Source organism: Mizuhopecten yessoensis, unplaced genomic scaffold (genome assembly GCF_002113885.1).
Source record: "Mizuhopecten yessoensis strain PY_sf001 unplaced genomic scaffold, ASM211388v2 scaffold1461, whole genome shotgun sequence".
Lineage (NCBI taxonomy): Eukaryota > Metazoa > Mollusca > Bivalvia > Pectinida > Pectinidae > Mizuhopecten > Mizuhopecten yessoensis.
In genome coordinates, this window is record NW_018404058.1 from 734,007 (window position 1) to 799,763 (window position 65,757).

Genomic DNA, 65,757 nt, shown 5'->3' on the forward strand with positions numbered 1-65,757 from the left:
AATGTGAACATGTGTAGCTATGCCAAGTTTAATGTTATTGGAGAGGACCACACATGATCTGGGGTACAAAAACAACCTCCTCAGTTTCACCGACTTTTAAGTTTGTTTTACAAAGATTGAAACCATTAAGTGCAGACAGATAGACTGGAACATTCCTGATATCAAAGTGAGGATCACATACTCCAGAGTATGATACAATCAACATGATAACCGTTATAACAGACTAGCTAGATCATAATGAACTATCCCCTTTGTTAACACAGCAGTAATGGAGAAATATAGAATTACTATTTTATTACTATTGAATTTCAAAGCAACCGAAATATCCTGTTCAACATTTATTCCAGTTTTGACATCATACTTGGTCTCGTGTTCAACTTTCATTCCAGTTTTGACATCAGTCTTGGTTTCGGTGTCCAGATTTGATATCAGACTTGGTTTCTGTGTCCAGTTTTGACATCAGACTTGATTTCTGTGTTCAACATTTATGTCCAGTTTTGACATCAGACTTGGTTTTTCTGTCCAGTTTTGACATCAGACTTGGTTTCTCTGTTCAGTTTTAACATCATCTATATGGATCGATACTCTCTCTTCACTGCTGTCCATACATGTGTCAGGGGAGGCAACTCAATTTAGGATCTATTTCCTACCGGTACTTTGTTATTTGCTAACCTGCACTACATTAAAAATTGGTTAGGCCAAAACAAACAGAAACACTTGTGCTTCCGCTATCATCCTCAGAAAAGATATGGTAGGTATATACAGTAGGTAGGTATTTTATTTTATTTTATGTATGGTTTTGAGAAGTAGGTCAGAGGAAACTATTTGCTTCCTGAAAATGCATCAACTTAGCTAACTAGTCAACATAAGTGTTTTGGCCAAACTCTGCTACAGTAATAACCTAAATAAAGGGAAGCTATGTTACTGTACATACAAAATCCATAATGTAGTGAGACAGGGATCTTTAGAGGAGTCCAATGTTAGGGCACAGTGGGCCTGTGTCCCAACGTTAGGGCACAGTGGGCCTGTGTTCCAATGTTAGGACACAGTGCGCCTGTGTTCCAATGTTAGGGCACAGTGGGCCTGCGTTCCAATGTTAGGGCACAGTGGGCCTGTGTCCCAACGTTAGGGCACAGTGGGCCTGTGTCCCAACGTTAGGGCACAGTGGGCCTGTGTTCCAATGTTAGGGCCCAGTGGGCCTGTGATCCAACGTTAGGGCACAGTGGGCCTGTGTTCCAACGTTAGGGCACAGTGGGCCTGTGATCCAATGTTAGGGCCCAGTGGGCCTGTGTTCCAACGTTAGGCCACAGCGGGCCTGTGTCCAAACGTTAGGGCACAGTGGGCCTGTGTCCTAACATTAGGGCACAGTGGGCCTGTGTTCCAATGTAAGGGCACAGTGGGCCTGTGATCCAACGTAAGGGCACAGTGGGCCTGTGTTCCAATGTTAGGGCACAGTGGGCCTGTGTTCCAACGTTAGGGCACAGTGGGCCTGTGTTCCAACGTTAGGGCACAGTGGGCCTGTGTTCCAACGTTAGGGCACAGTGGGCCTGTGTTCCAACGTTAGGGCACAGTGGGCCTGTGTTCCAACGTTAGGGCACAGTGGGCCTGTGTTCCAACGTTAGGGCACAGTGGGCCTGTGTTCCAACGTTAGGGCACAGTGGGCCTGTGTTCCAACGTTAGGGCACAGTGGGCCTGTGTTCCAACGTTAGGGCACAGTGGGCCTGTGTTCCAACGTTAGGGCACAGTGGGCCTGTGTTCCAACGTTAGGGCACAGTGGGCCTGTGTTCCAACGTTAGGGCACAGTGGGCCTGTGTTCCAACGTTAGGGCACAGTGGGCCTGTGTTCCAACGTTAGGGCACAGTGGGCCTGTGTTCCAACGTTAGGGCACAGTGGGCCTGTGTTCCAACGTTAGGGCACAGTGGGCCTGTGTTCCAACGTTAGGGCACAGTGGGCCTGTGTTCCAACGTTAGGGCACAGTGGGCCTGTGTTCCAACGTTAGGGCACAGTGGGCCTGTGTTCCAACGTTAGGGCACAGTGGGCCTGTGTTCCAACGTTAGGGCACAGTGGGCCTGTGTTCCAACGTTAGGGCACAGTGGGCCTGTGTTCCAACGTTAGGGCACAGTGGGCCTGTGTTCCAACGTTAGGGCACAGTGGGCCTGTGTTCCAACGTTAGGGCACAGTGGGCCTGTGTTCCAACGTTAGGGCACAGTGGGCCTGTGTTCCAACGTTAGGGCACAGTGGGCCTGTGTTCCAACGTTAGGGCACAGTGGGCCTGTGTTCCAACGTTAGGGCACAGTGGGCCTGTGTTCCAACGTTAGGGCACAGTGGGCCTGTGTTCCAACGTTAGGGCACAGTGGGCCTGTGTTCCAACGTTAGGGCACAGTGGGCCTGTGTTCCAACGTTAGGGCACAGTGGGCCTGTGTTCCAACGTTAGGGCACAGTGGGCCTGTGTTCCAACGTTAGGGCACAGTGGGCCTGTGTTCCAACGTTAGGGCACAGTGGGCCTGTGTTCCAACGTTAGGGCACAGTGGGCCTGTGTTCCAACGTTAGGGCACAGTGGGCCTGTGTTCCAACGTTAGGGCACAGTGGGCCTGTGTTCCAACGTTAGGGCACAGTGGGCCTGTGTTCCAACGTTAGGGCACAGTGGGCCTGTGTTCCAACGTTAGGGCACAGTGGGCCTGTGTTCCAACGTTAGGGCACAGTGGGCCTGTGTTCCAACGTTAGGGCACAGTGGGCCTGTGTTCCAACGTTAGGGCACAGTGGGCCTGTGTTCCAACGTTAGGGCACAGTGGGCCTGTGTTCCAACGTTAGGGCACAGTGGGCCTGTGTTCCAACGTTAGGGCACAGTGGGCCTGTGTTCCAACGTTAGGGCACAGTGGGCCTGTGTTCCAACGTTAGGGCACAGTGGGCCTGTGTTCCAACGTTAGGGCACAGTGGGCCTGTGTTCCAACGTTAGGGCACAGTGGGCCTGTGTTCCAACGTTAGGGCACAGTGGGCCTGTGTTCCAACGTTAGGGCACAGTGGGCCTGTGTTCCAACGTTAGGGCACAGTGGGCCTGTGTTCCAACGTTAGGGCACAGTGGGCCTGTGTTCCAACGTTAGGGCACAGTGGGCCTGTGTTCCAACGTTAGGGCACAGTGGGCCTGTGTTCCAACGTTAGGGCACAGTGGGCCTGTGTTCCAACGTTAGGGCACAGTGGGCCTGTGTTCAAATGTTAGGGCACAGTGGGCCTGTGTTCCAACGTTAGGGCACAGTGGGCCTGTGTTCCAACGTTAGGGCACAGTGGGCCTGTGTCCCAACGTTAGGGCACAGTGGGCCTGTGTTCCAACGTTAGGGCACAGTGGGCCTGTGTTCCAATGTTAGGGCACAGTGGGCCTGTGTTCCAATGTTAGGGCACAGCGGGCCTGTGTTCCAATGTTAGGGCACAGCGGGCCTGTGATCCAACGTTAGGGCACAGTGGGCCTGTGATCCAACGTTAGGGCACAGTGGGCCTGTGTTCCAATGTTAGGGCACAGTGGCCTGTGTTCCAATGTTAGGGCACAGTGGGCCTGTGTTCCAATGTTAGGGCACAGTGGGCTTGTGTTCCTTTCAATATACACAAGTAGTCCCTACAAAATCCTTGTTACCCTTTATTTCCTATTGAACTTGTTAAATGTCTCATTTTTTAAATTTGATTTGTATTTAATTGTTCTTTATTATTCATCAAATTCAGTTTTTTCCTGAACAGGGAGATAATACCTTTTTGGGGACTTTTTATTTTGTGGACAAAATTGTCTTTTGAATTAACCACCGTCTACTGCAGTCCTCGTCAATTTTTCCATTTATTTCTCTGAACTCTTACAATAAATGCGAATTTAAAACAATTATTCAAGTATTTCTTATCCAGTTATGTCATATCATCCCATGTTTTCCATCTATGACCTCTTCCTACTACTGTATAACAGCTAAGGAATTTAAAGGGGAAAAATCTGCCTCACTAGAAAGCTAGCTTTACCAGTGATGTGTTATAACCCAGGGACCCGCTCACTAGTTCAGCAACGTCGAGCGTGGTCAAGTGGTATAACCCAGGGACCCGCTCACTAGTTCAGCAAACTCAAGCGTGGTCAAGTGGTATAACCCAGGGACCCGCTCACTAGTTCACCAACGTCGAGCGTGGTCCCGCTCACTAGTTCAGAAACGTCGAGCATGGTCAAGTGGTATAACTCAGGGACCCGCTCACTAGTGCAGCAACGTCGAGAGTGGTCAAGTGGTATAACTCAGGGACCCGCTCACTAGTCCAGCAAACTCAAGCGTGGTCAAATGGTATAACCCAGGGACCGCCTCACTGGTTCAGCAACGTCGAGCGGGGTCAAGCGGTATAACCCAGGGACCGCCTCACTGGTTCAGCAACGTCGAGAGTGGTCAAACTGTATTACCCAGGGACCCGTTCCCTAGTTCAGCAACGTCGAGAATGGTTAAACGGTATTACCCAGGGACCCGCTCACGAGTTCAGCAATGTCGAGCATGGTCAAGTGGTATAACTCAGGGACCCGCTCACTAGTTCAGCACCGTCGAGAGTGGTCAAACTGTATTACCCAGGGACCCGTTCCCTAGTTCAGCAACGGCGAGCGGGGTCAAACGGAATTACCCAGGGACCCGCTCACTAGTTCAGCAACGTCGAGCATGGTCAAGTGGTATAACCCAGGGACCCGTTCACTAGTTCAGCAACGTCGAGCGTGGTCAAGCAGTATAACCCAGGGACCCGCTTACTAGTTCAGCAACGTCGAGCGTGGTCAAGTGGTATAACCCAGCGACCCGCTCACTAGTTCACCAACGTCGAGCGGGGTCAAGCGGTATAACCCAGGGACCCGCTCACTAGTTCAGCAACATCGAGCATGGTCAAGTGGTATAACCCAGGGACCCGGGGGCTAGTTCAGCAACGTCGAGCGTGGTCAAGCGGTATTACCCAGGGACCCGCTCACTAGTTCAGCAACGTCGTGCGTGGTCAAGTGGTATAACCCAGGGACCGCTCACTAGTTCACCAACGTCGAGCGTGGTCAAGCGGTATAACCCGGGGACCCGCTTACTAGTTAAGCAACGTCGAGCGTGGTCAAGTGGTATAACCCAGGGACCCGCTCACTAGTTCACCAACGTCGAGCGTGGTCAAGCGGTATAACCCAGGGACCCCCTCACTATTCAGCAACGTCGAGCGTGGTCAAGTGGTATAACCCAGGGACCCGCTCACTAGTTCAGCAACGTCGAGCGTGGTCAAGGGGTATAACCCAGGGACCCGCTCACTAGTTCAGCAACGTCGAGCGTGGTCAAGCGGTATTACCCAGGGACCCGCTCACTTGTTCAGCAACGTCGAGCGTGGTCAAGCATTACCCAGGGACCCGCTCACTAGTTCAGCAACGTCGAGCGTGGTCAAGCGGTATTACCCAGGGACCCGCTCACTAGTTCAGCAACGTCGAGCATGGTCAAGCATCACCCAGGGACCCGCTCACTAGTTCAGCAATGTCGAGGGTGGTCAAGCGTTATAACCCAGGGACCCGCTCACTAGTTCAGCAACGTCGAACGTGCTCAAGTGGTATAACCCAGGGACCCACTCACTAGTTCAGCAACATCGAGCGTGGTCAAGCAGTATAACCCAGGGACCCGCTCACTAGTTCAGCAACATCGAGCGTGGTCAAGCAGTATAACCCAGGGACCCGCCCACTAGTTCAGCAACGTCAAGCGGGGTCAAGTGGTATAACCCAGGGACCCGCTCACTAGTTCACCAACGTCGAGCGTGGTCAAGCAGTATAACCCAGGGACCCGCCCACTAGTTCAGCAACGTCAAGCGTGGTCAAGTGGTATAACCCAGGGACCCGCTCACTAGTTCCCCAACGTCGAGCGTGGTCAAGCAGTATAACCCAGGGGCCCGCTCACTAGTTCAGCAACGTCGAGCGTGGTCGAGCAGTATAACCCAGGGACCCGCGCACTAGTTCAGCAATGTCGAGCGTGGTCAAGCAGTATAACCTAGGGACCCACTCACTAGTTCACCAACGTCGAGCGTTGTCAAGCGGTATTATCCAGGGACCCGCTCACTAGTTCAACAACGTCGAGCGTGGTCAAGCGATATTACCCAGGGACCCGCTCCCTAGTTCAGCAATGTCGAGCGTGGTCGAGCAGTAGGTATTACCCAGGGACCCGCTCACTAGTTCACCAACGTCGAGCGTGGTCAAGCGATATTACCCAGGGACCCGCTCACTAGTTCAGCAATGTCGAGCGTGGTCAAGCAGTATAACCCAGGGACCCACTCACTAGTTCACCAACGTCGAGCGTGGTCAAGCGGTATTATCCAGGGACCCGCTCACTAGTTCACCAACGTCGAGCGTGGTCAAGCGGTATTACCCAGGGACCCGCTCACTAGTTCAGCAACGTTGAGCGTGGTCAGTAGCTGGATGGCTGACCACCAGCACAAGACTTTTCAGAAGGGGGAATAGTGTATACTTATATATAATTAACAGCTATGGAATCTGAACGGAAAATACTGCCTCACTGGCAGACTAGCTCTTCCAGTAGTATGGTATAACCTGAGCAACCTGCTTACTAGTTCAGCAAGAGTGGTCAGTAGCTGGATGGCTGACCACCCACATTTTACACTACTCTGTTACATATTAGTTAAACCAAAACCCCTAAACAACATCTATTATTTGATAAGAAGTGATTAATACACCATCAGTTGTCCTGTAATAAACTCAATATTCAGCAAAGACCGGCCAATGAGAGCCCTGCATCCGATAGTGTCACATACATGCCTGATTTCCTGGGAGACCAATCTTTGAGTTTATTACCTTCATCAGATTAAAGGAAATTTGGGTCCAAATAAGGGATGAGCAGCGTATTTCATTGCGTAAAATCCTAGTATTTTATTCCACTATAGTTCTATGAAATAGGGTACAAAATAATAGTTTTTGCATATGATAATAAGAAGCATTAACAGAGTATCACACAGTTGAGATATCAGACTGAAGAAGCAGATTTTAAAATGAAATTAAGTTTGACAGGTTTAAAGCATGCTGTCATTCTTTTGCTGTTCATTGTCAGATCAATATGTACAATAAATACATAACTGTAACACTAATAGAATAAAAGTAATGACTGCATGTAATCTAAGGAATACTGTGAATATGATCTGGGAAACTGCAAAAAAGTTTAACTGGGATTACTAAACATAAACACAACAACAGCTGTAAAATGTAAACAACTGTTTGGGTAGACATCTAAACTAATAGTGGTTAAGAGCTCAGAAAGAAACCTCTTCTGTCCCATCGGTTTCTGTGTGTATCTGGACTGTCACTATGTGTACGAGGTAGCGTACTAGGACAATCAACCTGTGGCTGTCAACATCTAAACATGCTTACCTGTGTCAGCATGTGTACATACATCTGTCAATCGCCATGTTCCATTTACCCGCGGAAACTCAAAACGAGGCTGGTGGGGAATTCCAAAAAACTACACAAAAATTTGCGGTGGTGCAAGAAAGATAACTCGAACAGTTTAGGTCTCGCACAAGATGTCAAAATTGTCATGAATCAAGAAAAATGTTTGACAGCGATTAATTAAACTACGCACAACAGTGCAACATACTTTTGACGTCATTTCGTTTTAGATTTGCTTCAAAAAGCTGCGTCAGGGAACTTGCCAATGCATGTTTTTTTCACTTAAGAAAGCAGATGTATCATTTCATTCGATCACTGGTCCCTTCAGCTAAATATCTGGGCATCAAGCAAACTTAAAATGGTCAATACAGACAACATCATAGCTAATGGCAGCAAATATTTAGGCTTCCTAAAAGGAAATTTAAAAACATCATGTCAGAACATCAAGACTCAGGCATATCTGGCGCTAGTTCGACCAAAACTGGAATATTCATGTACAATATGCATGGGACCCTCACACAGTTGAACAAACTTCTAAAATCGAGATGGTCCAACGACGAGCTGCCAGATATGTCTGTAACAGGTACCATAACATCAGTAGTCCTACAGATATGATAAATTCATTAAACTGGCCAACACTACAAGAAAGAAGACTCCGCACAAAATTAATAATGTTCTACAAAATAGTCTATCAAATTGTAGCAATCCCATCTGCTATTCTCATACCATCAGACAGTAGAACCCGCAAAAAATCATAATTTCACTTGCAGACACATTTCAACCAAAAAAAGATGCTTTAAAATTTTCATTTTTTTCCTTATACCATAACTCAATGGAATTTATTACCAATCCATACAGTCACTGTCACAACAGTCGACACTTTCAGAGAACAGCTCACACCAGCTGTTCTCCACAAATTCATTTATTTTTTACAAGCCTATGTACATAGTTTTAATCACAATTTGAAATGTATGCACTCCAAATTCATTTTCATTATTTTGGTATTCTTGTAAATATATATATAGGCCACGCTGCGCAAAACAGTAAATAATCCTCAGATCATTGAAGGACAACTGATAACCTAAAGAAAAAGAAGAAAGTCACAAATAAGGTATATTTTCTTAAAAAGTCGCATTTTACGGACCGTTACTTAACGGCTAGACCCAGTAATATCTAAATTCTCCAAATACTGTCGCTCCAATTTCTATAAACCTTTGCAGATCGTTTGAATAGATTAAGAACTTGCACCAAACCGAATACAGGCAAACGACATAACACATTCATCTAGAAATCATATTGCGAATGAACGGACATTTTGAACAACTAAAAACACTACACAAATGATACAAGTGGGTTTCCTGTATTTTTTGCAACATTAAAAAATGATATAGACTTTCAAGTATCATATATTATTGCCGTAATTACAAGTCTTAAAAAATTGATGGGAAAATATGACGTTGCATGCTTTATGACGTCATAGTTATGATGATTCCAGCGTGGGCCGAACTTATCCCAGACCGCACGTTCGAACAGGCACGGGGCACAATCGACCATCCAATATTCCGATAGACAAAGACAAATAATTCTTCGGATATAGACGTGTATAGCGATTTTTTTATTATTTCGTGTAATTTCTCTTTCAAATGGTTATATGCACACATACATTTCAACAAACACCATACTGCCCAGAACGACTTTAATAAATCTGGGCCGGACTTTCCCCAGTATCCTCTAAACACAAAAACAAACATCATATCGAGAACAACGATTAATCAGAATGTAGGTCAAATAGTTCATTTTGAACTTTTATTTAGCACTAACATCTGATGGATTAGGGTTTTGGTCAGTGAGGCTTAGATTTGATGACGTGTCCGACACCAGTATGACGTAGATCTGTACTTTTACGTACTATTCGTGTCAAAGTTGACCATGGCAAGATCGGTCCCGGATTAGGTCCGGCCATCCCTCATATTTTCGGTCTTTAGCATATATTTTCATTTTTGATGATTTCAGCGGTTAGGTTGGCTATATAGGACATTCACATCGAAAGAAGACTCATTCATAAAATTATTAAAAGAGAGAAAGATACTTTTGGGAGGGAGAAAGACCTTGCTGTTTTCTAGTTTTGCGAACTTTCTGTAAACCAAATTGCTACTTTCGTATTGATGTAATATAGGAATTTAATGAAATGTCTATTCTGAGCAGGTTCGGGCCATGATACCGGGGCAAGTTATATAAAATGTCGGGAAATTGGTGGGGAAATCTGACGTTGCATGCTTTATGACGTCATAATTGTGATAACCGAACTTAATTGCCCAAGGCCGGGCACGTACGACCATCCAATCTTCCGATAAAAGAAGATATAAATATTTGTTCAGATATGGACGTTTTAGTCCTTTTTATCATCATTTTATGAAAGGCATGGAATTTCTCTTTCAAATGGTGTAAAAATTTATACATAGGTCTAAATTTCAACAAATGCTATATGTATTACCCAAAACGACTATATAGCCACTTTAAATAAGCAAAATGGGCCGAACTTGCCCCGGTCTCCCCTAAACTGTGTCGATATGGCATTTACAGTCTATATGAACGACACAACTTTGCAAATCATAATAGACTCTATGACATATCTTATGACATAGTTCAATGCTACCATTTTGGGGATATTTTAAAAGCATATAAATTGAATTTTATTGAATAAAATCCAGCTATTTGTTCAAATTAATGTACGCACTGCATGCGTATGCTTGTTCGATGAATAAAAAGGCCATCTTCCTCTGAGGGACAGTAGTCTCACAGTTATGACATCATTATAATGTATATGATGTTAACACGTGAGCCCGCGTAGCATTCACATTATATATTTAAATACTGATGACGTACCAAGCCTGCCGGGATACGACAGTATCGATATATATGTGGACAATATTAAAAAAAAGTTTTTATTTAATTAACATGAGTTAGGATAACAAGGAATATTAGATTATTTTAAAGTATAACTGTATTTTTTTACAAGAAATTTCGTTTTCTATTAAATTAAACCCTGTATGTGCATCTACCGTAGCGTTCATGATTAATAACATCTTATCTCCTCCAGGTCTCATTAATCTACACAACATCCTTATCTGGGAAATCAGTGAGTACATTATTACACAATAGGTTATCGGGGTACCCGAGTGCAACTTTCTTGTGGCAGCAGACTCACTTGCTAGTTGCGCATGTCGGATGACCTTAATAGAAAGGTCATATATATTTTGCTGGAGACACTCGTTGTAGTCCCTACAATGATAGGGGATTGGCGACAATCTCGCCACAGGATGGCTACGGACACAAGTCTACGATAACTAGGTTGCCAACGTAAATTGGTAGCTCTGATTTGGTCATTAAGTTGACGTACGTTTGGCAGAATGGACGGGAGAACGCGATGGCTGTCTTTGTTGGCGATCAGCTGTGCGTTTGTGTATTGGGTGCCTGTGAATGCCCATGTTTCGGAGGGACAAGAATCAAACAACGAAACAGAACGATACCAGCTAGTTGTGTTCGACTTTGCCAGAGTGGAACTACCTTATGTGATTTGTCTGTGGATTCTTATTGTTAGCTTGGCCAGAATAGGTAAAAAAGACCGGGTGACACCTGTGAGATTGGTGTAAGAAATGGGGGGGGGGGGTCAATGCTATCTGAAAATGTGAAAAACCTTTCTTTCAACTACACCAATTTAAAACGGTACCGTATATATCCCGTTACAGTTTCTAAATATCCATATCAACATATTTGGGGAAAACAGTTTTCATAGAAAGCAATAATCTGCTCTAACCACAATATAACCATGAAATTAGTCCTTGATATAACAGATATACTGTAAGACAAAAGAAATGTAAGTAGTGTGTTTAGATTTTGAAAGAGTTTAATTCACTAAATACATCCCCGCCATATAGTATAGTTGTCTTAGATTATAATTATATATAAACCTGTGGTTTACTGGTTATTGATTGTTTAAAGGAGTGACATATTTTCTAACACATGTGGTATATATGCCGCCTACGTATCTACTACAAACAAGCTACATACTGAAATACAATACAATCTATAATCATGTTATTTCCCCATAATAATATTGTGACGTACATCAACAACCCACCTGGCCATCTACGCTCAGCTGGATTGACAAATCTATAAAAGGGATTCAATAGAATCGCACAAGAATACCTGGGTAATCATATAAATGACGATTTTATAGTCTTTGTGAAACTGTGGATACTCTTGCGGCAATCTTGTAAAAAGAAAATTCTAAAAATCCATTAGTGATTTCATGTCTGCATTCATTGATTGGACCAAATCTTCCATTGTAATTAGGCAAACATTTTTATGTATTAATAGTTATAGGCAATTAAGGATGTTAAATAATACTGATTTGACAGATAAACCCATTTATTACCATAGGCATTAAAAATCTGCTGTTTATTTTTAATAAAGAAATTTGAAGTTTAAAGGAATAAATAGTTTCATCAAATCCATGTTTAGTCCCTAAAATTGAGCATTTTCAAACAGAGAATTTCCTGAACTATTCCTGTTTTCTAATAAAAATATAAGCTCTGATGATTCCATCTGAAAGAAATGCCCTAAAGATGCCATTTTAATGTTCTTTTTTCCCTAGGGTACACAAACACATTTTTATGCTTTAAATACAAGCAGGGGTAATCTCCCTCCTGGAAATCGCAAAAAGTTGGCAAGTATGATGGTCCTGAAAACCTTGAATACATTTGAAATATAAAAAAAGATAACAAAATATTAAGTCCATTCTATTAATATTGATCAGGGTAATTGAGAACCCGCTATAATAATCTCTCCGCTGAATATTTTCATTTTGTAATACATGTATATGGTGAAGTTGAGGTCACATCTATCTCTTCCCTTTGAAATTTGTGTATCAATAACATGATCTCCATAAATATCAGGAAGTTAAAAACAAAATGATTATTTTTTTCTCCAACTAGTAGCAGTACAGATACAATATGTTCATACATATATGTACCGTAAATCTTGTAATTATCTGACGTCCAGACTTTACACCTGTGATACACAGGTGAGAAATATGTAATTATCTGTCAAGTGACACAGTGACACCTGTTCCAGGAATAGATAAGATTAATGCTAGGAACATGAAAGGTCAGGGATAAATCATGTGATATTTGTGGAATAAGTGGTAAGTGGAAAGGTTATTTTACAAACCATATATATAAGATCTTAGTCTGGACCAAGCAAACTGTTTTTCAGATAGGGGTAATAAAGTAATGCCAGTTTGGGGAAATGGTATTGAATTCTATATTAATGTCAGGAAAATATTTGACATATATATATACATTCAATTTTAAATAATACAAAAAAAAAATGCTAAATTTTTAAAAACAATATTCATGTTTTTGAAAATTGGGTAAAAGAGGCTTGATGGTATTTTAAAATTCAGTTACAACAGTTATTGACATGGATAAAAGCAGCCAGGTGAATTGGTTTGGTATGTAGCCAGGTGAATTGGTTTGGTATGTAGTCAAATTTGTTCATATTGTACCAGTAATATCTACATCAAAACATTTAAGAAATACACTAATCTGTTATCAGGACTGTTTTTTCCGCAATGTTGTATTTCTCACTCCAACTCGCTCCTGGTTCCAGAATACAAGTTCAAGTGAAACATCTAGATTATTTTGTAAACTGGAAACCTCTCTATTCTGATCTAAGATTTATAATATATTTACCGTTGATGATGGTTTACGTTGATTTTAGTGTATACAATGAGCTGGGATGTGATTACAGTTCCTGAGGAATACACGTGTAGAATATTAGATTCTTGTGGTCAATATCAGCTTTAGAAACTGGAAAATGTCAAATAGATATGTTATGATATAAACCTAGCTTTGAATTCATTAAAACCAATAAATTAAAACTGCAGCCTGGAGTTGGAGACATGTAAACAATCGCTGTGGTTGACCACGAGGGTTAGCTCTGTTGACAGTCGCTGAGGGATTAATTGGTTGGGAATTATCTGCTGAGCAATACAAAGATGTTGATAAATATTGAGGATCTACCAATAGACTAATAACTTAAGACTTTTGAACTTCAGACCACAGAGATAAACCAAATAATTTCACTTCTGGTACATCCCGTTGGTCTGACGTGACAACAGAGGAATTTGTCTATCTGGTCAGCCAGAGTGTTTACTTTGTCCTATAACTAGGTCATCTACGATACTGGCCTAATAACTCCAGCCAAACCAAACCCATTTGTTGTTTACCAATACAGTAAAATGATGGCAAGCAAGGTTTTTTGACAAATAAGGATTGAACAGCGTTTTTTCAACTCAACTTGGTATAAATGGTAGGTGTAGCCCCCCTGGGGGCAGAGGGCCGGGGCCCAATAGGGGAAATAAAGGTAAAACTTTTAAAATCCTTCTTCTACCGTACAGATTAAGGTATTTTATCCTAATTTAGTCTGGAACGTCCTAGGGCCAAGGGGACTCAATTTTGTATAAATGGTGGGTGTGGCCCCCCTTGGGGCAGAGGGGCGGGGTCCAATAGGGGAAATAGAGGTAAAACCTTTAAAAACCTTTAGGTATTTTATCCTAATTTAGTCTGGAGCATCCTTGGGCCAAGGGGACTCTATTTTGTATAAATGGTGGGTGTGGCCCCCCGTGGGGCAGAGCCGTTTAGGGGAAATAGAGGTAAAACCTTCAAAATCCTTCTCCTACCGTAGGGATAAAGGGATTTTATCCTTACTCAGTCCGGAGCATCCTTGGGCCAGGGGGAATCAATTTTGTGTAAATGGTGGGTCTGGCCCCCCTGGGGGCTGAGGGGCATGGCCCAATAGGGGAAATATAGCAAATTCTTTAAAATCCTTCTTCTTCTGAAGGAATGAAAGGATTTGGTCCATATTTGGTGTTGAGCATCCTTGGGTGAAGAGGAACCAATTTTGTATAAGCAATGGGTGTGGTCTCCCAGGGGGCAGAAGGGCGGGGCCAACGCAAATCGGTTACATCCATATTGCATGGAGCCTGCTAGGGCTTCATGTTTAATATGGTTGTTACGGATTTGCGTTCATACCGGCATGAAAGGTTAAAAAAACACACTGTTCAATCCATATATTTACATTTTTACTATAGAACAATGTGTTTCTCCCCTTAAAGTGGTTCAGTTTCTACTAAATTCTGTGTTTACGTACATAATGGCAAGTGTCAGACTAAGTTCAATCGCCGATATAATGGAGGCATACTATTTAAGTAGATATAATGGAGGCATACTATTTAAGTAGATATAAAGGAGGCATATTATTTAAGTAGATATAATGGAGGCATACTATTTAAGTAGATATAATGGAGGCTACTATTTAAGTAGATATAATGGAGGCATACTATTAGTTTCAACCAAATTAAGTGTGTAGATCCATATTCTAGTATGCATGTAACATATATGCAAATTCTACGCTACCTATATCTACACCAAACTTCAACAACTGGACCACAGCGCTCACTGTCCTGAAAGTGGGGATATAAATTCACAGAATTTGCTTATTTTTGACAGCACAGTACGTGATGAATTCTCTTGCCGCTTTATAATTGATTTTATTTTACATACAAACATCTGTAACATGCCCAATTTGATATGGACAAGTAATGATGTATCACCAAGATATTAGGGTTTGATTTAGCCTGAGCCCACTCCGCTGTAGATGACTAAGTATTGAGCTATAATAAAGATTACAGTTTGTACGTTTCTATTCATTTCGTATGTTTCAGCATTCCATCTACACCACAAGCTACCCACAGTTATTCCTGAGAGTTGTCTCCTCATTGTTCTCGGCCTCATCGTTGGTGCTATCCTCCACTACAGCCATGTTGCCACTACCAGCGATTATGTCCTTGATGCCAACATATTTTTCATCTACCTGCTTCCTCCCATCATCTTTGAGGCAGGCTACTTCATGCCCGTTCGTTCTTTCTTTGACAATCTCGGTACCATCCTACTTATGGCAGTGGTCAACACGTGTATCAGTTCTGGCCTCATCGGAGTATCCTTGTACGGCCTGTCCTGCTGGGGGCTGTTCGGCCGTAACATCAGCCTCCTTAGTTGTTTCATTTTTAGCAGCCTTATATCTGCGGTAGATCCAGTTGCTGTCCTTTCAATTTTTGAAGAAGTCCATGTCAATCAGATGCTTTACATCATTGTGTTTGGTGAATCACTCCTTAACGACGGCGTAACTGTGGTATGTATATTTATGTAAAAACAGGTCAATTTCTTGTTTACAGTTAAAAAATGTAATGTTTCTTGTTTACTTATTTGATTATCACATATTCATTACTGAAAATCTGTCCAAAAAACTAAGAAAATTCTGTGGAATGTCATTATAAGGGTTTTGTACCTTAGACTTGAAACATACACATGGCAATAAAGAGTCAGTTCCTTAGTACTACAGAGACATGGCAATAAAGGGTGAGTTCCCTAGTACTACAGAGACATCAATAAAGGTTGCAATTGAGTTCCTTAGTACTACAGAGACATCAATAAAGGGTCAGTTCCTTAGTACTACAGAGACATCAATAAAGGGTGAGTTCCCTAGTACTACAGAGACATTAATAAAGGGTGAGTTCCTTAGTACTACAGAGACATCAATAAAGGGTCAGTTCTTTAGTACTACAGAGACATCAATCGTTCTAGGTTCCTTAGTACTTCAGAGACATCAATAAAGGGTCAGTTCCTTAGTACTACAGAGACATCAATCGTTCTAGGGTCCTCAGTACTACAGAGAAATCAATCGTTCTAGGTTCCTTAGTACTACAGAGATATCAATAAAGAGTCAGTTCCTTAGTACTACAGAGACATCAATCGTTCTAGGTTCCTCAGTACTACAGAGAAATCAATCGTTCTAGGTTCCTTAGTACTACAGAGATATCAATAAAGAGTCAGTTCCTTAGTACTACAGAGACATCAATCGTTCTAGGTTCCTTAGTACTACAGAGACATCAATCGTTCTAGGTTCCTCAGTACTACAGAGAAATCAATCGTTCTAGGTTCCTTAGTACTACAGAGACATCAATCGTTCTAGGTTCATTAGTACTACAGAGATATCAGTAAAGGGTGAGTTCCTTAGTACTACAGAGACATCAATCGTTCTAGGTTCATTAGTACTACAGAGATATCAGTAAAGGGTGAGTTCCTTAGTACTACAGAGACATCAATCGTTATAGGTTCCTTAGTACTACAGAGACATCAATAAAGGGGCAGGTCCTTAGTACTGCAGAGACATCAATCGTTCTAGGTTCCTTAGTACTACAGTGACATCAATCGTTCTAGGTTCCTTAGTACTACAGAGACCATACACATGGCAATAAAGAGTCAGTTCCTTAGTACTACAGAGACATGGAAATAAAGGGTGAGTTCCCTAGTACTACAGAGACATCAATAAAGGTTGCAATTGAGTTCCTTAGTACTACAGAGACATCAATAAAGTGTCAGTTCCTTAGTACTACAGAGACATCAATCGTTATAGGTTCCTTAGTACTACAGAGACATCAATAAAGTGTCAGTTCCTTAGTACTACAGAGACATCAATAAAGAGTACTACAGAGACATCAATAAAGGGTCAGTTCTTTAGTACTACAGAGACATCAATAAAGGGTGAGTTCCCTAGTACTACAGAGACATCAATAAAGGTTGCAATTGAGTTCCTTAGTACTACAGAGACATCAATAAAGAGTCAGTTCCTTAGTACTACAGAGACATGGCAATAATGGGTGAGTTCCCTAGTACTACAGAGACATCAATAAAGGTTGCAATTGAGTTCCTTAGTACTACAGAGACATCAATAAAGGGGCAGTTCCTTAGTACTACAGAGACATCAATCGTTATAGGTTCCTTAGTACTACAGAGACATCAATAAAGAGTCAGTTCCTTAGTATTACAGAGACATCAATAAAGGGTCAGTTCCTTAGTACTACAGAGACATCAATAAAGAGTCAGTTCCTTAGTATTACAGAGACATCAATAAAGGGTCAGTTCCTTAATACTACAGAGACATCAATCGTTCTAGGTTCCTCAGTACTACAGAGAAATCAATCGTTCTAGGTTCCTTAGTACTACAGAGACCATACACATGGCAATAAAGAGTCAGTTCCTTAGTACTACAGAGATATGGCAATAAAGGGTGAGTTCCCTAGTACTACAGAGACATCAATAAAGGTTGCAATTGAGTTCCTTAGTACTACAGAGACATCAATAAAGTGTCAGTTCCTTAGTACTACAGAGACATCAATAAAGGGGCAGGTCCTTAGTACTGCAGAGACATCAATCGTTCTAGGTTCCTTAGTACTACAGTGACATCAATCGTTCTAGGTTCCTTAGTACTACAGAGACATCAGTCGTTCTAGGTTCTTTAGTACTACAGAGACATCAATCGTTCTAGGGTCCTCAGTACTACAGAGAAATCAATCGTTCTAGGTTCCTTAGTACTACAGTGACATCAATCGTTCTAGGTTCCTTAGTACTACAGTGACATCAATCGTTCTAGGTTCCTTAGTACTACAGAGACCATACACATGGCAATAAAGAGTCAGTTCCTTAGTACTACAGAGACATCAATCGTTCTAGGTTCCTTAGTACTACAGAGATATCAGTAAAGGGTGAGTTCCTTAGTACTACAGAGACATCAATCGTTCTAGGTTCCTTAGTACTACAGAGACATCAATCGTTCTAGGTTCCTTAGTACTACAGAGACATCAATCGTTCTAGGTTCCTTAGTACTACAGAGACATCAATCGTTCTAGGTGCTGTACCACATGATGGAGGGATTTATAGAGATTGGAGAGGATAAATTAATTGCGATTGACGTCGCCACGGGCCTCAGTTCTTTCTTTGTGATAGCGCTTGGAGGGACCCTGATTGGGATCCTGTTTGGACTGTTCGGAGGTTTCATCACTAAATACACCCAACATGTGACAGTGATTGAACCACTGTTTGTCTTTGTCCTCGGCTACCTGATGTATCTTACCTCGGAAATGTGTCATCTGTCTGGAATTCTGGCGTGAGTAGATAAACGTGGTCTCAGATAGACAAAGCTACCGACAGAATGACGATTTACATGATTCAGTTGATGAAGTCATTCTGATCTTGATATTTTAGATAATAAATTCTGTATTCAAAAGTACCACATTTAAAATAATATATTTAGACATGCTAGTTTAAGAATACAGTTTCCCTAAATTTAGCTGATGCAAATGTTTTCATTGTTTTACTTGAAAAATGTAATAAATAGAAAACTTAATGGTTTTCCAATTAAATATCATATATATATATATATACCCGGTATATATATCACTGGTATGGCAGAGTATCGGTTTCTCTCGTACCTCAGGCTTGTGAAAAATATTGGTATTTTGCCATATTCGTGAAATATTTTGGTATTCAACGTGAAACCATTAAATATACTCAATTTACTATATTTATAAAAACTACATGTACCTGGTACCTTTAATGGTTGTGGTGTTTTACATATAGTGGTTAACTATTTATATTTCAGGTTGTCGTTTGGAGGAATTGTCCTCCGCCATTACCTAGAGGCAAATATTTCACGCAAAACCAAAACCAGCATTAAGTATTTCATGAAGATGTTGGCAAACATCAGCGAGACGATTATCTTCATGTTCCTGGGTCTCTCGACAATGGTAGACACCCTAGATTGGAATCTCAGCTTCATTCTATTTGCTCTGCTCTTCTGCCTGTTATACAGGGCCTTAGGTAAGTTTTTCCCGATGAATGTTTTGAAATTGATAGGTTTTAGTCACATATCTGATGTACACACTATTGACAAAAGGGAGATAACTGTGTGCTGTTTGTTGTCATGTCATCCTCTTCCCGTGTGTGGTGGATATTGCTCCCCTCCTTTAAGATGGGTTTTATTAACTAATCTATTTTAACAGATCATTGAATAAATAGTTCTCATATAATACTATTGAATTAATAAAAACAGATATAAAGTATGTAGACAGTATTCATATTTTGAAACAAACTTCTTTCTCAAAATGTGAAGATTTCTTTTAGATCTAATTGTAAATGCGACCAATATTCGTGCCATAGATATTATGGCAGGAAACGGCGTATCAGGGGCTACTCACTCTATAACAAACCTACTAATAGTAACAAATTCTTTTCAAAAGATTTTAAAGGGAGCTAGACTCTGCGAAGTCACAGAGAAACTTGATAAAGAGCGCGAGCTAGACTCCCCTGTTACACTGAATACTTTATGAATGCCATGTAAATATGAAAAAACTGTTTTCTATTATTGCATCGCAACAAAGTATAACATAAAACTTAACAATCATTTAAAGGTATTTGCTTAATATGCGTAAGATTATCAAATTGATTTCTTCATTCACGCAAGAATATAATGTAGGAATGTACAGTTTCTGTGAATGCTATTTGTTCCAGGTGTGATAATTCTATCATTCATCCTGAACCGCCGTCGTCTGGTGAAATTGACAGGGATCGACCAGTTTATCATGGCCTATGGTGGTCTCCGAGGTGGTATCGCCTTCTGTCTCTCTCTGTCCCTAAAGGAGGAGTTGGTTCCCGAGAAACGCCTCTTCATCACAGCGACCATCATCATAGTGTTCTTCACTGTGTTCGTACAGGTATGGTCTGGGATTATACAGAATATAATGATAATGTAGGATTATAGCAGTGGTTTAGTATGACTGAAGAACAGGGATCAGTTGTAGGTTGGAGTTTGGAAAACACACCAAATAGAGATTAGTGCAGGTTGAGTGGGGGAAGGGGTGTACTAACTCGTTAGATAAACATCAAGTCTTGTAATATTTATTAGTATTAGCAGCCCCTTGTAGAGACATTGTTTTTAACCTAGTAAGTCTGTATGTTTGGATATTTCAGGGTATCACCATCAACCTAGTAAGTCTGTATGTTTGGATATTTCAGGGTATCACCATCAACCTAGTAAGTCTGTATGTTTGGATATTTCAGGGTATCACCATCAACCTAGTAAGTCTGTATGTTTGGATATTTCAGGGTATCACCATCAACCTAGTAAGTCTGTATGTTTGGATATTTCAGGGTATCACCATCAACCTAGTAAGTCTGTATGTTTGGATATTTCAGGGTATCACCATCAACCTAGTAAGTCTGTATGTTTGGATATTTCAGGGTATCACCATCAACCTAGTAAGTCTGTATGTTTGGATATTTCAGGGTATCACCATCAACCTAGTAAGTCTGTATGTTTGGATATTTCAGGGTATCACCATCAACCTAGTAAGTCTGTATGTTTGGATATTTCAGGGTATCACCATCAACCTAGTAAGTCTGTATGTTTGGATATTTCAGGGTATAACCATTAAGCCTGTGGTGAATGCTCTTAAAGTCAAGAAAGAAAAAGAAGGTGACCCATCACTTCATGAGAAAATCAATGAAACGGTAAGTGAACAATACCAGTAGTGGTGGGTTGTGTAGTAGACAACTCGGCCAGACTAGATGTTTTCTTTGGCGGGTTTGTCTTGAAGTTAGGTAGTCTATTAGTATGTTGAACAACATAAGAATATTGTAAGTGTCTTGTTTAAAACATGAATATATCATGAATTCAATCCTAACTTACGCAATAGGTAAAATAGATAATCTTAACTCACCTTTAAAATTCTTATGGTAACAATCTAATATTCAAATTCAAATTTGTAATTTATTTTTGTTAAAAAACAAGTTAATTTTAACCTTTGACCTTAATATAGTTCATCGACCACTTGATGGCAGGCATTGAAGGTGTAACTAAGCGATCAGGACACAATTTGATGCGGAGCAAGTAAGTCAAGCAACAAAGAATACGATAGTACTTTTATAATAATCAGATCACACGTCTTGTGATAGAGTCATAGGCACTGTGTTGACACTTCTGAGATGAACTTAAAATTCAAAATATGAACAGTTCAGGGAACAGAATATTTGAACAATGGACAAGGAGTGGCCCAAAAAAAAAATGTATTTGAATCAAATTTAACAAAATATATAACATGTAGTATAAATGATATAAACTGTCTTTTTTCAAGATTGGCCCTGGCCTTGGGAAAATACCATCTTCCTTAATTTTACCTCAATGTGGTAAAATAATTGCTGCAGCCTCGATGTGATATTATTCTCTGTAGAAGTAACTGCCTGTAGGATACTCCACTTCAAAGTTATCATTATTATTAAAGCGGTCCATATTTTAATTGATTTATGTCTTTGTACCATAACCCAACCTAATAAGTAATGTCTATTTTTGTTGTGTTAAAGGTTCCGTCATATTAACCACAAGTATATCAAGCCATGGCTAAATCGTGAGTCGGTCAAACTGACCACTACCAAGGCTGACAAGGTCCTGGACATCTTCCACAGTATCAGTGTCCAGGATGCCCTTCATCAGATGGGAGATGGTGAGGCTGTGGAGGTCGTAGGAGGTCACAAGCTCCCTCTGTTGTCAGCAGAGTAAGTTATCTCCCTTGGAGAAAAGTTTATCATTCCTTTTTCTAGTCACCTGAATCTTTTCCTGTTTGTTACATGAAGTGATGCCATCAGTTCCCTCTTGTTAGTAGAGTTATCTCCTCTCATAAGACTGACTCAACAACTTCAATTTACAATCGCATACAATTGTTTGAAGAGATAAACTCCCTCTTGCCTTTAGAGTTTCCTCCCCTTGATGAGACCCCCTCGCCCAACCTCCATCCAACATATCTTTTACGCATCATTTTCACTTAAAATACTTATTTTACATGCATTTACATTAAGCATCAATAGCAAACTGAAGTGTCACAAATGATAATTTGATACATAACACAGAACACACATATTGAGTGAAATGAGAATTATTGTTTTTTTGATCAAGTGCAAAAAGGTAGGCAGTGGTGGATCCAGAGGTTTTTTTGGGGCTTCAGGAAAAAAACAAAAACTGAATTTTCTTAAAAAATCATGTATTTTCATCAGTTTCCTCAATTTTTCCCCACATAGAACCCCTCCCCCCCACCCCCCCTGGAACTTTGGAATCACCCCCCAGATAGGTCTCTAGATTTGCCACTGGTAGGGTAACTAAATAATTGTTCCCAAAAATAAAGTTATCTATTCTAGATAGAAATTCTGTTATACCAATTCTAGATGGTATGAGGCATTATTGCAAGACTGATTTTGCACATGGGGTCATACAATAAATCTGGTTAACAGATAGCTGACTGGAAGTCTCAGGTTTTTTTTATTGTGAATTTAATTAGAAATCAATGAAGTCATTACGTTTTTTGTTGAAATGTTTAAGTAATAAATCTAAAATCTGCAATATTCTTTTCAGGTCTAGAATGAATGGTTACCATCAGGACAATGCAAAAAATGGTAGAATTGTGCCTTCCTTAAACACTGAGAAAGATGCACACCTTCACCGCCTTCTCAACGAAGGCATGCTCAGAACAAGGACCACAGTAAGTACTTTTCTAGCACATTCTGGCCCCGTATTCATGAAATCGTTCTCATGCTCAATCTTGGACTCTGTGCTCAAACCTAATTTATTGTGTCGCCTACGACCGATATCGGAAAGACACATAGGCGTTGCTTTTCCGACGGCGTCGTCAACAATGTTAAGGTTTTGCGTTTAGCTCTGTTTCTGACAAAGTTACACCAACAAAACCTTGATCATAGATGTAACATGGGTAGTGGAGCCTACTGCACTAAAAACATTTCATTGATTTCTGCATTTTTTTGGTAAAAACCTCAAATTTCTGGACTTAGAAAAAAACTCAACGGTAAGGTTTTGCGTTTAGCTCTTACATATTAGGCTGTTTCTGACAAAGTATAAATGCTACAGCAACCAAACTTGGGTCATAGGTGTATCATGGGATGTATAGCTGAATGCATTACACTCTTTACTAGCATTTTAACGATTTCTGTATTTTTTTTGCTAAAAACCTCAAATTTCTGGACTCAACGTTAAGGTTTTGCGTTCAGCTCTTGCATATTAGGCTCTTTTTGACAAAGTATAAGAGCTACACCAACCAAACCTCAATCATACATGTATCACGGGTAGTAGAGCCTACTACTCTAAAAACATTTCATTGATTTCTGCACTCTTTCGGATAAAAACCTGAAATTTCTGGACTTTAAAAAAAAAAAAATGTTATGATTTTGCGTTTAGGTCCGTTTCCTTATGTACTATGTCAAATGCTTATTATATTGACAAAGCGGGACAGGCGACACATATAATTACGCGTAATTCTTGTGTTCATTTGGGATGAAGCACCCTTGGTAGAAAGGGAACCAATTTTGCATAAATGGTGGGTCTGACCCCCCCTTTTGGCAAAGAGGCAGGGCCAAAGAGGAAAAATAGCTTTTAAATCCTTCTGCTTCTGTAGGAATGACAGGATTATGTCCATATTTGATCTAACGCATCCTTGGGTGAAGGGGACCTAATTTTGTATCAAACATGTGTCTGACTAACCATGTACTACATGTACACCTCCAGTGACACCACGCTATTCTAACTTCAATTTTGCTAACATTTCCAGGTGAGCGATACAGGCCCTCTGGGCCTCTGGTTAAGATTTACATTTGACTTTTTGATCGTTTGACATGATTTAAGTGACTTACAAGAAAGCTGGTTTGAGCACAGAATCTATGCTTGAGCACAAAAACAGTTTCATGAACACCGGGCCCAGACCTGGGAGTTCACAGTGTCCGGAACTTGGATATACTCTAAATGGAAACTTATATGGTTTTCCCCATTTTTGTATTGCAGATTTCATGACACTTTCAAACTTGCTGAAGGAAATTTTAAAAATTGACAAGAAATAGATGATGTTGTCATCCTTGATTAGAAAGTTATTCATTTAAAAAACATGTGTGTAAGATATATCTATCCCTATAGCAAGGGAATATAGGTTATATGTCTCCCATAGCTATGGGTGTAAGATATATCTATCCCTATAGCAAGGGAATATAGGTTATATGTCTCCCATAGCTATGGGTGTAAGATGTATCTATCCCTATAGCAAGGGAATATAGGTTATATGTCTCCCATAGCTATGGGTGTAAGATGTATCTATCCCTATAGCAAGGGAATATAGGTTATATGTCTCCCATAGCTATGGGTGTAAGATGTATCTATCCCTATAGCAAGGGAATATAGGTTATATGTCTCCCATAGCTATGGGTGTAAGATGTATCTATCCCTATAGCAAGGGAATATAGGTTATATGTCTCCCATAGCTATGGGTGTAAGATGTATCTATCCCTATAGCAAGGGAATATAGGTTATATGTCTCCCATAGCTATGGGTGTAAGATGTATCTATCCCTATAGCAAGGGAATATAGGTTATATGTCTCCCATAGCTATGGGTGTAAGATGTATCTATCCCTATAGCAAGGGAATATAGGTTATATGTCTCCCATAGCTATGGGTGTAAGATGTATCTATCCCTATAGCAAGGGAATATAGGTTATATGTCTCCCATAGCTATGGGTGTAAGATGTATCTATCCCTATAGCAAGGGAATATAGGTTATATGTCTCCCATAGCTATGGGTGTAAGATGTATCTATCCCTATAGCAAGGGAATATAGGTTATATGTCTCCCATAGCTATGGGTGTAAGATGTATCTATCCCTATAGCAAGGGAATATAGGTTATATGTCTCCCATAGCTATGGGTGTAAGATGTATCTATCCCTATAGCAAGGGAATATAGGTTATATGTCTCCCATAGCTATGGGTGTAAGATGTATCTATCCCTATAGCAAGGGAATATAGGTTATATGTCTCCCATAGCTATGGGTGTTAGATATATCTATCCCTATAGCAAGGGAATATAGGTTATATGTCTCCCATAGCTATGGGTGTAAAATATATCTATCCCTATAGCATGGGAATATAGGTTTTCTGTCTCCTATAGCTGTGAGTGTGAGATATATCTATCCCTATAGCAAGGGAATATAGGTTATCTGTCTCCCATAGCTATGGGTGTAAGAGATCTCTATCCCTATAGCAAGGAAAATAGGTTAGTTTTCTGTCTCCCATAGCTATGGTTGTTAGCTATATCTATTCCTATAGCATGGGAATATAGGTTATGTCTCCCATAGCTGTGAGTGTGAGATATATCTATCCCTATAGCAAGGAACATAGGTTAGTTTTCTCCCATAGCTATGGGTGTTAGATATATCTATCCCTATAGCAAGGGAATGTAGATTATATGTCTCCCATAGCTATGGGTGTTAGATATATCTATCCCCATAGCAAGGGAATATAGGTTATGTCTCCCATAGCTATGGGTGTTAGATATATCTATTCCTATAGCAAGGAACATAGGTTAGTTTTCTGCCATAGCTGTGGATGTAAGATATATCTATCCCTATAGCAAGGGAATGTAGCTTATCTGCCTCCTATTGCTGTGGATGTACAAGATCTCTTATACGATTTCTCCTACACCTCACAGGTGCATTCCCAAGATTTGTTAGGGAAATATAATCTTGTCTTTACCTATATAGTGAAAGACAGCTTACAAACTCTCAAACTTACAAACCATTGTGTCATCACTTGATGCAGTGTAACCAGGGTAGCATCATCAATTTTGTCAATCCTTGTGATGTCACTCCTTGTGATGTCACTCCTACTCCTTGTGATGTCACTCCTCTTGATGTCACTCCTACTCCTTGTGATGTCACTCCTACTCCTTGTGATGTCACTCCTTGTGATGTCACTCCTACTCCTTGTGATGTCACTCCTATTCCTTGTGATGTCACACCTTGTGATGTCACTCCTACTCCTTGTGATGTCACACCTTGTGATGTCACTCCTTGTGATGTCACTCCTACTCCTTGTGATGTCACTCCTTGTGATGCAGACAGAGAAACTTCAACCTTTGGGATAAGATTTTTGAAGTTTACCACTCTAGTAAACTTCAAAAGTCATATCCTGAGGGTCCAGATTTCTCTGTCTATATCATGAAATGGAAATAGATTCTATAAACTTTCCATACCATGTAAGGTGCCTACCATGGTTATGGCTTTAAGATGGGAATGTCTATATTACATAGCATGGGGTGTAAAATATCAGTTTTATCAAGTTGAATTTAAAATCTCATTCGATACATTGCAATAAAAATTATTAACTGTTGTACACAACTACCATCATTTCAAAAATAAGTTAGGTAGAACTTAACTTGATATCAAGTTAACAGCTGTTTTCTAGTAAATATGTCATTAATATTTGTTGGCAGGATTCAAATGAACTTTTTGTACTTGTTTCTCTGCAGTGTGTAGTCCACCAAAAGAACTCTGTCCTGGAGGCCGAGGAGCACAAACGCCATGTACGACCAGCGAAGCTCTTCACTGTAGTCAGTGGAAGTCACCACAGTGTTTCACCTCACAACTCACATAGCAACAGACACACTGAACACACTTCATTCTCTCCAGAGGTCACAGGTATGTACTCAATCATTGTTACATAGAACACACTTCATTCTCTCCAGAGGTCACAGGTATGTACTCAATCATTGTTACATAGAACACACTTCATTCTCTCCAGAGGTCACAGGTATGTACTCAATCATTGTTACATAGAACACACTTCATTCTCTCCAGAGGTCACAGGTATGTACTCAATCATTGTTACATAGAACACACTTCATTCTCTCCAGAGGTCACAGGTATGTACTCAATCATTGTTACATAGAACACACTTCATTCTCTCCAGAGGTCACAGGTATGTACTCAATCATTGTTACATAGAACACACTTCATTCTCTCCAGAGGTCACAGGTATGTACTCAATCATTGTTACATAGAACACACTTCATTCTCTCCAGAGGTCACAGGTATGTACTCAATCATTGTTACATAGAACACACTTCATTCTCTCCAGAGGTCACAGGTATGTACTCAATCATTGTTACATAGAACACACTTCATTCTCTCCAGAGGTCACAGGTATGTACTCAATCATTGTTACATAGAACACACTTCATTCTCTCCAGAGGTCACAGGTATGTACTCAATCATTGTTACATAGAACACACTTCATTCTCTCCAGAGGTCACAGGTATGTACTCAATCATTGTTACATAGAACACACTTCATTCTCTCCAGAGGTCACAGGTATGTACTCAATCATTGTTACATAGAACACACTTCATTCTCTCCAGAGGTCACAGGTATGTACTCAATCATTGTTACATAGAACACGCTTCATTCTCTCCAGGGTCACAGGTATGTACTCAATCATTGTTACATAGAACACGCTTCATTCGCTCCAGGGTCACAGGTATGTACTCAATCATTGTTACATAGATCACACTTCATTCTCTCAAGGGTCACAGGTATGTACTCAATCATTGTTACATAGATCGCACTTCATTCTCTCCAGAGATCACAGGTATGTACTCAATCATTGTTACATAGAACACGCTTCAGTCTCTCCAGGGTCACAGGTATGTACTCAATCATTGTTACATAGATCGCACTTCATTCTCTCCAGAGATCACAGGTATGTACTCAATCATTGTTACATAGATCGCACTTCATTCTCTCCAGAGATCACAGGTATGTACTCAATCATTGTTACATAGATCACACGTCATTCTCTCCAGAGATCACAGGTATGTACTCAATCATTGTTACATAGATCACACTTCATTCTCTCGAGAGATCACAGGTATGTACTCAATCATTGTTACATAGAACACACTTCATTCTCTCCAGAGCTCACAGGTATGTACTCAATCATTGTTACATAGAACATGCTTCATTCTCTCCAGGGTCACAGGTATGTACTCAATCATTGTTACATAGAACACACTTCATTCTCTCCAATGGTCACAGGTATGTACTCAATCATTGTTACATAGAACACACTTCATTCTCTCCAGAGGTCACAGGCATGTACTCAATCATTGTCACATAGAACACACTTCATTCTCTCCAGAGGTCTCAGGTATGTACTCAATTATTGTTACATAGAACACTCTTCATTCTCTCCAGAGGTCACATGTATGTACTCAATCATTGTCACATAGAACACACTTCATTCTCTCCAGAGGTCACAGGTATGTACTCAATCATTGTTATATATAGAACACACTTCATTCTCTACAGAAGCCATCATCAGCTTCCCTTCCTCACACACGATCAGCAGGCATTCAGCTATTAGAATGCAGGAAATATAGTTTGGATAATATTGTTTTGACAATACCATAGTCTTGTGCAAGACAACAATGTTTTCTAATGGATATATAACCTATATATATATACTGGGTTTTATGTATACCTCATTCACAGTATTAAGGTTTGAATAAGTAAAAAGTTCATGCACAAAATTCTTTATTGTTTTTCTCCTTTTTTCTCCTTCTTCTTATGCAGTTGTGCGGAAGTGCTTAGGGTGTTTCTTTGTTAAATCATGTGTGTAGATTTAAAATGTTCAGTATCTGATTTCAACTGGTATAATGTGTGTTAACATTAATATCAGAGGCATAGAGCATCGCTCTATAAGTTGGAACAAAATACTTATTACAGTTTACATGAAAGTGCTTTTTTGACGAACATTGATATTAAATTTTTCAGTAGTTAAAAAATTGTATTACTTTGTTTTTGTAGATGATGTCTTCGATAGGGATTCTGATGAACATGATAATGTGACTTTGAACTTCAAACCTGATACAGAAGATCTCAAAGAACCAATCAGTAAGTAGACAATGACAGTGCTAAACTACGTAGGCTAGCTAATTTCTCATTCATTTATAAAGAGCGTAGAAATGAAGATTTTGAGTCAAATAGTTAACTCTGCTATGAGTGACAGATCCCAGAACTATGTCATAGGAAGCGGTACACAGTTAACTCTGCTATGTGTGACAGATCCCAGAACTATGTCATAGGAAGCAGTACACAGTTAAAGCTCACTTAGTCTTTCACATTATAGTGTTTTTTTCTGGACTTTTCATGGCTTTTCGAGATTTTTTTTCTTTATGGTAACCTAATAGAGTTACCTCCCTGTAAACTTCTTCAAAACATATAAGAAAGAAGGCACTGGTAATATCTAACACATAGGAAGGCACTGGTAATATCTAACACATAGTAAGGCACTGGTAATATCTAACTCATTGGAAGGCACTGGTAATATCTAACTCATAGGAAGGCACACTGGTAATATCTAACACATAGGAAGGCACCAGTAATATCTAACACATAGGAAGGCACACTGGTAATATCTAACTCATAGGAAGGCACACTGGTAATATCTAACACATAGGAAGGCACACTGGTAATATCTAACACATAGGAAGGCACTGGTAATATCTAACTCATAGGAAGGCACACTGGTAATATCTAACACATAGGAAGGCACTGGTAATATCTAACTCATAGGAAGGCACTGGTAATATCTAACACATAGGAAGGCACTGGTAATATCTAACACATAGGAAGGCACTGGTAATATCTAACACATAGGAAGGCACTGGTAATATCTAACACATAGGAAGGCACTGGTAATATCTAACACATAGGAAGGCACTGGTAATATCTAACACATAGGAAGGCACTGGTAATATCTAACACATAGGAAGGCACTGGTAATATCTAACACATAGGAAGGCACTGGTAATATCTAACACATAGGAAGGCACTGGTAATATCTAACACATAGGAAGGCACTGGTAATATCTAACACATAGGAAGGCACTGGTAATATCTAACACATAGGAAGGCACTGGTAATATCTAACACATAGGAAGGCACTGGTAATATCTAACACATAGGAAGGCACTGGTAATATCTAACACATAGGAAGGCACTGGTAATATCTAACACATAGGAAGGCACTGGTAATATCTAACACATAGGAAGGCACTGGTAATATCTAACACATAGGAAGGCACTGGTAATATCTAACACATAGGAAGGCACTGGTAATATCTAACACATAGGAAGGCACTGGTAATATCTAACACATAGGAAGGCACTGGTAATATCTAACACATAGGAAGGCACTGGTAATATCTAACACATAGGAAGGCACTGGTAATATCTAACACATAGGAAGGCACTGGTAATATCTAACACATAGGAAGGCACTGGTAATATCTAACACATAGGAAGGCACTGGTAATATCTAACACATAGGAAGGCACTGGTAATATCTAACACATAGGAAGGCACTGGTAATATCTAACACATAGGAAGGCACTGGTAATATCTAACACATAGGAAGGCACTGGTAATATCTAACACATAGGAAGGCACTGGTAATATCTAACACATAGGAAAGCACCGGTAATATCTAACACATAGGAAGGCACACTGGTAATATCTAACACATAGGAAGGCACACTGGTAATATCTAACACATAGGAAGGCACACTGGTAATATCTAACACATAGGAAGGCACACTGGTAATATCTAACACATAGGAAGGCACTGGTAATATCTAACTCATAGGAAGGCACCGGTAATATCTAACTCATAGGAAGGCACTGGTAATATCTAACTCATAGTAAGGCACCGGTAATATCTAACTCATGGGAAATTTTATCATCAAAGCTTTACCTTTGAAGTACTTGCAATGTGCATGTCAGGGGAAGTTAGAATAATGTATGTTTCTTGTTATTTTTTGTTAATTCTGTGAGTCATTTTCTATTCAATGGAGAATAAACACAAATTGTTTATGATTTTAACAATGATGGCTAAAATCTTATTACAGGTGAACCATTACCACCAACAACGACAGCTACGGAACTAGAGTTGCCATGGAAACGACTCTTATCACAAGAGCCAATCCCATCAATGTCATCACGTGTGTCTTCATGTGAGGAGCCGCTACATGCTGAAGCGCCATCCTGGGTGAACAATCTGTCGTATAATCACCTGTTGGCCTCCGGGTCACCCTATGCCTCACCTGAGGTCACCTTTGTCCCTGTTATTAAGGAAACCAAGGTATCTATTTACACAGTGTTTCCCCCAGCCCCCAGTAACGAGGGTGGATTAATGCCCCCACCTTGGTCCACACACAGTGAGTGCTCACAAGAAGGTGACGCCCCACTTACTTCAATCAATACGTGTCACCCAGGTGACAAGAGTAACAATTACCTGTTGTCTAATCATATGTCACCCCCTCCCTCCCATCACATCATCATACCCACCATTCAGCACCTGGATGGCTCAGTATCGCGGGGTCAGATTAGTGAGGAAGGGGAACATAAACCCCTCCGGTCCCTGCCAGGGTCCGCCTCTGCACCGGACCTCCCTAAACACTGGACACACTTCAATCCCAAAGGCAGGCTACACTCAGAATCTGTGTTAGAGGAGGCAAAGCTCCAGGAACAGCTTCAGAGTCGTGTTCAGGAATGGTTGTATACAACCAATGATAACAACGATGGGATTATCATTGACCTTGTAAGTCAGGGCACGCCAGATAACCTCAGTGACAATGATGCAGATGATGAGAGTGATGATAGGGAAGACGACAACGAATTAGAAAGTAGTCATTTATAACAACAGTCCACAAGTAGGAGTAGTATTTCCTGATGTGCCTCATATATAATCCTTGATGACTTGATGGAGCAGTTTAACTACTAATTGCGTAAGACTGTGGTATCTTATAAGGCTTTCACACAGACGTTCTGGATCTGAAGGTTGGATCTACATGGTTTATGTATTCCCAAATGTTCTCGGAGAACATTCCAACCGTACATAAGAAAGCTCCTTGATGATATATTGAATTATAAATGCCTTCAAGCTTTTCTTAAAGCATGTGTCGCACTGACATTAAAAATGAGATACCAGGCCTGGTTGCTCAAGGTTGGTCAACTTTCACCAGTGGTTAATGAAAAATTCAAATTGCTGCCAATCAGAAGCGTTGGCTTTCAAAGCGAAAAGAATCCTGAAAACACAGACGTCGTATATGTCGTAACAACCGGGCAGAAGTGGAATGATATCAGATGTTCTTGATTTTGTTGTATTTAGATTTTTAAATTCTCCCTAACCACTGGTTACTATAACCAACCTTTGAGCAACCAGAGCCAGGAGTCATGTAAAGCTACCTAATGATGCATTAAAATTAACTTTATATTGTCGTCATAATTTATGTATTTACAAAAAATATGACCATAAAATATGCTTGTTATGCCATTCCCAATAATTGTCTTTTGAAAAATATAAACAAAAATGTTGTCTTTAAATAATGTAGCGAAAATAATCACATGTTTACGCATACATAGAAAAAGATTGATTTGAAAGTTTAAGCTAATGTGTTGCTAATGTAACGAAGCTTGATACAGCTGGATTCCGGTCCGAGGTATTTAAAGCTGGACTCTGGTCTGAGGTATTTACAGCTGTAATTGGGTCCGAGGTATTTATATGTATATAGCTGTATTTATAAAACTTGTGATATTTGATTTAGTGTCCTACAAGTCTCACCTTTATTGTGATCAACTTAAACACACACATGTACATAAACACACATGTACATAAACACACACATGTACATAAACACACATGTACATAAACGCTGGTACTGAAGACTATTAGTCAGTCTGTTAGAACTTCCAACATATTTCACTAAACCATCCATTATGTCAGTTGTCACATTTTTCAGTTAAAAGCAACACATTTCAGTGGCGGATCCAGAGACCTTTCTGGGGGGGGGGGGGGGGGGTCCAATTTTCTGGGTGTGTTTCCATGTGAGAAAAAATTGAGGAAAATGGTGAAAATACATGATTTTTAAAGAAAATTCTCAGGGTGGGGGGGTTTCCTGAGCCCAAAAACAACCTCTGGATCCACCACTGCATTTATAGGAATGTCATTTAAACAACAAACAGGTGTTGGTCAGTGCGAGTAGCCTGCACATGGTCATGAACATGTACATGTGTGTATTTCATTTTAAATGGATGTGTATGTGTATTAAATGTTAACATGTATTTCTGCGATTTGAACATCATGTGTTCAGAGTGAACAGCTTTACCTTTTATCATAGGATTGGTTTTACTGTGATTAACTATAGGGATTGTACACAGGTTAGCTATTAACTATAGATTTATACTCTGGTTAACTAATAACTATAGAGCTTTGTACTCTGGTTAACTAATAACTATAGAGCTTTATACTCTGGTTAACTAATAACTATAGAGTTTTGTACTCTGGTTAACTATAGAGTTTTGTACTTTGGTTAGCTATAGATTTTGTAAAATGATTAACTAGACATGTTCGTACTGTAGTTAAGCATTCCATATTTTATTTATTAAAATTTCTTTTTGACCTTAAAAATGAAAACAAAACTGTGCTTGTTTCAAGAAAAATGTTCCAGCTGTTTTCCATGATTCCATATTTATGTCTTTTTGTTTTCTGGTTGACATTGGTTCATGTTAGTTCTGATGAAATCAGTGGCAGTGTTTCTTCTACTGTAGGGAAGGGTTGCTTGTTAAATGATGTACAAAATGTAATTATTTTAATTAAATTTTAGCGCAATATAATGGTACTTTTCCTGAATTGTGTTCGCCAATTTCTGTTAATGTCAGTTTAATATAACATACATGGACTCCTGTTTAAATGCTAAAAATGTAAAACAGTTGTGTCAAAATATTGGTGGATTAATTTGTCCTGAATTTATTAAACTAGATGTACATTACTAGTCAGAGAAAAGCTCTCTTTTCTTAAATTTAATTTTTATAGAACCAAAGATCATGATGAAATTTATATGTTCCAAGAATGAAGTGATTTTTAAATGTTGTGTGTTTACAAAAAAGCTTTTATGCTCATACACCTTAGTTTTATTTTTGCCTGTAAAGCATATCACTTTAATAATTCAGATACTGCCATCTGTGTGTAATTTTTTACCACACAAAACTTTTGCCCTTGCATGGCCGTACTTGTGTCTTTCAGATTGATTTCCCCTTTGTTGAATCATCAGTCTTTTGAAATTGTTCTTCCTGTAAGTATTAGTAGATGGAAGCAAAGCAAGTTGACCCCAGGACAACCTCATGCATGTTGAATCAAAAATATAAAAAAAAATGGCTGAAAGTCCTTATCTGCAGCATAATCAGTACATTTTTGTATTTAGTAAATCCTTATTTATATGCAGGAGAAGTCCTTGCATTATGCATTATTTCGAGGAAAGATATAAAACGTTGATTTTAATGTTACGAAAATCTCCAAAAGCATCTGATGATATCTGGTCATCTGCTCTAGATTTAATCAATATTTAGGAATGGCGAACGACAACTTAAGGTTAGTCAAAGGTTAAGGTCAGTCAAAGGTTAAGGTCAGCCAAAGGTTAAGGTCAGTCAAAGGTTAAGGTCAGTCAAAGGTTAAGGTCACTTATTAGCTAATTCATGCTTACAGCTTTGCTGCAGTGTTGTATTTAAATCTCGTTAGAATTAAAAAGGAGAATCCTTGGTTGTCAAAACACACTTTTTGGGGCATTTTTTGTAGTTACCTGTATGGTAGGTCTATTGTTGGTGTATTGTAGGTGTTTCATAGGTATATTAAAGTGTTGCCTATCTATTAGAAAGATTTTACCTTTTCTTCTTTGTTGCCTTGTTTTTGCTTTTGATATTGAAGTTGAAATTCTTGCCTTTTTGTTCAATTGATACGTCCAGAATTGGCAAAATGGCAATACCGGCCACAGGACCAGTATAGAGTATTGTGTCTTTTCCCGGCCACAGGACCAGTAGAGAGTATTGTGTCTTCGCCCGGCCACAGGACCTGTATAGAGTATTGTGTCTTTGCCCGGCCACAGGACCAGTATAGAGAATTGTGTCTTTGCCCGGCCACAGGACCTGTATAGAGTATTGTGTCTTTGCCCGGCCACAGGACCAGTATAGAGTATTGTGTCTTTGCCCGGCCACAGGACCAGTATAGAGTATTGTGTCTTTGCCCGGCCACAGGACCAGTATAGAGTATTGTGTCTTTGCCCGGCCACAGGACCAGTATAGAGTATTGTGTCTTTGCCCGGCCACAGGACCAGTATAGAGTATTGTGTCTTTGCCCGGCCACAGGACCAGTATAGAGTATTGTGTCTTTGCCCGGCCACAGGACCAGTATAGAGTATTGTGTCTTTGCCCGGCCACAGGACCAGTATAGAGTATTGTGTCTTTGCCCGGCCACAGGACCAGTATAGAGTATTGTGTCTTTGCCCGGCCACAGGACCAGTATAGAGTATTGTGTCTTTGCCCGGCCACAGGACCAGTATAGAGTATTGTGTCTTTGCCCGGCCACAGGACCAGTATAGAGTATTGTGTCTTTGCCCGGCCACAGGACCAGTATAGAGTATTGTGTCTTTGCCCGGCCACAGGACCAGTATAGAGTATTGTGTCTTTGCCCGGCCACAGGACCAGTATAGAGTATTGTGTCTTTGCCCGGCCACAGGACCAGTATAGAGTATTGTGTCTTTGCCCGGCCACAGGACCAGTATAGAGTATTGTGTCTTTGCCCGGCCACAGGACCAGTATAGAGTATTGTGTCTTTGCCCGGCCACAGGACCAGTATAGAGTATTGTGTCTTTGCCCGGCCACAGGACCAGTATAGAGTATTGTGTCTTTGCCCGGCCACAGGACCAGTATAGAGTATTGTGTCTTTGCCCGGCCACAGGACCAGTATAGAGTATTGTGTCTTTGCCCGGCCACAGGACCAGTATAGAGAATTGTGTCTGTGCCTGTCATATCAGTATTTCTGTTCACAATTGATCCGTATTATTGCAGCATTATTAGAGCATGTTTGTATCCAAAGTTTTCACAAAAGTTTTGAATGTTTTAAAAAGTTGCTGTTAATCATATCTCTATATAAACTTCACATGAGCACTCCATGACTTTCTGATATATCAACAGAAAGCATTCCAAATGAAGTGTGAATTATCAGTAACTGTTCTGCATACATGGCCTGTTATATAATTGATCTGTTGCATCTGAAGCAATGTTGATTAACATATCTATGTATAGAAATGAATTTACTCGAGCTTCTGAATTTCATGAAGGGTAGTTATAGATAGAAAACTATTTATCAAAATTGATCTTTTACTATATCTCCTGTAAGTGGCTGATATATGTTTAATCTCATAGCACATATCAGTTCTGACAGATCTCTTGTGGGTTACATTTAAAATATAATCTTCTTCCTGTGTGGGCTACATCTCAAGTATAACCCACACAGAAAGTAGGTAACATCTCAAGTATAACCTACTTCCTGTGTAGGTTACATCTCAAGTATAACCTACTTTCTGTGTGGGTTACATCTCAAATATAACCTACTTCATGTGTGGGTTACATCTCAAATATAACCTACTTCATGTGTGCGCTACATCTCAAGTATAACCTACTTCCTGTGTAGGTTACATCTCAAGTATAACCTACTTTCTGTATGGGTTACATCTCGAGTATAATCTACTTTCTGTGTGGGTTACATCTCAAATATAACCTACTTCATGTGTGGGTTACATCTCAAATATAACCTACTTCCTGTGTGGGTTACATCTCAAGTATAACCTTCTTCCTGTGTGGGTTACATCTCAAGTATAACCTACTTCCTATGTGGGTTTCGTCTCAAGTATAACCTACTTCCTGTGTGGGTTACATCTCAAGTATAACCTAATTCCCGTGTGGGTTACATCTCAAGTATAACCTAATTCCTGTGTGGGTTACATCTCAAGTTTAATATACTCGCTAAAAAGGTAACAGTTAACTTTTCTTTATAATACATTTCATGTATATATTTAACTACAGTAACTATTTTCTGTAATTGTAAGTGTACATTTTGTTGGTTGTATATCATTTATTCTACGTATGTGATGTTATTTGTGTTTTTACCTTGACACTATGTTAGTGACCTCCGTACCTGAAATCCTTGATTCTGACTTTAACAGGTGTGTTTCTTGTCTTTCTTCATTATGATATATATGTATATTATTTATTTGTAATATATATACATCACTACAAATATTAAGATACATCTCAATGTATATTGAGGTATAGGTAATGCATCACAATATATATTAGGATATGACTATATGTTACCGTATGTATTAAGATTAATTAATTGAGACCAAGGGACATAACTCGTGAAAAACTTTGCAGTGTCTACTAGATGCCTTTTTTTAATATTTAAGCTTTGATCGGTGTCAAATATCTTAAATGTTCAAACCTTTGACAAGTCCGTAAATTTTAAATAGTGATGAGCACAGCCATCTAAGTAGAGTTTGTAAAATTGTGTCACATGTCAAGGTATTCACTTGATAATTTATTCAACATGATGTATATAAGTTAAAAATAAAGAAATGAATCAGAATGATCACCACAAATTTAGTGGCAGCCTGTCTATGTCAATGTGAGATGTCAACAATTCTAATGAAAACTGAATGTATATTGTAATGTTCAGTACATATATTGTAATTATTAGATGTAGTAAAACTAGTATTGCATTCTGTTGAGGAAAACGACATTGATCTCCTTGTGTTAACTTTGGCACTATTTTATCTCTTTAACATTACTACGAAGCTGTGTTACACTTCCCTGTACACGACGTAAGTTTTACTATATCTTTACTAGAACATCGTATATCCTCACTAGATCTTGGTGTCCACCTGGATAAGGATAATTTATGCACATTGTAATATTAATGTAATTTAAATGATTGTCATTGTCATTCTAATGTGGAGATGTTCTTTGTGAACTATAATGTTTTGTCCAAAGTGTGATGGGGGAGGAGTTTGAGTATGGTGTCTGATGATATAAGCTATACAATATGATGGGGGAGGAGTTTGAGTCTGGTGTCTGATGATATAAGCTATACAATGATATACATGTTTTTATACAAATATTAAAGGTTTGGGGCTCCTTGGAGCTCCTGAATGAACTCTGATCCTCCCCAAATACTGGACAGCCCCACTGTCCTATACCTGTGTTCCTGTAACTTGCCGGGTTATGTCAGTGTGAGTGAGAAGTTTCGTTGTCATATCCTGATATCAAATTAAGCTTTATTGATGCACCAATAAATCAAACATGATTACGTAATAAAATATTGAAGTAAAATATTTCTGGTTCAGTGTGCCTTTGTTCCAGGGAGAGTAATCGTGTAATTTTTTCTTTGGGAGGAGAAAAGGAGTATGCTTTATAAGTTTCCCTAGCTTTAATTGGATTAAATCCAAATTTGGTGGGTTTTTTGGGGAAACCTATAAATAAAATTTCCTTTCATACTCGTGACACGGCTTTCATGCTAAAGCGTAGATTCTGTGTTCAAACCAACTTTCTTGTCATTCACTTAAATCGTATGACACTATCATACTTGCCAAATCTCCCTATTTTGGAGGAAGACTCATAGCCATAAAGAACTATAAAATTGAGCATTTTTAACTACCGAAATTGCTAAACTATTCTTTTTTTTCTAAAATTGGATGATTGCATCTGAAAGAACAGCTCAAAAGATGCATTTTAAATGTGATTTTGTCCCTTTGGGTTATACCCACAAATTATTTACATATAGTCTATGTTTTTAAACTGAGCACACGTAATCTCCCCATGGAAATTTTAAAAAGTTGGCAAGTATGCACTGTTATTTTTAAAAATGGTATTTTGCTGAAAATCTCCCCAAAATTGTTAAAAATCATGGACATAACTATTTTTTTATTATGTTATTAATCAAATCAAGAAATTGAACTTGAGCACAGAATATGAGAGTAAGCATGAAAGGGTTTCATAAATACAGCTCCTCGAATACCTTGAGACTAGGGCATGTTGCACATGGCTTCATTGTAGAGCGTGAAGCAGTAGATGGTGACTGAAATATGTATGTATCAGTATAATTTATTTTAACAAAGGCCAAATTATTTCTTGTCATAGGTCACAGAGGAAATATTATATAGTGATACAGTTTGACGAAAATGATTTTTAGGATGTTGTCATGATCAACGCCTTTTATTGTGTATGTCCTGCAGGAGATCTGACATCTAAGGGTGCCCCTTTAGCACAAATCTGATATGACTGAGGATTTTTTTAGTATTTAACTAACTATTAAACATTCCAGCCAGCTGTTTGTAAATTCAAACAATCTGTATGGTAAGCAGAACTTTAATAATCCGATGGTTCTAGTGTAGTAATCAAAACAATGTTTAATGTGGACAAAAGAAACACCAGTGATTGCCCACGTGAAACCTCCCTGCAAAAACATGATTCCATACACCATGCCCCAGTGTCAACATGCAATAGTATGAGGATAATTTGACTACACTAGTTTAAGTTTGAAAAGTAAAGAAAATAAATATGAAGGCTAAAGTGAAGTTTTATAAGAGATTGTAATTGCAATTGAATTACTTCAAACATCATATTGTGTAAACTAGAATTTAACTAAAACAGCTATATTTGTTTTGGCTCGGTGAACCTTATTTTTAAATGGGTTTTTTTTAAATCCAGGGCAGTGTAAATGATTATAGATGTGTACACTATGTTGATAGCTTGCACATTAACATCAGTCATTATAACGACTCCAAGAATTTGAGAAATAATACCTAAGCAAAGTTACATTAAAATCTGGGGCGGTAAAAACAGCTGTGGTCTGGACAATGAAGACACACAGTGATAAATCTGCTAGCGACCAGAAGAATCATCTATGTTTAACTTGATTATGCAACAACAGGGAAGATATAGTAAACACAAACAAGGATGAAAATCACTGTTTACGTTTTAATTTATTTAATAAGGATGGATTTTCAAGCTTTGTTACCAACACCTAAAAACATTCTATAAGGAAACGTCTCAAAAAATTATTTTTTTACTATTATATCATACAGATAATATACATATGTGTACAAACATGATCACGGGCTGGGGAGGATATCACTACGACTTCGTTCAAAATATGAATATAAGCTTCTCCATGGGCGGATTCTATAATTAATCATTTGATGTAAAAAAAAAAATGCCTTCGTTTGGTTGACAATTATGTTTTAATTGCCAAATAAAGACTATTTGACTAGATATGGTGTTAAAATAGTAGTTTGTAACGTGCGAAAGAGAACCCATCATGTCACTGAAAACGGTCGATGATCCAAAAGCGTTCTAACAAATGGCATGGGCAACCTCAATTTCAACCCCCCGATAAGTCATTTAAAGACCCCATTTAAATATCGGTATTCACATATGTGGCATATATTTGGTATAAAGCGGCGTGCGTACCCGATGCACCATCTGGGTAGTGGCCTTTCAAAATATTCAAGAATCCCACCGCTGTCACCAAATGTAACGCAAGAGAGGGAATCATCCAGACACTGACCAAATTCGGTGTTGTTTAATTATCGAGTCCCAGGGTTAAACCTATTGCTATATATTACCAGTAAAACAACATTTCTCCTATTTCGAATTGACATGGATGACAATGAGCCGGATACATTGTGTTAATAATGAACGTGGCATTCCTATATGATTCTTGTCTGATTTAGGTGGTATAACAGGATAAGAGTGCCATACCAACTACCGATGTGTTCCGCTGTACAATCATTAATACCAATGTAAATGTAAAACACTTGTTATTGTAATTGGTTGTTGTTTTCCTGTAACGATAGACCGGGTAGGTCTCACATGTGAACGTTCATTTCGTTTAACCCTTAGTCTAAGTAACCCCTAACAAACCCTGTGACACTCATGCTGCTTGGAGCAGACGGTTTTACTCATCAAGTACAGACATGGATATTACAACAGCGTCATAAATATCATCGTACCATACACAAACCTATATTGCCTTAACTACTATGCACGTTAATTTAATACACTGATCAACATTGGGTCGATTCCAACGTCCAGAAGCATTTACTCCTAACCAACGAGATTGTTTTATAACAGTCTACGTCATCTTAGGCTCTCGTAAATCTGTCAACAACATATTTATGTAACAGTAACAGGTACCTATTTTAATGCACTCTTGATGTTATCTATTCAAAAGCTATCAGAAGAAGCGCTTTTCTCAGACATGTTGTCTCCCAAGATGTTTGTCACCAATTGGTCATCCTGTGATATGTTGGTTTCCAATCCTGTTTCTTCCAATTTGTTGGCTTCCGGTCTGCGGTTATGTAGAGACTCTTTGTACGTTCGGAAATCTCGAAATATTGCTGAAGTTGTCTTTCGCCTTTCAATGAGTTGCGGGAGACGCGCTTTTTCAATCATTTTGTCCATTTTCGCTTTATCCTTCTTCGGAGATGAAAGAACAAACATCTTGTTTGAAACCTCGCGTTCCATGAACTTCTTCATTCCAAACACCGTTTTACATTCCCCCGGCAACAAAGATGGTGGTCGTGTCAATGGTGCCCGGATGTCGGATGATGGAGGGGCTTCGCCTGTAGTCATTCTCCGCACAAATCGTGGACGTTCAGAGACAACCCGTTCCGGTTTTTTGTGAATTTGTTGCTTCCACATTACCAGTGCTTGCAGCTTTATTGCAAGGATAGAAGACAACGCCGATGTTATCTTTTGCTCTTCTTTTTCCTCCTCATTCGTTCGTGTTTCCTCAGGAATAGGTTTCATTTCACTTTCCTGACATTCTGCGTCAGGGTTTCCGTCATCCAGGGCTGTGAAAGTGTCACTGATATCGCTCTCTGCAATGGACGAAAATCTGGTCCGTGTGTAAGCAGTGTCAGTTCGTCTGCTGTCCGACAAGTCGGATTTACTCCTCCTCACGGGGTTCCTCTTCAGTATCCTCACATAGCCGGGCGCGTCGTCAATGTCCGGTAGCTGTGTTGAACACAATGAAGTTTGTCTAGAAAAAATGTTTAGGCTGTTATTCGCAACATCATTTTTCTCTGACATCTGTCGTCTGTTTAATTGCGGGTCATACTTTCCAAAGCCATGCTCCTTACACACGCGGCCATATGCTATCATCTTCGTGTATTCATCTCGCAGCATTTCAAGCTCGCGTGTTGTATGTAACCTTGCAGCCTTCTCATTAGAAATCAATTGTTTAAGTTCTTTCAGTAGTTTCCATCTCTCATGTTCATTTTTCATCTTAGTCTGTAGCATAGCTTCATTGCTCATCCGCACAATGGAACAGTTAGCTGTTTCACCAAACAGGTGATCCGCCAAGAGTCTTCGAGGCATGGTTATCAATGACTGAAAGTATAACAATAACTTAAAAGAAAAATATTCTCAATATAAACATATCGCATACCGTTGTATTCATCTGCAGTGTATGCATGTAATGTAATGTCTACACGCATAGTTATATCAACCCAAAAAACATAGTGACAGTCTCTCTAACACATTAACTTATTCATATCAACATTTAAAAAAAGCATAAACGAACTTTCAGACTCTCATACAACATCTAACTATTTATAAAAATGTTACAAATATATTTACCAGCCTAAAGAAAATCTTTTGAAATAGGCAACTTCTACCAGAACCTTTCTGTTGAAAACATCAACGCCAACATCCACAATATAATGTAATTTTAAATAACTGAACTAACGTAGGTAACCTATATTTTATTCTAACTGTTTTCATTGCAGTAAATGTCAGGGTGACCACAATATAGTATCAAGAGCTTTTATCACTGATTCAATGCATAACGTGATAGGTATGGTATTGGCGTTTTAATTAAGGAATTCATGTAACACTTTTTAGTGTATCTTTGTGTGGTTACTGTCATGGTCGTAGATATACTGTCATATCTTTTTTATTTTAAAACATATTTTCAACCGAATTGTCAACAACTTTACATTTATTGTGTTTTTATCGTCTGATAGCGGTCTGAAATCCTGGGACATGTATGTCTTCATTTTAAATGAAAATACACGTTATACAAACTTTACATTAATATCATATTACTCTTAACGAGCTTAAAAGCTTAACACAGTACATGGTATGGAGCCTTTCAATGCTTATACGATACCAATGTATCATCAATCAGCTGATAGAAAAGTATTGCTAAGAATCTATAGAACAGGGTCTGGACTTGAATGTGTGGCTTTCAAAACTACACCAGCTAAACCGTCGTTTTATAAGCATCGCGAGAAACGAAATCAAATAATTCAAAACAAACTTAATCATTTGTTGTCAATCCAAATTATGTCCAAATGAATATCGACACAATTTAGTCATTTGCAATAATTTATAGTCATCTATGGCTTTTGATTGACCTATGGTTGACCTTTCGCTTCGTGACAGTTATATGATCCATATTCATCGTTTAACTCATGCTATCTATCTTACCCTTGAAAAAATATAATCAAAAGATGTACCGAAAGAAATTATCTATTATGATTGCAACAGAGAATTTCTATTAGAAAATCTTTCTACCATTACATCATACTGCCTGAAAATGTCACATTTTAATTATGCTTGTTTCCAGGACATGCCAGTAATTGAAAGGGCAGATCGCGCCGCCATTGTGGAATCATCGCTTCTACTTATTGATTTTAAACTTTATTTTACATATTTTAAACCACTAATAGCAAAGATTGTAATATCACAGCGGCAAAGTAATTGGAATAAATGCGTACATAACAAATGACACACTACTACACCTGTAATTGGTGACTGGTGTCCTAGCTGAAAGGTTTCGGGACGAGGTTGTCCTTACCTATCTCCGACTCTATCATGCAAACATTACACAATCTTGCGAGTATTTATTAAACGCGAAGGCCAGACTCAATGCATAGCATGTCACGAACCATTTACACACTTGTTATTAGATAGTATTGACCTTCAACAATAATTTCCACAACCAAATAACAAGTTTTAAATATCTTTTCGAAACAGTAAATATCTCCTCTGAACTTCAGGACTGGTGCCTGTTAAAACGATATAAGTTGGGACGTAAATATTTTAGTAGTAATGATTGTCCCAGCGCATATCTGTTGCCATAATACTTTTTCACAATTTTGCGTAAAAAGACATATCTCTAGGTTAAATTCATCACGAAATGGAATATTATCAAATATGTTGTACAGTAGATACACAAACGTCCAATCATTCACTTTACCTAAGCTGCTATCCGGGTTTTAGTAATGCATTGGATGCGCTTGAGTAGAGACACTCTACTAAGAGTACTCTCCATTTCGGAAGAAGATTTAAAATAGACATATGACTACCTTGATAAGCTTCCAACTCTTAAGCCACAACAAAATCCCTTCATTTTTTGACAAAATACAGACTGCCTCCTTATAATACACCTATTATTAATCATCAGAAAACCACAGTGTGACAACGAACAAGGATTGGATTTGTCTTTTGTTCTGGAGGGAAACTGAGTGAGATGGTAGGGGTGTATGGTGTATGGGGTCGGCGACGGGGGACGGGGGCCTGGTGTGAGGAATCATATAGGGTGAGAAAACCATGCCACAAGTTCAAATCAGTTTCAGACATTTTCTCACCAAGATGAGAAATCGTGTCAGCTATGTTATTACGTTTTCCCATTAAACTGTGTCGGGTGAGAAATCGTGTCAGCTATGTTATCACGTTTTCCCATTAAACTGTGCCAGGTGAGAAATCGTGTCAGCTATGTTATTACGTTTTCCCATTAAACTTTGTCGGGTGAGAAATCGTGTCAGCTATGTTATCACGTTTTCCCATTAAACTGGGTCAGGTGAGAAATCGTGTCAGCTATGTTATCACGTTTTCCCCTTAAACTGTGCCAGGTGAGAAATCGTGTCAGCTATGTTATTACGTTTTCCCCATTAAACTGTGTCAGGTGAGAAATCGTGTCAGCCATGTTATTACGTTTTCCCCATTAAACTGTGTCAGGTGAGAAATCGTGTCAGCCATGTTATTACGTTTTCCCCATTAAACTGTGTCAGGTGAGAAATCGTGTCAGCTATGTTATTACGTTTTCCCCATTAAACTGTGTCAGGTGAGAAATCGTGTCAGCCATGTTATTACGTTTTCCCCATTAAACTGTGTCAGGTGAGAAATCGTGTCAGCTATGGTATAACGTTTTCCCATTAAACTGTGTCAGGTGAGAAATCGTGTCAGCCATGTTATCACGTTTTCCCATTAAACTGTGCCATGTGAGAAATCGTGTCAGCTATGTTATTACGTTTTCCCATTAAACTTTGTCAGGGGAGAAATCGTGTCAGCTATGTTATCACGTTTTCCCCATTAAACTGTGTCAGCTGAGAAATCGTGTCAGCTATGTTATCACGTTTTCCCATTAAACTGTGTCATGTGAGAAATCGTGTCAGCTATGTTATCACGTTTTCCCCATTAAACTGTGTCAGGTGAGAAATCGTCTTGTAACATAACCAAATCTACAATTGACTTGTACGTAGATTTTCAATCTGTTTTTTTGTTCCAGTATATATAAATAAAAGGAAACTAGTGTTCAATAAACATACTTTCGCAACGACTCTAATAAAGAATCACAAACTACGCCTGACTTGGTATCCTAACCAGCGTAACATTGGTTAGTGTTGTAATTGTATGTTTTAACGCCTCAACCTACTTCATAAGTTTATATCGCAGTCCCAAAATCAACCACTTTTTATTGTTGCAATTACATTCTGGTGTCCCAACCTAATGTTTGTATAGAAAACAAAAAATTCCAGGAGTCAATCTTAGGACATAACCAATGCAAATCGTTTAGTTTACCTACCCATGGTATAGTAATTAGTTTACCTACCCAGGGTATAGTAATTAGTTTACCTACCCACAGGGTATATTAATTAGTTTACTTACCCACAGGGTATAGTAATTAGTTTACTTACCCAGGGTATATTAATTAGTTTACTTACCCAGGGTATATTAATTAGTTTACCTACCCAGGGTATATTAATTAGTTTACCTACCCAGTGTATATTAATTAGTTTACCTACCCAGGGTAGATTAATTAGTTTACCTACCCAGGGTATATTAATTAGTTTACTTACCCAGGGTATATTAATTAGTTTACTTACCCAAGGTATATTAATTAGTTTACCTACCCAGGGTATAGTAATTAGTTCACCTACCCACAGGGTATATTAATTAGTTTACCTACCCACAGGGTATAGTAATTAGTTTACCTACCCAGGGTATATTAATTTATATTTTATGGACACAAGCTTAATTAGTTAAGTTTACCTACCCAGGGTATATTAATTAGTTTACCTACCCACAGGGTATAGTAATTAGTTTACCTACCCAGGGTATATTAATTTATATTTTATGGACACAAGCTTAATTAGTTAAGGTTAGACGTTCCGTACTGGAGACAAATAAATGTACTTTGACTGGTCCAACAATGGTAACACAACATAGGTACTCACACTTTTTTTTCGCTTTAACTATAACTAAAAAAAAAAAGATTTTACTGCACATTCTTATACAGATAAAAAGATAAATAGAACAAGTTCAATACGTACATCAATGAAATGCGTACACGAACAATGGGCATTCCTTCCTCTTCTGGTGACGTTTGAAGTTCGCGGATATGTTTGTCACGTCAGATGGAATAAATCATGACATGTTGTTCCTTCTGGAATGGCACTGGTATAGCTGTAATTTGTTTACGTCTACGATTACTGATGATTCGACAGAAGTTACCGGACAAAGTAGTCTCTTCACATGCAAATTCGTTTCAAATCCAATTTGAAGTCAACGAAATAAATACTTTCCCAAGTCGATGAAAAATAATGCCGAAAGAATTCCTCTCCTGCTCCTCCCGAAACTTATCAATAATCGACCGAAGATATTTCGTTTATATTCTAACAGAAATCAGTCGTTCTGTCGGTGTAGCTTCACTTCTTGTGGTATCCTGATCCACTGCAGTACGCCTTTACATTGAACCAGTTTCTGTAGTGCTGCTGTTGTACTCGGTAAAACCCAGTCAGAAAGGGTCCGCTCAGTCGATGACAGGTAACTCAAATCACAGTTCTGCTTGTGCATCCTTCTGTGCGCGTTGACATTATGTAAAATGTAGTTACTTTGAGTAGAAAGTGTCACTGCTCCCGGTCTGACGTCCAATTTCTAAGTTCCCGAAAGGGGACACCCACTTTAAAGCGATCTTTAATCTAAATTAAAAAAACTCGAGATTCGACAAGAGTACGCCTCTTGATTTTTAAAGGTTGAACCATTATATACCGATAATCAATTAATTGTGTTCAGTGAACTGGCGTTCTTTAAAAAATATGTCCTGTCCCTACCAGGCCCGATGTTGACAACTTAAGTAAAATGTGACCTTCCACTATTTTTATTTAGACTAAAGGTATGTAGCCGCAAAACAGGTATTAAATACTTTACAGAAACAAACTGTCGTACCTCGGGGACAGTGTGTATTACTGTATGACAAGGCTTACTTATTCTATACAACTTACTATCGAATGTCTTAACAGTCAGGTCAACTGATATAGCATTGCGATACAAAGCGACAAAATAGGAAAAGGTCACGTATAAAACTTGTTGTACCAATCTAGCTCCCTGCCTTTATAGGTGGCATGGATCATTAAGTGGAAGTGTAAATGTTTCTTTTACACAATGCGTTCATTTATGGGTTTTCTGTGTCTATTGTAGTACACAATACACAATGGAATCATATAAGAAATATTTACCACATGATCGAGTTCTGACGGTGATTACCCGTCGGCTATGCATGATTACAAGGGGTAAGTTTTATTCTGTAAGTCAACATCCAGTACGGTACCACCTATATTTTCTTTACCGATCACGATATCTTTTAAGACTGTTTTAATAGTTACATTTTCAAATTCATAATGCTATGTGAAAAGTCTGTCTGTATGTCTCAAACTAAAACCTGATACAACTTACAGAGGCTTCAAATCCGTGATGTCCTTTATTATATAAGCACTCAACAAAATTTAATTTTAACAAGACGAGGAACTAAAAATGTGGCTTACAAAAGGTCACCGTCTAACACTTGTGCCAAAAGGGTTGATTTTATCCCAATCCGAGTAGATGGTAGAATTTAAATCGGGACTCAAGATTTACTTATTTACAAACTTAAGTTATTGTTAATTAAATACGTGTCGTTGATAAAATTGCTATGATTTCGTTTCATCTTAATTGTTTTATAGTAGCAAAGTGGTATTAAAAATCGTAACACATATCACATGAGATACGTATAACAGTTATTTGATATCAAAACGATCGTGGCTATTAGATCTCAGTATCACACAACACATTTGTTAATATCGAATATATATAATGTACAAATAAATTACATATGAATTTATCAGTATACTGTGTTTGACCTAAATCATATACGATGCGTTTTGATATATATTCTGTATCAAGTAAAGTATGTACAAACACTATTATATCATAGCTTTAATCATGAAGAAGATTGGAAAATAATATACTGCATCTCTTATACGCAGAGACAAAGTCGGAAAAGGTACGCAGACAATAAGAACGGAGGTGACGACGAAACATTTGGAAAGACATCATTACACAAAACGTTAGACAAAATAACAGTATGACCTTTTTAGTAAAATGCGATATCAGTTGACACATATCTTCAGTAAGATCTTAATAATAAGATTTGAGTTACAGCTTGACAAAGGGGCCAGTTGGTCTTGAAACGTTGCGACACGTTTAATTCGTATATTGTTTGTGTAAAAAGTAAAATTTTGATTTTTCAGTTGACACATATATCAAAGTGAAAACTTATATGAGCATGTAACATAACTGGAAATATAAAAATAATGTTTTTATTTAGAAAACTATCAAGTTCGTGACAAACTTTTAAAACTATATATCATTATTAGTTCATCGTCATTTCATTTGGATATATAACATAAATGTGCTTGAAAATAGTGTCCTTTTCTGAAGGAGTCATTTCGCTTTACCTGTATTAACGGTAATCTGGAAATTATGACATGAACATATTTTAAAATATTTCCTTTTTTAATGTACGAATCATTCGCGTTTCATGTGTTAACAGTTATCTAGTGTTATTGTCGTTACATATTTACATTTCTACTTATGTTTGACTCATTATAGCTTCCAAAGAACCCGAAGTATATTTTTTCCATAAACTTTCTAATTGGCAAATGAGTACGTCTGTGAGTCATAGCGAAAAGTAGAAACATTTATGGATTATTTTCGTTTTGCTTTCTGCTAAAAAGGAAATCCGACTAAAATAAACATGTCTTTATGTGTTATATTGAATAAACGTTGTTCTCAATACAAAATGCCTTTTTCTCTTTTATCAAGACGACGTCTTACAATGAATAATGACGTCACTTGCACTTGAACAAGTCCGATATTTTTGAAATTATCAAAACCGCACTGAATGTTAATATAAGTGTTGAATCCTATTCGGGTGTGGTTAAAAAACCATGATATTAACAGATTTGCAATTAATTACATTTGTTCCAATACCCTAGGAGGTTTATGTCCCATAAACTTCGACGGATCAGGATTCAATACGTCATTGTGTATCTCAACATCAAAACAGTCATCTTAAAAAAACACTAAATGGAAAATCGAGACCCTTTAAGAGTTTTATTAGAATAGTTTGATATATGATACTATTATATGTTTTGTAAAGATATGTTCCTGTGGGTGTTTAAGCATCATGGTACGCATTTTTTCTTTGGCTATTTTTTAAGTATTGTTTGTTTGTTTTAATGCATTAAAACAGATATACAGCACACGAAGTACGGTATGATAGTATGAATTAATACCATTGCCAAAAAAGTCTGCAATGGTTACAAAATAAATCATTTTTTTCTCTCTTAAGACTGACTGTATCATTCCCTTTACTCGCTAAATGCCTTAATATCTAACAACGACAACTTACCACTAGCACAGTGTATCCTCCTAATTGTGGTGATCATCGTCCAGTTCTGACAGTGACGTAAACTCTGTCAATGTCGACCAAAAAGCAATATAAGAGACGATTTGTTCAGAACTACTGATTGTACAGATAACATCTTTAATATTTAAATACAAGGTGATATCGAATGTATAAATAGTTTTCTTACTTACTTAGCTTGTTCAGAACTGCATCAAATAAAACAGAACCTGTTAGACTTAAACATCTTAACGACTAGCGATATAAGACTGAAAATAAGACAAAATAATCGTTTGCAGTATAGGGTGAGCATTACAGTAACCCTAGCCTCGTAGACGTCAGGGAAATGATGGCATATTGCGGAACTGTCTATCCTCCGAGTGTCTACGGCGAATCTGACTCATTATTGTACATTGATACTTGCAGCTCAAAGTATTGCTGATTGTTTACTCATGATTCCCATCCCCACAATAATGTTCTAACAATCAACAGAACTTAACTTCGGAACAATGGACAATAGATGACATTGATCAGCTTTACCTAGTATACTGACTAAAATGAAGGCCCTGACCCATCCGTCCGAAATGCAGGACAATGTTCAATAAGATTGATGAGTTTCGGAAAACTTTGATGTTGCAGGAAAATGTTATAACATTGCGAACCCTCTCTGCCTTAAATATGTGATAATCCATTTACGCTGGTTAACTTCCAGATACATCGTTTATTAGCATGGTACACCCGTGTAATCGTTTATTATCATGGTACACCCGTGTAATCGTTTATTATCATGGTACACCCGTGTAATCGTTTATTATCATGGTACACCCGTGTATAATACTGGAAGAACAGGCTCATGCAACTATTGACCCATATCTCCGATATTTAGTTAAAACATAATAGTTAAATCTTCGTTTAATTATCTCTCAAGCAATGATATTTAATCAGTTAGGTTCGTTTCCTAGGGTTTCAACAGATTATCAACTGTAAGTTATATACGATACATTCGAAAATTGTCAAGACAAAGGTAAAAAAGTGTTTTCTGTGATGTCAGTTCGAATTATCGTTTTGTAGACGTTAAGTTATTTCTTAATTTAAAATATAAAATAAATTCCTATATTTCTTATATCATAGTAGTTATATTTCATAAATAACAAAGACATTTATTACAAAAATCTCGAAATTTTGAAGAAAAGTTGATTCAGTCTCAAAATAATTCTTTGACATGATCGATTTATCAGCGACACAAATGTCCGACCTATCTTATTCAAATTAACATAAATGCGTCTAAAAAGTGGTAAAACGTGTCTATAAAGTCTGAAGTAATTTTCTTCCAATTATTTTGAAAACTTCAATAAAGAAATGTATTCCTTTGAACCGAATATTTTGTATGACTGTTGCATTTCTGTAAACATTTGAACTTAAACTCAAACTAGAGAGGCCTCTGTGTGATGGAAGTAGCATGATCTCAGTGCGACAGAAGGGTGGACGGTACACTGACATACCCAGCCCTATATGAGGCGCGTCTATGTGATGGAAGTAGCATGATCTCACTGCGACAGAAGGGTGGACGGTACACTGACCTACCCAGCCCTATATGAAGGGCCTCTGTATGATGAAAGTAGCAGGATCTCACTGCCATATTTACAGAAGGGTGGACGGTACACTGCCATACCGAGCCCTATATGAGGGGCCTCTGTGTGATTGAAGTAGCATGATCTCACTGCGACAGAAGGGTGGACGGCACACTGACCTACCCAGCCCTATATGAGGGGCCTCTGTGTGATGGAAGTAGCATGATCTCACTGCGACAGAAGGGTGGACGGTAAACTGACCTACCCAGCCCTATATGAGGGGCCTCTGTGTGATGGAAGTAGTATGATCTAACTGCGACATTTACAGAAGGGTGGACGGTACACTGACATACCTAGCCCTATACGAGGCGCCCCTGTATGATGGAAGTAGCATGATCTTACTGCGACAGAAGGGTGGACGGTACACTGACATACCGAGCCCTATATGAGGGGCCTCTGTGTGATGGAAGTAGCATGATCTCAGTGCGACAGAAGGGTGGACGGTACACTGACCTACCTAGCCCTATATGAGGGGCGTCTGTGTGATGGAAGTAGCATGATCTCACTGCGACAGAAGGGTGGACGGCACACTGACCTACCCAGCCCTATATGAGGGGCGTCTGTGTGATGGAAGTAGCATGATCTCACTGCGACAGAAGAGTGGACGGTACACTGACCTACCCAGCCCTATATGAGGGGCGTCTGTATGATGGAAGTAGCATGATCTCACTGCGATATTTACAGAAGGGTGGACGGCACACTGACATACCCAGCCCTATATGAGGGGCGTCTGTGTGATTGAAGTAGCATGATCTCACTGCGACAGAAGAGTGGACGGTACACTGACCTACCCAGCCCTATATGAGGGGCCTCTGTATGATGAAAGTAGCATGATCCCTCTGTGACTTTTACAGAAGGGTGGACGGTACACTGACATACCCAGCCCTATATGAAGGGCCTCTGTATGATGAAAGTAGCAGGATCTCACTGCGATAGTTACAGAAGGGTGGACGGTACACTGACATACCTAGCCCTATATGAGGGGCCTCTGTGTGATGGAAGTAGCATGATCTCACTGCGACATTTACAGAAGGGTGGACGGTACACTGACCTACCCAGCCCTATATGAAGGGCCTCTGTGTGATGGAAGTAGCATGATCTCACTGCGACAGAAGGGTGGACGGTACACTGACCTACCCAGCCCTATATGAGGGGCGTCTGTGTGATGGAAGTAGCATTATCTCACTGCGACAGACGGGTGGACGGTACATTGACCTACCCAACCCTATATGAGGGGCGTCTGTGTGATGGAAGTAGCATGATCTCACTGCGACATTTACAGAAGGGTGGACGGTACACTGACCTACCCAGCCCTATATGAAGGGCCTCTGTGTTATGAAAGTAGCATGATCTCACTGCGACATTTACAGAAGGGTGGACGGTACACTGACATACCCAGCCCTATATGAGGGGCGTCTGTTGCAAAGTTTTAGAATGAAAATGGTATTTTTTTCAGGATTCAGCTTAAACAAACTCACCATAACCAATTTGAACAAATAGAAGAACGAAATTTCAATTTTCGGTGCTGATCTTTACAATGTGACTAACGTGTTTCATTCGCCTGAGAAAATATTATGACATCTTACTTTGATTGGTGAGATTTTATCCACATGTATGAAGTTAACAAATAGTATCTACCCCAAGGGTGACAATCACAGTTTCAAAACTACAAGTTATCTCCCCTACATCGCTGATAATACCAGCATTTCAAAGAAATGTTCAAACACTTGGCTTTTAATAAATCATATGAACTTTTTTCATTCATTTATTTTCGCTTGTGTTGCATTTTCAGCAATAAAAAATAAAATTGGAATTTGAAGTATGTGTATACATATAGAAACTTAGTAGCATCGTATACACTTCCTGCAGACATGTTTATTTTCTTTATTATTTTTCTATAGTGTTTATTATGTGAACCGAAATAAGTTCTTTGTCATTTGTTAGCTTATCAATGTTAGTTATATCAGTATAGAGTTGATTTATATACATATGATTACCTAAATCGCTTACTGAACAGTTTGCCTATGTCCGAACCCTTTTTTGCTATTTGTATAATAGACTGTTGCTCATTGTTAAGCAAAAGAAACAAATAGCATGTTGATTGAGCAATTACTATTGATAAAGGAATTATCAAGTTCTTGCAATACTCTTTACTCATGATGCATGTTTAAGGAAATCAAAGTATGTTGATTGTATTTAAGAAATAGTTTTTATAAACATCAAACAACAAATTTACCGAAGTATCAACAAAACCATAATTCGAACTCAAAATCAATAAAACTGTGAACAAGTAAGGGGGTTAAGACCAGGGTTTCCGGAAGGGTAAGCTCCTTTTGCTTTATCAAGAACACCCGGGGATGTAAATCTAGGTGAAATACAAGTGATGTCGGGCACGAGAACTGTAGTAGTGACTGAACAATCCTCAGCCTTCACATCGCACGATGAATCTGTGGAAACCCTGTGTTGTACGTTTGTTTTCTTCACATCGCACAATGAATCTTTGTAAACCCTGTGTTGTACATTTGTTTCCTTCACATCGCACGATGAATCTTTGTAAACCCTGTGTTGTACGTTTGTTTCCTTCACATCGCACAATGAATCTGTGGAAACCCTGTGTTGTACGTTTGTTTCCTTCACATCGCACGATGAATCTTTGGAAACCCTGTGTTGTACGTTTGTTTCCTTCACATCGCACAATGAATCTTTGGAAACCCTGTGTTGTACGTTTGTTTCCTTCACATCGCACGATGAATCTTTGGAAACCCTGTGTTGTACGTTTGTTTCCTTCACATCGCACAATGAATCTTTGGAAACCCTGTGTTGTACGTTTGTTTCCTTCACATCGCACGATGAATCTTTGGAAACCCTGTGTTGTACGTTTGTTTCCTTCACATCGCACGATGAATCTTTGGAAACCCTGTGTTGTACGTTTGTTTCCTTCACATCGCACAATGAATCTTTGGAAACCCTGTGTTGTACGTTTGTTTCCTTCACATCGCACGATGAATCTTTGGAAACCCTGTGTTGTACGTTTGTTTCCTTCACATCGCACGATGAATCTTTGGAAACCCTGTGTTGTACGTTTGTTTCCTTCACATCGCACAATGAATCTTTGGAAACCCTGTGTTGTACGTTTGTTTCCTTCACATCGCACGATGAATCTGTGGAAACCCTTTGTTGTACGCTTGTTTCCTTCACATCGCACAATGAATCTGTGGAAACCCTGTGTTGTACGTTTGTTTCCTTCACATCGCACAATGAATCTTTGGAAACCCTGTGTTGTACGTTTGTTTCCTTCACATCGCACGATGAATCTTTGGAAACCCTGTGTTGTACGTTTGTTTCCTTCACATCGCACAATGAATCTTTGGAAACCCTGTGTTGTACGTTTGTTTCCTTCACATCGCACGATGAATCTTTGGAAACCCTGTGTTGTACGTTTGTTTCCTTCACATCGCACAATGAATCTTTGGAAACCCTGTGTTGTACGTTTGTTTCCTTCACATCGCACGATGAATCTTTGGAAACCCTGTGTTGTACGTTTGTTTCCTTCACATCGCACAATGAATCTTTGGAAACCCTGTGTTGTACGTTTGTTTCCTTCACATCGCACGATGAATCTTTGGAAACCCTGTGTTGTACGTTTGTTTCCTTCACATCGCACAATGAATCTTTGGAAACCCTGTGTTGTACGTTTGTTTCCTTCACATCGCACGATGAATCTTTGGAAACCCTGTGTTGTACGTTTGTTTCCTTCACATCGCACAATGAATCTTTGGAAACCCTGTGTTGTACGTTTGTTTCCTTCACATCGCACGATGAATCTTTGGAAACCCTGTGTTGTACGTTTGTTTCCTTCACATCGCACAATGAATCTTTGGAAACCCTGTGTTGTACGTTTGTTTCCTTCACATCGCACGATGAATCTTTGGAAACCCTGTGTTGTACGTTTGTTTCCTTCACATCGCACAATGAATCTTTGGAAACCCTGTGTTGTACGTTTGTTTCCTTCACATCGCACGATGAATCTTTGGAAACCCTGTGTTGTACGTTTGTTTCCTTCACATCGCACAATGAATCTTTGGAAACCCTGTGTTGTACGTTTGTTTCCTTCACATCGCACGATGAATCTTTGGAAACCCTGTGTTGTACGTTTGTTTCCTTCACATCGCACAATGAATCTTTGGAAACCCTGTGTTGTACGTTTGTTTCCTTCACATCGCACGATGAATCTTTGGAAACCCTGTGTTGTACGTTTGTTTCCTTCACATCGCACAATGAATCTTTGGAAACCCTGTGTTGTACGTTTGTTTCCTTCACATCGCACGATGAATCTTTGGAAACCCTGTGTTGTACGTTTGTTTCCTTCACATCGCACAATGAATCTTTGGAAACCCTGTGTTGTACGTTTGTTTCCTTCACATCGCACGATGAATCTTTGGAAACCCTGTGTTGTACGTTTGTTTCCTTCACATCGCACAATGAATCTTTGGAAACCCTGTGTTGTACGTTTGTTTCCTTCACATCGCACGATGAATCTTTGGAAACCCTGTGTTGTACGTTTGTTTCCTTCACATCGCACAATGAATCTTTGGAAACCCTGTGTTGTACGTTTGTTTCCTTCACATCGCACGATGAATCTTTGGAAACCCTGTGTTGTACGTTTGTTTCCTTCACATCGCACAATGAATCTTTGGAAACCCTGTGTTGTACGTTTGTTTCCTTCACATCGCACGATGAATCTTTGGAAACCCTGTGTTGTACGTTTGTTTCCTTCACATCGCACAATGAATCTTTGGAAACCCTGTGTTGTACGTTTGTTTCCTTCACATCGCACGATGAATCTTTGGAAACCCTGTGTTGTACGTTTGTTTCCTTCACATCGCACGATGAATCTTTGGAAACCCTGTGTTGTACGTTTGTTTCCTTCACATCGCACAATGAATCTTTGGAAACCCTGTGTTGTACGTTTGTTTCCTTCACATCGCACGATGAATCTTTGGAAACCCTGTGTTGTACGTTTGTTTCCTTCACATCGCACAATGAATCTTTGGAAACCCTGTGTTGTACGTTTGTTTCCTTCACATCGCACGATGAATCTTTGGAAACCCTGTGTTGTACGTTTGTTTCCTTCACATCGCACAATGAATCTTTGGAAACCCTGTGTTGTACGTTTGTTTCCTTCACATCGCACGATGAATCTTTGGAAACCCTGTGTTGTACGTTTGTTTCCTTCACATCGCACAATGAATCTTTGGAAACCCTGTGTTGTACGTTTGTTTCCTTCACATCGCACGATGAATCTTTGGAAACCCTGTGTTGTACGTTTGTTTCCTTCACATCGCACAATGAATCTTTGGAAACCCTGTGTTGTACGTTTGTTTCCTTCACATCGCACGATGAATCTTTGGAAACCCTGTGTTGTACGTTTGTTTCCTTCACATCGCACAATGAATCTTTGGAAACCCTGTGTTGTACGTTTGTTTCCTTCACATCGCACAATGAATCTTTGGAAACCCTGTGTTGTACGTTTGTTTCCTTCACATCGCACAATGAATCTTTGGAAACCCTGTGTTGTACGTTTGTTTCCTTCACATCGCACGATGAATCTTTGGAAACCCTGTGTTGTACGTTTGTTTCCTTCACATCGCACAATGAATCTTTGGAAACCCTGTGTTGTACGTTTGTTTCCTTCACATCGCACGATGAATCTCTGTAAACCCTGTGTTGTACGTTTGTTTCCTTCACATCGCACAATGAATCTGTGGAAACCCTGTGTTGTACATTTGTTTCCTTCACATCGCACAATGAATCTTTGTAAACCCTGTGTTGTACGTTTGTTTGTCAGCAGTCGACATGTATAAAATAGTGCAAGATATGTAAAAGGCAGCACAACATTAACACTGAAGGAAGACAGTTTACAACGGCATAATTCTTTAACAGTACAAAAAGAAGTAAAGTAAAATCATAAATTTTCGTGGGACATTAAATTTCGTTTATTTCGTGTATAAGAAAATTCCACGAAATGAAATCCCCACGAAAACATAAATTTGGTATGATATAGAGAGGGGAAAATCAGAAATCAAATATAATGTTCTTGAAACGGGCTAGTACAGATGAAAACCACGAAATGTTAACCACACGAAAATAAATGATTCTACAGTGTGTGCATGATATATACAATAAATAGCAAGTGAAGATACCCTGTGTAGACAGAGAGATCGACAGACCTACCGCCATACCTAGGAGGAGGCAGTCCAGGCTGGAATTCTATCAAATCATCCATAACTTTTACATATGATAAGTAAGATTTTAGAATATAGCTGACATTAGAACCTTCTTTGATGTACGCAGAACAACATCCATAGCTTTTACATAGATAAACAGTATTTAGAATAAACGTGACAGTAGAAAAGTATTCCGTGTTCGCCAAACAACTTGGTGATGTTTTTGTTTTTAAGTCTGGGCAGATTTGACAATTGCCAATTAACTGACACCACCAATTGATAATATATGTAGCATAAATATTAAAAAATATATAGCAGGTTGAACAGTGCAGGATGAAGAATGTAATCAAACTGAATAGAATTAATTAATTCGACAACAGCCAGGTAATCTTCAAGTATACTGGAGTAAAACGTTAAGATAGTGAATCATGAAAAGAACGAGATCCATCGTCCAAACCCGCTGAGAATTAGATTGACATTTTACCATCACTGTATAACAGTCTTACAAACATCAACCATTTTAACTGCACCTTTTTTTCTGTTTTGTAGTTTCTCTTCAAACAAAATTATATGTATATAATTTATTATTTCATGCCGTAAACATGATTTATGTAAATATTTTACTAAATTGTAAAACATAATAAATGCATTATTTTCCTATTGTATGTCGTTAACATGATTGATGTACTAATTTCACTATTAAATATTTATTCTATTGAAGGCAGTATGTTAATGAAGGATATGTCTGTGAAATAAGGGTTGGCAAAAACGTGAGCAATAGCACTAAGGTAGCAGAGTACAGTAGCGTACGGTGGCCATGGTGTTATACAATGAATAACCCCTGTGATATAACATGTATCAAAATTTAAAAAAAAAATCAGCACTAAAATTGGCATATACATGATGAAGTGGACTATGTGGGCTTCATAATTTTTCAAAAAAAAAAATCGAATTTGGTTTGAGACTACAATTTTGGGCATTTACAAATCTGTGTCTACACAACAAAAGCTAGCTTTTCATGTAGTCTATTTTTGTACTCAGCACATGTGTAAATATTGTGAAAAATCCACCGGAATGACCTATGCTAAAACGTGAGTATTTCTGTTACCGAGTAGGCGATATTTAATTTCAGACAGGTTTTAAGAAAAACAATTCTACTTGCGGGGGTCAAATTCTGGGTTAAAAATCACGATTTTTTTGCATATTTTGGTGTTTTTTGATGTGGTAACCATGGTTTTCACAAGTCCCAAATCTGGGGAAATCCCCTTTTGAAAAACAAAAATGTTCTTCTAAAAACAACGTATTCAAAATGTAGTTTATATATATATATATATATGTAGGTGTGTTGTGCAGGATGAATCCGCTATCCATGTTTATCCGAGACATGCCCTTTATTTTTAGGGTCAAGCCATTTCTACTGTACTCTGCCATCTAAAAAAAAAGGTTGGATGGTAAAAGGTAACCTGCCTGACCACATGGGTTTTACCCGGGTACTCTGGTTTCCCACGCAGTAATACCCCTGGTTTCTCCCGCAGTAATACCCCTGGTTTCTCCCGCAGATGATCGTATACTGCGTATGAGTATATAAGTGCTGTACAGTATTGTTGCCGTGCTCGCTCCATACAATATATGGAGGACAATACCATCCTCATCCTAGTCGCATGCTGAAGTGCTAGCTACATAGAAACCATCATCATTTCGTGTTACACCTCTTTATGTCCACTTCCTGTATGGATATTGTGTAGTGAGCGAATGTGCGGGGTGTTCGAGGGCGAGACTTGTGGTTGACGAATATTGGACACCCTCTGTCAAAACACTCACTGTAGTTTTATTCTAAATATATAGGTTATAAAAAAAGAAGCTTAATCGGTCACGCTGAAACAAACAGATATCAGCACGGAACAGTGGAAATAAACAAAACAAGCAGAACAGTACTGTACAGCACAGTCAGACAATAAATACCTACACCAGTATTCAGCGGTTCTGACTTCAGAGCAAACCGGAATGAAACAGAGCTTTAGAACAGGCCTCTACAGCTAATGAAAATGATCAGATAGGAAAATCATAAACAAATAATGAAAAGATGAACTTGTTAAAAGAAAGAAAATGTATTAAGACAATGGACAAGAAAGAAAGGGGGACAAAAAAGGCCGTTTGACTTAACGAACCGATGAATGTTTTTCCCGAAACAGAAAAACAACTGACAGAAACAACCATTACACGAATGAATGGAAATGCTAAAAACAACGGTAAAGTAATGTAAGTTGGCGGGAATATATTTCCGTTTTTGGTGAAAAGGAAAATGCCAGAGAATGATACTATGAAGGAAACAAGGATGAGGAAAGTCGTTTTTCCACTCCTATTTAGAGGGCCCGCCTATTGGTCCAAGCTTCGTTACTGAAAATGCACAAGTCTTCAGTGTAACCCAATAAAGAAAACACTTGGTTCTGCTCAGGATGCATTAGCATACAATAACAACATGTCGGACATTGTACCTCAAGACTAAGAGAACTCTCTTTCGCATAGAACCAATTTATAAAATAATGCACTTTAAAATATTTCTTACTCACAAAAATAGTCCAGCATGTACTAAAATGACTTGTGGCATGATTAAAGTATCATCAAACCATGTCAAGACTGGTACGTATACAGCTCTTCTTCGACAAACATCTGATGCCTATGCACAGTATACACTCTCAGAATACGCATTCGAACCAATTCATTCGTCCATAGCTTTTGAATAGTGGAAACAGATATATGTAGGGTAATGAAACATTTACAAATGATGGACAAAGCAATATATATGTTGCTCAAACTTCACGTGAAGTAAGTGAACAACGTGAAGGTTTTCACTGTCAACTGGCACTTGTAATGAGGACCAGCAACAAAGAAGGGGCTGTTGCATCGCCGCAAACACCTTATGCTATTCAATCCAAACCTGAACGTGACCACATGCTCGCCGATATGGCCATTTTGTTTCGGTCACTGATAAAAAAATATATGTGGACATACATTGCTTACATTATATCCTCTTTGTGTTGGCTTGCGTTGTCTACATTCTATCCTATTTGTGTGGGCTTGCGTTGTCTACATTCTATCCTCTTTGTGTCGGCTTGCGTTGTCTACATTCTATCCTCTTTGTGTGGGCTTGCGTTGTCTACATTCTATCCTCTTTGTGTGGGCTTGCGTTGTCTACATTCTATCCTCTTTGTGTGGGCTTGCGTTGTCTACATTCTATCCTCTTTGTGTGGGCTTGCGTTGTCTACATTCTATCCTCTTTGTGTGGGCTTGCGTTGTCTACATTCTATCCTCTTTGTGTGGGCTTGCGTTGTCTACATTCTATCCTCTTTGTGTGGGCTTGCGTTGTCTACATTCTATCCTCTTTGTGTGGGCTTGCGTTGTCTACATTCTATCCTCTTTGTGTGGGCTTGCGTTGTCTACATTCTATCCTCTTTGTGTGGGCTTGCGTTGTCTACATTCTATCCTCTTTGTGTGGGCTTGCGTTGTCTACATTCTATCCTCTTTGTGTGGGCTTGCGTTGTCTACATTCTATCCTCTTTGTGTGGGCTTGCGTTGTCTACATTCTATCCTCTTTGTGTGGGCTTGCGTTGTCTACATTCTATCCTCTTTGTGTGGGCTTGCGTTGTCTACATTCTATCCTCTTTGTGTGGGCTTGCGTTGTCTACATTCTATCCTCTTTGTGTGGGCTTGCGTTGTCTACATTCTATCCTCTTTGTGTGGGCTTGCGTTGTCTACATTCTATCCTCTTTGTGTGGGCTTGCGTTGTCTACATTCTATCCTCTTTGTGTGGGCTTGCGTTGTCTACATTCTATCCTCTTTGTGTGGGCTTGCGTTGTCTACATTCTATCCTCTTTGTGTGGGCTTGCGTTGTCTACATTCTATCCTCTTTGTGTGGGCTTGCGTTGTCTACATTCTATCCTCTTTGTGTGGGCTTGCGTTGTCTACATTCTATCCTCTTTGTGTGGGCTTGCGTTGTCTACATTCTATCCTCTTTGTGTGGGCTTGCGTTGTCTACATTCTATCCTCTTTGTGTGGGCTTGCGTTGTCTACATTCTATCCTCTTTGTGTGGGCTTGCGTTGTCTACATTCTATCCTCTTTGTGTGGGCTTGCGTTGTCTACATTCTATCCTCTTTGTGTGGGCTTGCGTTGTCTACATTCTATCCTCTTTGTGTGGGCTTGCGTTGTCTACATTCTATCCTCTTTGTGTGGGCTTGCGTTGTCTACATTCTATCCTCTTTGTGTGGGCTTGCGTTGTCTACATTCTATCCTCTTTGTGTGGGCTTGCGTTGTCTACATTCTATCCTCTTTGTGTGGGCTTGCGTTGTCTACATTCTATCCTCTTTGTGTGGGCTTGCGTTGTCTACATTCTATCCTCTTTGTGTGGGCTTGCGTTGTCTACATTCTATCCTCTTTGTGTGGGCTTGCGTTGTCTACATTCTATCCTCTTTGTGTGGGCTTGCGTTGTCTACATTCTATCCTCTTTGTGTGGGCTTGCGTTGTCTACATTCTATCCTCTTTGTGTGGGCTTGCGTTGTCTACATTCTATCCTCTTTGTGTGGGCTTGCGTTGTCTACATTCTATCCTCTTTGTGTGGGCTTGCGTTGTCTACATTCTATCCTCTTTGTGTGGGCTTGCGTTGTCTACATTCTATCCTCTTTGTGTGGGCTTGCGTTGTCTACATTCTATCCTCTTTGTGTGGGCTTGCGTTGTCTACATTCTATCCTCTTTGTGTGGGCTTGCGTTGTCTACATTCTATCCTCTTTGTGTGGGCTTGCGTTGTCTACATTCTATCCTCTTTGTGTGGGCTTGCGTTGTCTACATTCTATCCTCTTTGTGTGGGCTTGCGTTGTCTACATTCTATCCTCTTTGTGTGGGCTTGCGTTGTCTACATTCTATCCTCTTTGTGTGGGCTTGCGTTGTCTACATTCTATCCTCTTTGTGTGGGCTTGCGTTGTCTACATTCTATCCTCTTTGTGTGGGCTTGCGTTGTCTACATTCTATCCTCTTTGTGTGGGCTTGCGTTGTCTACATTCTATCCTCTTTGTGTGGGCTTGCGTTGTCTACATTCTATCCTCTTTGTGTGGGCTTGCGTTGTCTACATTCTATCCTCTTTGTGTGGGCTTGCGTTGTCTACATTCTATCCTCTTTGTGTGGGCTTGCGTTGTCTACATTCTATCCTCTTTGTGTGGGCTTGCGTTGTCTACATTCTATCCTCTTTGTGTGGGCTTGCGTTGTCTACATTCTATCCTCTTTGTGTGGGCTTGCGTTGTCTACATTCTATCCTATTTGTGTGGGCTTGCATTTTCTTCGTTTAATCCTAGATGTGCAAGAGTGAATAATTAATGTCGTTGCAACGTGCACGTAAAGAAGCTCTCATTCGAAAGGCAGCTTATGTAAATCGGAAATGCTCTTTTAAAGACTTGGCAAATACAATTACTGGATTATTTGGTTTGCCATTGTGCTAAGAAAACATTTCTGCAAGATTGATTCCCACTTGTTACCATGAAAAATGATCCAGCATAACATGCGACAAATATTTTGGACGAACACGCGTGTCTATCAGAATGTATATCTCTTATAAAATACATGTAGTTGACGACGAGGAAAATACAGAGTTGTAAATACCTGTAAGTAACACCTTAAATATAGACGACGGTGAGGACGTGGTTATATTTCTCGTTCGTCGCCACAGAAACACTTCTGTCAGGGGATTGAGGAATTAAACCGTTTGGTCCATCTGTCCTCGTTAATATGTGCAAATGTCCATGTAGACTGTGCCCTAGTGTCCATGTAGACTGTGTCGTAATGTCCATGTAGACTGTGTCGTAATGTCCGGTAGACTGTGTCGTAATGTCCGTGTAGACTGTGTCGTAATTTCCGTGTAGACTGTGCCGTAATGTCCATGTGGACTGTGCCCTAGTGTCCATGTAGACTGTGCCCTAGTGTCCATGTAGACTGTGCCCTAGTGTCCATGTAGACTGTGCCCTAGTGTCCATGTAGACTGTGCCCTAGTGTCCATGTAGACTGTGCCCTAGTGTCCATGTAGACTGTGCCCTAGTGTCCATGTAGACTGTGCCCTAGTGTCCATGTAGACTGTGCCCTAGTGTCCATGTAGACTGTGCCCTAGTGTCCATGTAGACTGTGCCCTAGTGTCCATGTAGACTGTGCCCTAGTGTCCATGTAGACTGTGCCCTAGTGTCCGTGTAGACTGTGCCCTAGTGTCCGTGTAGACTGTGCCCTAGTGTCCGTGTAGACTGTGCCCTAATGTCCATGTAGACTGTGCCCTAGTGTCCGTGTAGACTGTGCCCTAGTGTCCGTGTAGACTGTGCCCTAGTGTCCGTGTAGACTGTGCCCTAGTGTCCGTGTAGACTGTGCCCTAGTGTCCGTGTAGACTGTGCCCTAGTGTCCGTGTAGACTGTGCCGTAATGTCCATGTAGACTGTGTCGTAATGTCTGTGTAGACTGTGTCGTAATGTCCGTGTAGACTGTGCCCTAGTGTCCATGTAGACTGTGCCCTATTGTCCTTGTAGACTGTGCCCTATTGTCCATGTAGACTGTGCCGTAATGTCCATGTAGACTGTGCCGTAATGTCCGTGTAGACTGTGCCGTAATGTCCGTGTAGACTGTGCCCTAGTGTCCATGTAGACTGTGCCCTAATGTCCATGTAGACTGTGCCCTAGTGTCCATGTAGACTGTGCCCTAGTGTCCATGTAGACTGTGCCCTAGTGTCCATGTAGACTGTGTCCTAGTGTCCATGTAGACTGTGCCCTAGTGTCCATGTAGACTGTGCCCTAGTGTCCATGTAGACTGTGTCCTAGTGTCCATGTAGACTGTGCCCTAGTGTCCATGTAGACTGTGCCCTAGTGTCCATGTAGACTGTGTCCTAGTGTCCATGTAGACTGTGCCCTAGTGTCCATGTAGACTGTGCCCTAGTGTCCATGTAGACTGTGCCCTAGTGTCCATGTAGACTGTGCCCTAGTGTCCATGTAGACTGTGTCCTAGTGTCCATGTAGACTGTGCCCTAGTGTCCATGTAGACTGTGCCCTAGTGTCCATGTAGACTGTGTCCTAGTGTCCATGTAGACTGTGCCCTAGTGTCCATGTAGACTGTGTCGTAATGTCCGTGTAGACTGTGCCCTAGTGTCCGTGTAGACTGTGTCCTAGTGTCCATGTAGACTGTGCCCTAGTGTCCATGTAGACTGTGTCCTAGTGTCCATGTAGACTGTGCCCTAGTGTCCATGTAGACTGTGTCCTAGTGTCCATGTAGACTGTGCCCTAGTGTCCATGTAGACTGTGTCCTAGTGTCCATGTAGACTGTGCCCTAGTGTCCATGTAGACTGTGCCCTAGTGTCCATGTAGACTGTGTCCTAGTGTCCATGTAGACTGTGCCCTATTGTCCTTGTAGACTGTGCCCTATTGTCCATGTAGACTGTGCCCTATTGTCCATGTAGACTGTGTCCTAGTGTTTATGTAGACTGTGCCCTATTGTCCATGTAGACTGTGCCCTATTGTCCATGTAGACTGTGCCGTAATGTCCATGTAGACTGTGCCGTAATGTCCGTGTAGACTGTGCCGAAATGTCCGTGTAGACTGTGCCNACAAATGGTGAACTGTTTCAATGCGATTCCATTCGGTCTCGGAAAGTGAATACCAGAGTTCACCGCCAAAAAGGCTACTTGGCATTACAATTGTTTTATACAGCTTAGCACCGGTCAATGGGTTGATTCCAGT

At 39.6% G+C, this 65,757-nt stretch overlaps 3 protein-coding genes across 3 annotated transcripts in view; 1 reads left to right on the forward strand and 2 right to left on the reverse strand.

Moving 5' to 3' along the window:
- Window positions 1-7,431, reverse strand: part of LOC110462649 (ATP-dependent DNA helicase Q4-like) — a 291,960-nt gene extending 284,529 nt beyond the window's left edge. The window contains exon 1 of the mRNA XM_021516717.1: window positions 7,385-7,431. The gene's annotated coding sequence lies outside the window, so the exon portion shown is untranslated. The remainder of the gene's footprint in view (window positions 1-7,384) is intronic.
- A 3,210-nt stretch (window positions 7,432-10,641) lies between these two features.
- Window positions 10,642-33,093, forward strand: LOC110462655 (Na(+)/H(+) exchanger beta-like). Its single transcript, XM_021516729.1, has 12 exons — window positions 10,642-11,017; window positions 15,192-15,658; window positions 18,216-18,472; window positions 18,968-19,185; window positions 19,876-20,078; window positions 20,785-20,874; window positions 21,183-21,253; window positions 21,724-21,915; window positions 22,766-22,892; window positions 26,714-26,882; window positions 29,049-29,135; window positions 31,151-33,093. The coding sequence occupies exons 1-12, from the start codon at window positions 10,813-10,815 to the stop codon at window positions 31,939-31,941; spliced, it is 2,877 nt and encodes a 958-aa protein (XP_021372404.1). The 5' UTR covers window positions 10,642-10,812; the 3' UTR covers window positions 31,942-33,093.
- Window positions 33,094-39,054: 5,961 nt separating this feature from the next.
- LOC110462663 lies at window positions 39,055-47,053 on the reverse strand. Its single transcript, XM_021516742.1, has 2 exons — window positions 46,757-47,053; window positions 39,055-42,527 (listed from the first exon to the last, which is right to left on the reverse strand). Exon 2 carries the CDS (start codon window positions 42,513-42,515, stop codon window positions 41,361-41,363), a length of 1,155 nt encoding a protein of 384 aa, XP_021372417.1. The 5' UTR covers window positions 42,516-42,527; window positions 46,757-47,053; the 3' UTR covers window positions 39,055-41,360.
- Between the last annotated feature and the right edge of the window lie 18,704 nt (window positions 47,054-65,757).

Bases quoted from the DNA above. Each gene is read 5' to 3' on its own strand.
- LOC110462655 (XM_021516729.1), top strand. From the start codon at position 10,813: ATGGACGGGAGAACGCGATGGCTGTCTTTGTTGGCGATCAGCTGTGCG. The intron at 19,186-19,875 runs GTAAGTTTTTCC...TATTTGTTCCAG, and splicing joins CCTGTTATACAGGGCCTTAG to GTGTGATAATTCTATCATTC. The intron at 22,893-26,713 runs GTAAGTACTTTT...GTTTCTCTGCAG, and splicing joins TGCTCAGAACAAGGACCACA to TGTGTAGTCCACCAAAAGAA.
- LOC110462663 (XM_021516742.1), bottom strand. From the start codon at position 42,515: ATGCCTCGAAGACTCTTGGCGGATCACCTGTTTGGTGAAACAGCTAAC.